Below are 72,089 nucleotides of genomic sequence, written 5' to 3'. Positions count from 1 at the left end.
TTTTCTTTAGCGGAAGCAATACAATCGGGTTTAATAATCGGGGATGACCCTGCAAACAAGCCTGCACTGGCCCTTTACGGGCCCCCTTAGGGCTAGCCTAAGGGCCCCCAGCGGGCTGCCAGCGCAGGGCCCATGAGAATTTGCTCATTGGCAAAACGTTGGCCCCTTAGCGCAGGCCCTGCACGGGCAGCCCTCACTTAGCCCCCAGGAAGCCCTCACTTAGCCCACACAGGGCCCGCACTATTATTCTACAACAATAAATCTGTTCCACTAAATACTTTTTAGCTACTATAACGTGTCTTTGGGAAAAACAATTATTCTATACATCTGAAATGGATGCGGTTACCACTTAACTAATGTCTTTGTCAAAAATGTACAGTAGACAAAGGGATTTCAAATGAATTTATTTATTAATTACAAAATTTAAAACATTCAATTCAGGTTAATACAGGTTAAAGGATTAGTTCACCTCAAAATGAACATTTCCTGATAATTCACTCACCCCAATGCCATCCAAGATGCTCATGTCTTTCTTTCTTCAATGGAAAAGAAATGAAGTTTTTTGAGGGAAACATTTCAGGATTTTTCTCCACACAATTGGCTTCAACGGCAACCAGAATGTTGAAGTTCAAATCAATGCCGTTTCAAAGGGCTCTGCACGATCCCAGCTGAGGAATGGGGTCTTATCTGGCGAAACTATCGCCCATTTTATAAAAAAAAAAAAAAAAAAAAAAGTATATACTTTTTAACCACAATTGTTTGTCTTGTGCTGGTGTGCGATCCGCCACGCATTACGTCACCACGTTGGCACGCGTCACATCATCTAAGTTTTTTGTCTGTGTACTCCGGTTCAAAAAGGTAGGGAAGGACGAAAAATTCCATCTCATTTTCTCTTCCAACTTCAAAATCGTCCAATATCTTTGTTTTAATTTATTATTTTTTTCTTTTTTTTCCGTGACCTTTCCAACGTGATGACGTAATAGGTGGCACATCGCACACCAGCACAAGACGAACAATTGTGGTTAAAAAGTATATAAATTTTTTTTTATATATATATATATATATATATATATATTTATAAAATGGGCGATAGTTTCGCCAGATAAGACCCCATTCCTCAGCTGGGATCGTGCAGAGCCCTTTGAAACGGCATTGATTTGAACTTCAACATTCTGGTTGCCGTTGAAGCCAATTGTGTGGAGAAAAATCCTGAAATGTTTTCCTCAAAAAACTTCATTTCTTTTCCATTGAAGAAAGAAAGACATGAGCATCTTGGATGGGATTGGGGTGAGTGAATTATCAGGAAATGTTCATTTTGAAGTGAACTAATCCTTTAATAAAGCTATTTTAAAACTCTGAAAGGGACTACACTCTACACAAATATAAAATGAATTCAAATAAACATTAAAAAAAAAAATATTACTTTGAGCTTTGCCAATGAATAATTAGCACATTAAACATTTCCAGCAAAGGTCACTCTTCCCCCGAGGTCTCTTGACCAGTCAGCAGACGGTGGTAACGCTCCTTTCGTCCACCCGCTCTGTCTCTTGAATTCCGCAGCCACACCTTTATTTCACTCTCAATTTCAGAATCAGGAGGACTTGGCACAAATGAACATTTTCTTACAGCCTCTGAAAAGCAAATAGGCATGAAACAACACCATGTGTGAGAAGTAATTAATATACATGCCATTTCTAATATTACATGCTAGCTTACCTGTTACAACCCTCCTTAGCCTCAGGTTCTGAAATGGTCTCTTTTGGTTTGAGCCATTCCAGTTCATTTGAGTGGCTAAAGAATGGCCAATCAATGTTGTCATTATTCTCCTAGTTGCAACTTGGACATTACACCCACCAATGGTTCCAAGATAGGCAGTCTAACAGGAAGGAAAATACACAAATTAAAAAGTGATTTGCATTGGTAAAAAAATAGGTTTAGGACAAAACATTTTTAAAAGCTTTCAGTCAGTGAAAAGTACAGTTCTAGTTATGGCAGAAAGTCAGGTGAAGTTGCACTGTTGCCAGTTTGGGGACAGTAGGTTCTCTTACTTCAAGACCCCCCTGGTGACTATTTCTCAAAAGCAATTTCTTTGAAATTTCTCTGCGACACTTTGTTGAGAAGCTACAGTTGTTAGAACAGCGCCACTAGTTGATCAGGACAAAGTATGTGGACCAATTGACTTGGTTCTCCCTTTGCAGTTGCAACAACTTTCACAAATACTCTTGTGGATGTTTGTGCATAAAATTCCACTGACACCCCACAATCTTGTGAAAATCCTTCCCAGAAGAGTGAAAGTTGTTGCAACTGCAAAGTGGGGACCAAGTCCATGTTAATGCATGTGGATTTTAATGGCATGCCATTGAAGTTCTTGAGGGTGTAACAGCATACTTTTGTCCATATAGTGTATGTAATTTCTGTCTTGAGAAGAGCTACTGTTGACATACCAAATCTTTCCGACATTGATGATCTTCCATTTTTTGCTCCAAGTTATCCATGTCCTGGTAGCTTTGGAGGGGTAATATGACGTCATCAGGCAACGTGATCTCTTTGGTACTCGATCGAGAGATATTTGCTACTGTTCTCTCCAGCATAGTCAGCCTGTCCTTAATCTCCTCTAGTGTACTGACTAAATATCTATCAATACCTGAAAAGGAAGAAAACAATTAAAACTGAGCACAGAGACCGTTTTAGCAGAATAATAGGCCAACTATAAATTCACAATGGGGTCTAAAAAACAGTGTGCGCTTAAGAGTCCAGTATTGTACAGCATTTTGGCTAGGTTCAGATTGCAGGCCAAAGTGATCCAAATCCGAACAGCACTAGTCACATGGAATATGCTCTTTTCCAGGTCGGATTTGGGCAACTTGAATATGAGGTCCAATTCCGTTACAGGTCGGATTTAAAAAAAAAAAGAAAAAAAAAGCGACCTCAGTCTGGACAGTCGAATTGGAATTAATGCGACTTTGACGTCACCCTAGATTGATCATCTTCACAATTCTGCGCTAGCGGGAACGAGAACAGCGGGTAAGAGCAAATTTAACTCTCTTTCTCCTCCCCCTCGTTATTATTTGCTCACAAATTCTTTCTTCCACCTGAAATCAACCTAAAAACAAAACCGTAGATGCTAGCACTAACCTCTGTGGCCTCCATGTTTACTTCCGCACGATTTACGTCATATTACTCTTTTGCGCATGCAGGCCACATTTTAAAAATAATGTGAACAATCAGTCCAAAAAAAAAAAAAAAAAATCGGATCTGGCAATAATTCAGAATTGAGCTTTAAGGCCTGCAGTCTGAATGTAGCCTTTGTGGCTTTCTGTGTCACTTTCTCTGTACTATAATGCTAAATATACACATATACATGATATCGAATGTTGTTAAAATACTTCTGTACCTGTAATAGGTGAAAATAATAATGAAATAGGCTAATGAATAGAGATGCACAGATTGACCGGAATTGGCTGATTTTCCCGTGATCGGCCATGACCGGCACTGAGTCTAGTTTTTGCTGCGCTGCTCACGCTCAATTAAAGTGAAAGTACCCTTTTGATGGACAAAATAGAAATTATTTCACACAAAAACTGCTCAAAATGCACAGAATAAACCATGTGTAGTGTTTTAACAAAAAATTGGAGCATGTCAGAAAATAAAATGAATAATGAAAAATATTTATAGAAGATTTATGCATTTAAGCTTATTTTTAATCATTTAGTTTCGGTAAAAGTATGCATTATAGCGATTATCTGTTAAAAATGTTCCATGTTCTATGCAAAATATTCTATTAAAGAAAAGATAGAAAATAAATATTTGTGTGTGCTGTAAAGTGATAAGAAAAAATTAAATCAGAATCGGCTAAAATCGGTATCGGCAGGTCAAACTCAATGAAAAAATGGAAATCTGATTCGGCATAGAAAATTGTAATCGGTGCATCTCTACTAATGAAACAATCAAATCCACAGACAATACATTACAGACAAAATCCAAATATTATTAGTAGTGGTCGACCGATATATCACTTTATTTGGCACTTTTAAAATATCGGCATCGGCTGATAAGTTTTTCTGATTGGCCAATGTGTTGGAAGCGGGACTTTTATTTTGACGGCGCTCCGGACTTTTATTTTGATGGGCAGCGCTGAGAACACCAGCCTGAGAAGAGAACGGTTTGATCACTTAGCGCCAGGGATGTATGTAAAATTAGCATTACCTTGTCTTTATTTAAAAAAAAAAATGATTACCAGTGCGCACGAAATTACCAGACTACTGAGTGCCCTGTTACAGTGCTTACTTCCTTTTTATTCATATATTCATATATTTTTTAACAATTACTTTATTTGTGAAAAATACTGTTTCAGATTCAAGAGGTTGCCATCTAAAGTATAAGCATGTTTAATTTTAAAGATTTTTTTTCTAATTTATTTAAAATGTATAAAATATTGATTAAAATAAATATAAAGTATATAATAAAAATATCGGCTTTATATCGGCCAACGGCCACCCTGCTCTCTAAGATATCGTCATCGGCCATCAAAAAAACAATATCGGTCGACAACTAATTATTAGGTAATGTAAGGCCTAGCCTAATAAGAAAGAAATGGATACTAACCAATTCTCAATGAATAACCATCATTACAAGATGTAGCCACAAAGAGTAAAAAATACTTTTGCTTCCAAGGCTAGAGAGGTGTAAGCCTTTTTACAGACTACTAAACATACCTGCTGATAGAGAGTGCCTCACAGGAAGGGGGAATGCTGCAGGTGAAGGACGGCTTGCAGGTGGAAGGTTGCTCTCAGGTGAAAGGTGACTCGCTGGTGGAAAGTGTCTCGCTGGTGGAAGGCGACTCGCTGGTGGAAGGCGACTCGCTGGTGGAAGGCGACTCGCTGGTGGAAGGCGACTCGCTGGTGGAAGGCGACTCGCTGGTGGAAGGTGGCTTGGAGACAGAGTAACTAGAGAGTTATAACCAGGTGGTGGCAAACCCATGGGTGGTGGTGGAACTGGTGGCTGGTGTACGACTGCATCGGTGACTGTTTGTGACTGTCTCTGCCGTTTCAGTGGAGCAGATTCAGGCTCAAAATCAATGTAGCGTTTGGTAGGTCTGCACAAAATGAGGAGAAACAATCCAAGAATGCATTTTAACACAAATGAACAGCTGGCTCATACTAAATAACTGGCTTATACTAATAACTGCAACTGTTTGGTTATCCACATTCTTCAAAATATCTTATTTTGTGTTCTGTACAATAAAGAAATTAATACAGGTTTGATACAACATTACAGTGAGTAAATAATGACATTTGACATTTTTGGGTGAAATATCCCTTTAAAGACAAGCGGCAGCATGTTTAATATTAGGATGCTGCCATTTTAAGACCTGTATGCTCTATATACAACCAGTTTTCTCTCAAATGTTTTCTGCTAAAATGGCGTTTTTCGGGGACTAATGGCTGTGCGGCTGCACAAATGCGTTTTACATTATTATAGGCTTCAGTAAATCGAGGAAAGGGAGTTTACTTTCACCACGGGGAACTGATGTTACGATAATAACCGAGTATTTTTCTTTTAAATGTTTAATTTCACTTTAGACGTATCACATAACCAACTACTGAATGCACTGTATCAGGATACTAGGATATTTCTTCAAAAGCAGATCGTGGAGCCATTTTAATCGTGCACGATCAAAAATCGTGTGCTCAGAGCACCGTTAGACGAACGAAGTTATAACTTAAGAACTTTTTTCCTTAGACTTCAGCAGTTTACTGTGACAATCTGACATGGTAACATACATAATATGGCAAACGGGGTGAAAAGGACCATATTTAGCCTATATAAGCTAACTAACGTTACTCCGTTGTCGTTCGACAAAAACATGGCCTGGATTAACAACAAAAAAAATAGGTACTGAAATACAATAATAGCAGAACACACACACTATGGCAAATATTAACTGTTAAAGATAATACTCAATTTACAGTTAAAACTCACCTCAGAGTCAGGAGTATCTCACCGTGAAGACAGAAACAACCGTTAAGAAGGCGGCAAGACGGCAAGTGACGACTGCAGCCTGTAGCGCGATGACGTTGATTAATCAAATACGTTCGACGCATGCGCGGAATTGGATACTTTTAACACGCATGTATTAATCTTTTATTTAATGTAATTTAAACTGTAATGCCAAGTTAAGGATAGAAAATAGATACTTAAATAGATATTTCATTAGACAAAATATTCTGTGATTTTAAATTAGTAGTGTATTTAAACTTTAAACAACGAGGGCAAAGTGTTTTGAAAAGCCTAAATAACCTATGTATTATTATTATTTGTTTAATTAGTTTAATTCTCACACTCGCTGTGCTATAGCCTACTTGGCAGATTATAAGAGTTGTAATAAAATATGTGCATATTCTTTTTATACCCTAAGAGATTTAAATTAAGATGACAAGAATAAAAATCCTGTGTCTGGTTTCCGATAGATAGAAAAAAAAAGTAAAAAGTTATAAAAGTTTTTGTGTGAAAAGCACCTATAATAAATAAACATTTATTTGACTTGACTGAGGTGTTATTAGTCATGTGAACTTGTCTTTTCTTTCAATTTAATGTATTTTTTATTGTTGAAAATGTTTAGCTATATTAGAATGATATAAATGGCATTAGGCCTATGGGAAATTGTATAAAAACAGACACAAAGAAGAAAGAAGTTTAAAATTTAATTTAAACTCAACTAACTCGGCCAGAGTGATGGATATCATAATAACTTATAACTTCTTCATATCTCTGTACCATCAATAACTGTACATTTTGACCTTCTCAAATAAATATAAATTGTTTTATTCCTAATATGCAGGATTCAAAATGAACTAGGTTGGTCGATTTTTTTTTAAATTACGAGGCAGACAGATATTTTTTACCACCAATTGCACCAATTTATTTTGGATTACATTACAATCAACATATCCAGTAAAATTAATAGATTTGTTCTTAGAGTTTTTAAAGGGATCATGCGTTGTCTTGTAGACACAATCCAATGCAAACAAAACAAACAAAACCTAAACAAAACCTGCATGGGCCCAAAGGTACAAAATCTACTCTGGGCCCGAACGGGCTAGCCCACAATGCCATCATGGGCTTAATGTGGGTAGCCCGCTAGTGTGGGCTGCTCACAGTTAGCCCGCGGTGAGCCCAAAGCTGTGGGCCTCGCCTGGGCAAGCCCGCACTGGGCCTGTTTAGGTTTGGTGTGGGCTGGCCCTAGCCCACTGTGCCCGCAAAAAGCCAGCATGGGCCCCGCAGATTTTTTGCAAAATCCATGCAAAAAAAAGCATCCCAGAAAAAAGAGCACTTTCTCTCCAGGAATAAAAAGGACAGGTGCTCAAGCCCCCTTTCATGTCTATGTGTGCACGTGCCTGCATGAGATGATGCATATAAGTCAACATTTCCTCCGAGAACTACTGCAGTTTTCCTGTTTTGATGCTTTGCATTTTACAAACCCATAAACCTTTGCACATTTGTATGTTTTATAATGTCATGTGTGAATTATGATGCAATATGCAAAGTGCACCAGTTTGGTTTCATGTACAGAGGTGATGGAATTCAGGATCTTTTAAATCTCTACACAACAGGAAACCAGATTCTAGAAGGTTGTGATCTTCAGTACTGCATTAAAGGTCACAGCGTTGATGAGATCGGGCGAAAAGGACGCGAGGCTTAAAATATCCTTTTCCAGGCATTGTGCTTGACAGCATTCGCTTTGGATTAAAGCATGTGAGGAAGGATGTAGATTTAACCACTAATACACATTCAAGGCTCAAACGAGGAGGACTCAGCAGTAGCAGACGTGTCTTCTGTGATTTCCCTGCTGAATCGATATTGTCTGTCCTAACTAACCTCTCTGAACTTTATTAGCTGGATCATTCAGGCTAAAGTGCTTTTATAACTTTATTACATCTCTATTGTGGCTGGTATCTCGTTCCTGGATGTGCCATTGATTCGATGTCCAAGGTATAAAATGGCAAGACTCAAATCTGATGGGAAACGGCGCATTTTATGATCTCAACATGTTCTTTTAGAACGTAATAATGGGTCATGAGCTGTGGTGGTTTTGTGGGAACATTTCAAAATGTCTCGGTTAATCTGTTTTATAGCTGTAATTAAGAACTAATATTGAATAAAAAGGGGGTTTGGCTGCTGCCGGTGCCAGTTAATTTTACTCAAGTGTCAAGGTTTATTTCTTCCAATAATAAAGCAATCCATTCTGATGTTCCTGTTGAAACTGTACCAGGGACGAGTTGGACTAGATTTTTGATGCCGGCCAATATGCTTTTCATTTTTACTGATTTAATTGAATGTTTATTTTATTTTATTTTTTTAATTGTAAGTTTTAATTTTTTAATTTTAAGTTTTTATTTATTTATTTTTAGATTTTTAAGTTTTATTTTATTTTAAATGTATTTATTTTTACATTTTTAAGTTTTATTTTATTTTTACATTTTTAAGTTTTATTTTATTTTATTTTATTTTATTGTATTTTATTTATTTATTTATTTATTTATTTTTTGCCCAAGAACAATCTTAATTGAATGGTAAGGAAATTCTGAAAACCTCAATGTAAATGCCATTGAAAATCACAATGGATTAGTGACATTAAAGTTCACACTTTGCTTTTACATCAGACTGATTGATATATCACACCAAAACATAATGGCATTATATGATCAGTTGCAGTTTATTCTTGCAGAATGAAATATATGTAGCCTGGAGCTCTAGCTGTGATTTACGGAGGTGAAAACATCATGCTTTACATGCTGATGCTGTTTGCAGGGGATGAAAAATGATGCTGGGTGTCTCAGACGGGTTTATCCATCACGGCCGTACCAAAGCACAGATGAGATTGAGTCTGAAGTGTCCACAGAAACACCTGTTCTGCAAAATGCCTACAGAATCAACTTGCTCCCTGGTGAGTACACAAACAGGGGTTATTGAACATGTAATGAAGAATGGATAAAAACTGATAATTTTAATGGTGGCAGAAGTGATTTCAGCAACAACTTCTTTAATCATAGTAAAGTGCTGCATAATGTATCTAAATGAAGGAGATTTAATATACCTGCAGCATGTCTCGACTGAAACTTAGAGATCTGCCTGAATGTGTTCTGTTTTATGGCGTCATAGATAATCCAGTAATTAAAAACATGCTGGTCAATATGATTTGAGTTCTCTGGTGCCACTACGGCTATAAATAGTTGTGCAATTGTCTTGGCACTAAGTCATCCAAAGCTATTTTGCAACATTAAAGCAGTAATATTGTAATATTTTAATAGCATTTTTAAAATGTATTTTGTATTAAATGCATAATTAAATGAAATACTAAAATAATAAATCTATTTATTTATTTTTAGCAGTCAATGTGATTTTGTTTATTTTATTATTATTTTTAAAAATATTAAATGCATAACTAAATTAAATACTAAAATACTTGACTATATTTTATTTTATTTTAATTTATTTTATTTTACAAAAATTTGATTCCTCATAAGAAAAAAAAAAAGAATACCAAAATCCATGCAACAGAGAGGATGAAGTGAGAGACAAATTGATGTAAACAAGGCAGATTTTAGCTTCAGAGGTATTGAAGGGCCAGAGTTGATACAGACGTGACCCAAAAAGTTATAAATACAGACAAGGAAGCTGCTGTCACGTGTTTCTCTCAGACATCCATGAAATCAGACAATAAACACTGGTTTCCTCACTCTGGCCTTGTTTTTCTTCTTCTGTTTGTGTTTGGCTGTCCTCAGTTATGACCATTCATAGCATGATTCCTCAATCCAGCGTATATGTTCCTCAAAGAGGCACTTAGTGACTGCGGCATGCTGGGATACTGAAGTTGTCATGAATATTAACGACTGTGACTGCCGTTCATGTGGAGGTCTGAGAATCGAGGTCAACAGGCTGAAGTTATGTGCATCAACATCTGCAGATGAGTAGAAATCTGGTAAACTGCCACAGATGAGTAATCACAAACCACTGACAGGAGGAAAGCAAGGAGAGACATTTGCATATGAAACTGTGATTGGCCTTAAGTTTTGCATGTGTTTGCATATTCTGTTGTGATTGGTCTGTTCTTTCTTCTATCTATTTAGCCATTTAACCCCTTCAGCTCCGGAATACATTTAGGATTTCTGACAGAATTAGGCATAACTGAATTGCTAATAGCATGCTTATAATGTTAGAAACCTGTTAACATCATTTTAATCATGCGAACAAGTGCTAAAACATGTTAGCAGAATGCTAATCATGCGAGAAACATGCTAATTATGAGTGCATGCAACATGTTAAAATATGCTTAACAATGTGTTAAATCATGCTATCGACATGATAAAACATCTTAGAAACATGCTTCATAAGTGCTTCTCAATTCTAAGTCTTTAAGATGTCGCTTTTCAATCTAAAACAACAGTTTATTAATAATAATTAATCTAATGGTTTGGAGTAAAATCTATAAACTTAAAGCTTATTTCAAAGTTATTTCAAGCTTTGACAAGCCGACATCAAAGTTTGTTTACGAACTTTACTCGTGTTGTCATATACTTTTACGATAAAAACAAAGAGTCACAGTTCCATTCTGGTTTAAATTACTTTTTAAGTAGATTTGTGTTAACAGATGGAGTTGTTGGATAACATGCAGTGGTTGCTCAGCAGTAAAGTCCGTGACAGGCTTTATTTACATCAACAGTTGTGCAGATGTTCTCGCGCATGCAGAATGAAATGTGCAGAACGTCGACTCACCAATCATACAGTTCTTATACAGCTGCTCGTGTTCTCTGGAAATGAAGCGCAGGGTCATTTCTCAACACTGAGTCTGGGTTTGTTTATCAAGGTAGTGAGAGGACAAAATATATTACGCTGTGAGAAATATGTGTGTGTTTCTTTGAGCATTAGCGTGCAAGTATAACCGAGTTTTCCCCAACTTCGCCTCAAGGTGGACTTCATCCCAAGCATTTACAGATTGCTTTATGAGACAGTCTATGATAAACGAGGGCTATCTGAAGGAAATGGAAATCAAATCACCCCCGAAAGGCAATCCACATCAGCCGCACACTGTCGAGAGCGAGCATTGCTCACAGTAACCCGTCACGTAATAATTTCCCATTCTTCAGAAACCCCAGCGGTTTGTTTGATCCCTGTTTTGACCCACCAAATTAAATAAAAAAACTTCCTTTTGACTAGGAAAAAAATAGGGGATCAATACATGATAATTGCTATAGAATTTAGACCTGTGTCACCACTCAATATAACACTACGATAGTGTTTATATTTACAAAATATCCTTAATATGACCTTACATTACCTTCTCATGGATGCAAAGCTCCTGGGAGATATTTTCCCCATTTCCACATGGAAAGCCATGAGGACAGATGAGCAGGACACGCAAATGGATAAAAATATGCTCAACAGATGGAAAAAGGCAAAAACTTGTAAAACCAACTGGGAACTGGAAGTGTCTCACAGAGCCATTCACTGCATCTGAACTTCAAAGAAGCATCTGGATCGGCCCAAATCTCCTCTGAGAGAGACGTCCCCTGTAGACGTTGACTTATTACACTGTTTCAGTGTCCAACATCATGTCCAATGTCAAAAATAAAACATCAGTTTACCAGGGAATGAATCTAGTTGTAATGAAGGATGACACAACAGGACAATCTCATGAAGCCCAAAGAATAAAGAATAAATATATATATTTTTTCAATTTGCCTAAATGAAATCTAAAATGTATGACAGTTTTCTCATTTGTTTCTCCCAAATTTTCATTACTGTAGTGCAAACAATTTAAATACTGTGGATTAAAGAAGACTACTCAGAAGCCTCAGAAGATGCAAGCTCTTTGATAAAAAATTCATGCAATGGTCAAACAAACAATATTTGTTCCAGGACACTTGTCTTGAGCTTCCAGAGCAGTTGTGGTTTTCCCCCAAAAAAGCTTCATCTCAGTTTAACCTAGTTTATCATCTCATGAGGCCTGCAGGGTTGATCCGCTCCAGACTGCCACTCAGAGATGGGATTCTGTCCGAGGAGCTTCTGTTTGGCCTCAGATAGCAAAATAAAACAGAAAAAGTGTTTACATGAAAGTTCTGCCTGTCAATCACAGTAATGAAACCTGAATCTCATTTTCTACAATGCACTAATTTTCTACAGTATATTTGTGAATTTGTATCAGTTTGTATGAATTTGTTTTATGCTGGTTGTTTATATTACTTTGCTTACTTTAGATGGTGTTAGAGTCGACATGAAATCAAAAGTTTCCTTAAGGCATCATTGCATCATTGCATTCATCATTACCAACCCATTCTCACTCCAAAGGCGTCAAAAACCGAAGCATGGTCAAGCGCCCCTAGCGTCACTTTTATGACGCCAAATGTGCCTCTCGGCGTCGAAATATCGACGCCCTACGACCTTCATTGCTTTCAGTGGGAAACTTTTGGCGTCAGAATTTCGACGCGAGAACATGAGATGTTTATCGCTATGAAATCACGTTCAAGAAGTCTCATTCAGCACACATCGCGATACTTGCTGTCAGTTCCACAGTTTGGGTGAGTAGTCGTAAATACGCTCTTTTAATGCCTTTTATAAAATGTATTCTGTCTTCTTTATTACTCAGATTAGCGCCATATGTTTAATCGCTGTATTATATCGGTCATCCGCGGCTGTCTTTGAGTTTCATTGCGCTTAACTAAATGAACACAGCTGCTAATTAGTGTGATTAAACTCTATCGGTCACGTGACGTGCCATAGACCTTCTTAATTTCGGGTTCAATTATGTTGTATTTGTAGTAAAATCGTGTTTATCACGACACTTAAAAAATTAATAAATGAAATGTGAAGTTAAAACACAGTAAACGGGACATTTACCATGTTTTTACCACAGTTACTGTAGTTTTACTATGGTATATTAGTAATCAATACAACAATACAAACCAAACCAGCTATGTTCTGTAATGTTAGTGTTTTTATGTGCTTTTATATGACAGATATCACAGTTATCATATGTTCTGTACCATGCTTTTAATACCTTTTAATGTAAAGCCAAAAAAAATCAAATAAAACAAATTAAAACTAAATAATACAAAAAATGCAGTTCATTCATATCAGTTTATATCTAAATATTTTGCTCACAGATCATTATTAACAATCTGTATATAATTCAATTTTATTTTCTCTCCCCTTTTTTATTATTTTTATTTTTATTTTTAGCTGAAAAGACGTAAAGGAAGCAGTCAGCCCAGTGGTGTTTCTGGAGAAGTATTCCTTCAGAAATGGAGACGACAGAAAGCTGCGGAGGCAGATATTTGCAGCAGTAAGTCTGTGATAGTTTTACCCTTTTATCAAACATTCCTGCTGTTATCATTTGTACAGCATGTGTTGTTTCTTAAACTGTTGCACTGTCTAAATACCCACACTTGCCATCTTTGCACTTGACCACTTGATTACTTATTTGACGTCTTTCCTGTATTTGGCCTAGGTTTTCATGACCTGATGACTGTGGTTCCCAATCCTGGTTCTGGAGAACCCCAGCACTGCACGGTTTTGGTGTCTCTCTTATCTGACAAACACACTTTTGAGGTGTTGGAGACTTCACTGATGAGCTGATGATCTGAATCAGGTGTGTTTGATCAGGGAGACATCTCAAATGTGCAGTGTTGGGGTTCTCCAGGACCACTGCCTTATGGGACACTTATGTGTTTACAGAGATTTTTAATATCTAATTATCAATATTTCACATACTGTACATTGAACAGCTTTCCGTGACCTCTTGTGAGATCTCGGCAAAAAGTCTGACGATTTATTCCAAAACATGATGCATGATGGGATACACTAAGTGTTGTATAGTGCTCCGGAGCAGTATTGGAGAGGTTTAGTGTGTGTTAAGGACGCTGTGCTTTGGCATTATTAAGACCGGGGACAGTCTTGTGCACACACTGTCACGTACACACACTCTCAAGTGGCCAACATAACTGCCTTTTTATTCTTAATTTGGGTACGTCTTTAAATGAGTTTGACATATCAATAAATAATGGAAGATCTTTACAAAATATGCATGTTCATTATGCTTTATGTATTTATTTGTTCATTCATTCATTCATTTATTCTTTCTGTTTTTATTCCTTCAAATGGTAGAGAAATGGTAAATCACAGAAACACAAATGTGAACAATTATAACTTTAAAACACAATGTAATATACAATGTAAATGTTAGAAGCACATCATTTGATTAGTAAATATATTTTTCTTTGGTCAAAAAAAAATCTAAATCTTAAAAATCTGTTTTATATTTAATGAGAGGAATCTATCTGTTGGGTGCTAACTGCAAGTGCTGGGCATGTGCACATCAATATTGCCCAATTTTTGTAAAGCTGAACAACGGAGGAAGGTGTAGACGTTAATAAAACAGAATCTAATAAGTAGCAAATATTATCTATTGTTAACCGAATCTATCCCTTCAGCCGAAAAATTAAAGACATCTGTCATAAATGGATAAGGAAGTGTGACGCCGCTGCTCAGCTTTGATGTCATTGGCTGTGAATTTTCAGGACAGTCTGTGGTTGGACTATCTTTTAACCCATTTTAAACAGCGCATCATGTTAAAAAGTATGTTTTGCTGTTAGAATCACATTAGTAATAAATTAAGTCAACAATGAAGTGTCGCTATCTTGAGAAAAATGACATCTTTAGCGAGATCCTATCCCTAACCCTGTGCATAACTTCAATGAACTACAAAAAACAGCCCCCTAGTGTTGCCTTTCCATAGATAGAACGATGGAGGGCTGTGGGTAATGTAGTTTAAAACGTTTTATTAACGAAACAAAACAAATTATTTATTTTAAGGAAAACTGGATATCTAAAGATGTTCATTGTGCAAACATCTATGATATATTTGAGAGGCAGGCTGAAATGTGGTATTTTACAGTGAGCAATATTTAAAATGCCTTTATGCCAGCTTTCCATTTATTTCTGAAAACTGAGCTCAACATTATTTTATCAGCATAGCATAAGTAGTAATCCTGCCCATTTTCTCTTTGATATGTTTATTGGACTCTGATTTACAGCCATTTGAAATGTACAGTTTTGGGCTCTTCCGGGGGGTGCTACTGGGCCCCTGGGGGTAGAAGAGCAGTAAAACCTACATATATGTATTCTCCTCATCATGGACAACAAACTGAGCTGAGGCACATTTATATCTGACAGTTTTCACAGTCCTCTGTTTTCTATTCTTACATCATGACTAGGATAGCTTTTGACAGGACATTGTGAGGCCATCTGATGAAACATGGAAAAATTAAAAGAAATTATTTAATAATGAAAATAATAGATTATTTCTTTGAGTTTTGAAGTAAATGGCAATAAATATAATGGATGAACCTGCAACAACTTGCCTTTATCTATTCCCCACTGTAAAGCAGTAATCAAGGACAATGTATACACATTGTGATACTTCACTATTACACAAGGACAAATTCATGCAGCGCTAAGAATATATATATATATATATATATAAACTAATTAGCAAAAGTCAGTGTAAAAATGTCCTCCTCACCCCCGTATCTTCCTCCTCGGGTGCTGGACATCAGTAATGTGCATGCTCTTGGTTTGAATACAGTACAAGATCCACGTTGTTCATTCCTGCTACATTCTCAGTTATCCCTCAAGTGTTTGTAACAATAAAGCCCATGGCACCATCTTGTAATGCAAAATAATTAATCTCGTAACTCCCTTTATTTCACAAAAAAATTGCATATTTGTTACTAAAATATAAAAAAATAACTTTCTGGTGCACTGATGTCCCAGATGTTATTAATCTGATCAAAAATGTTTATGACTGAAGTAAAAAATAATCCTAATAATTAATATGTAGTTTTTCCAAGTCTAAAGTAAACACATATGAGCCTACCTAGTAAAATGATGTGTTTACCAAGAATCTTCAGAACACAATATTCACCATTTTCATTTTATTGAAGCATACACTATAAAGTTGATAAAGTAGCATCAAGACAAATAAGATTCAAGGAAAATAATTATCAACAAAAATACATTAACCTCATATATTAATCAGTTCACACAGAGGAGTGATGAAATGTCCTTAAAAGTCACACAGTCCCATCCAGTCAACTGTGATACATGTAAGACATGTGATACTGTTCCAGAAAATAATGATTCCTTATCATCACATCTAAACTGGTTTCATCTCCCCGTCCTGATCTTCTTCTCTTGTGTCTGGAAACAGTTTGTGGTTGATATCCAGCACTGATGTGGTGTAGCGTATTCTCAGCCAGAGGATCTCTCAGTCCTGAGATCCCAGACCTGATCAAAGTGAAACAAACAATCCAGATGAAGTTGTTTAATGGACAGAGAGCTCAGCTTATGTTCTGTGTGATTGTAGCAGGGTGAGCAACTATGACCCTTGTAGTACTGTACACTTACCATTCTTCAAGCTGCTTTAAGATCTTTTGAGAAGCTTTTTCTCTGAAGACAATTTACCACATCCTCTTCTTTCACTCCTTTCAAGAGCATCATTTGGTCAAAACCCCTCATTTGGCTGATGGGATCATCTGTACAAATTAAAATACTGCAATAAATATTTCATTCTGCAAGAATTAAGAAAAAGTTACAGAGGCAAAGGTCTTGCTCATGAGACTCCATTAGCATGTGTAGTTCTCAGAGACTCTATAATTCATCTATTGTTGCAGTAAATGTGTCTTTTTCCTCTTGAATCTTTCTCCAAAGTTCCCGACTTCTCTCACAAATGTGTTTTAGTCTGTGCAGTGTAAGGCCTGGCTTCAAACCAATCAACTATCAATTCACAATTTATAACACAACATTTACAAAACAATGAAATAATGTCAATTGGTGTTTATATCAACTAAACCAATTTCATGACACTTGTCTGCTTTTAAACAGGTGGTGTGTTTTTAAATACATAAGATTAAAAATGTCCAGTCACACTTTGCTAACATGCTGTAATTGTAATAGTATAAAAAAAAATCAAGGCTGACATGACCATTCCTGTGAGAGATCATCATAAAGTGCTGTAACACATAACACAGCATTGCTTTAACACACACATACCAGAGGACTTCTGTCTTTGTTTGGGCTCAAGATGGCCGTCTTCATTCCTCATCCTGGGCAAGTCATTTCCTTGGTCTTCCTTCTCTTCTGTGAAACAAGATAATCTCTACTTACTCTGTGTGCAATTAATATTGTTCATTAAACATATAATTAAGTTAATTTAAAGTAAGATTCAAACCAGAGCATTTGATGAGTAAATGTTGATTCAAAAATATTTTAACCAAATGTACCTGGGAAGAGCTGATCATGGCAAGATTCGCTGAGACTCAGTTATAGCTCTTTTAGTTTTTCGGAAGGTTTGTGAGGGTTGGCTCCCCAAAAACTTCTGAAAAAGAAGAACAGCGTTATCTGCAAACAATCCTGTAAGACAGAAAGGAAGTAAATATTAATTATGTGCAACTTGTACATTACACTGGGTTTTGTTAGACCATAAAAGCAGCCTCTGTAAAGATGCTGTATAATTAAATGTTAAATGCATCCATTATTAAAAGCAAGTAATTAATAGCAAGCTATAGTGATATGAATTCTTTTGATAGTGTCAGATAAGACAATATCATACAAGTGTTAAACTGAATTATTAAGAGTGTGATGTGCGACTGTGTTTAGGGTTCATTTTTAAGACTTTGACCCTGTCCAGATACCCACACTTGCAGTCTTGGCCACTTGAGAGTGTGTGTACGTGACAGTGTGTGCACAAGACTGTCCCCGGTCTTAATAATGCCAAAGCACAGCATCCTTAACACACACTAAACCTTTCCAATACTGCTCCGGAGCACTATACAACGCTTAGTGTATCCCATCATGCATCATGTTTAGGAATAAATCGTCAGACTTTTTGCCGAGATCTCACAAGAGGTCACGGAAAGCTGTTCAATGTACAGTATGTGAAATATTGATAATTAGATATTAAAAATCTCTGTAAACACATAAGTGTCCCATAAGGCAGTGGTCCTGGAGAACCCCAACACTGCACATTTGAGATGTCTCCCTGATCAAACACACCTGATTCAGATCATCAGCTCATCAGTGAAGTCTCCAACACCTCAAAAGTGTGTTTGTCAGATAAGAGAGACACCAAAACCGTGCAGTGCTGGGGTTCTCCAGAACCAGGATTGGGAACCACAGTCATCAGGTCATGAAAACCTAGGCCAAATACAGGAAAGACGTCAAATAAGTAATCAAGTGGTCAAGTGCAAAGATTGCAAGTGTGGGTATTTAGACAGTGCAACAGTTTAAGAAACAACACATGCTGTACAAATGATAACAGCAGGAATGTTTGATAAAAGGGTAAAACTATCACAGACTTACTGCTGCAAATGTCTGCCTCCGCAGCTTTCTGTCATCTCGATTTCTGAAGGAATACTTCTCCAGAAACACCACTGGGCTGACTGCTTCCTTTACGTCTTTTCAGCTAAAAATAAAAATAAAAATAATAAAAAAGGGGAGAGAAAATAAAATTGAATTATATACAGATTGTTAATAATGATCTGTGAGCAAAATATTTAGATATAAACTTATATGAATGAACTGCATTTTTTGTATTATTTAGTTTTAATTTGTTTTATTTGATTTTTTTTGGCTTTACATTAAAAGGTATTAAAAGCATGGTACAGAACATATGATAACTGTGATATCTGTCATATAAAAGCACATAAAAACACTAACATTACAGAACATAGCTGGTTTGGTTTGTATTGTTGTATTGATTACTAATATACCATAGTAAAACTACAGTAACTGTGGTAAAAACATGGTAAATGTCCCGTTTACTGTGTTTTAACTTCACATTTCATTTATTAATTTTGTAAGTGTCGTGATAAACACGATTTTACTACAAATACAACATAATTGAACCTGAAATTAAGAAGGTCTATGGCACGTCACGTGACCGATAGAGTTTAATCACACTAATTAGCAGCTGTGTTCATTTAGTTAAACGCAATGAAACTCAAAGACAGCCGCGGATGACCGATATAATACAGCGATTAAACATATGGCGCTAATCTGAGTAACATTTGGCGTCATAAAAGTGACGCTAGGGGCGCTTGACCATGCTTCGGTTTTTGACGCCTTTGGAGTGAGAATGGGTTGTCATTACATGTTATTCCAAAAAAAAAAATTGTATTCCTAATATTTCATCAAACTGTAAGTTTTGTTATAGTTGTTCAGTAAATAAATATACAAGTAAATAAAAATACATTCCTAGCAAACCAAAGAGGGAACATTCTCAGAAAGTTCTAGAAAGGTTCTCTCAAAGTTCTAAACAAAAGCATAACATTAATAGAACAATTGTTCAAATTTATCGGCTTTATTGATCTCAGAATATGAGTACAGAAATGCTATTCAAATATCAGCCATAGAACGTTTTTCTGGCACATTATAGTTTTTAAACTCTAATTACTAGATCCAGGTGGTTCAGAAAACATTTAAAAGTATCATTTTCCTATAATATTTGCAAAATGATTAAAGAATTAGTTCACTCCCAGAAAAAAAGAGTGAATATAATTATAATTTGCTCACCCTCGTGTTTTCAGAGATGTTCATGTCTTTCTGTCTGTAGTCGCAAAGAAATGAAGGTGTTTGAGGAAAACATTCCAGGATTTATTGTCTTCAATGAGCTAAAGTAGGTCTAAATTGCTGCTTCAGAGAACTCCTTGGATCCCAGCCTTGGACTAAGAGTCTTATCTAACCAAACCATTGGTCATTTCCTTAAAAAAAAAAGAAAATGTATCTACTTGTTTTAACCACAAACCATTCCCTTTATGTCTAAAAAGTCTAAACATTCAAACGTTCCGAGAACATTCAGAAATAATGTTTTTCATAAATTATAATTATAATTTTTTATACACTTTTGATCATCCAATCAGTTTCTCATGGAGAATGTTAAGTCCTGTACTACATTTTTGTCTTTATTAACACGTTACACTCACTTGTGTAATGTTTACTTCAACCAACCAAACACATATTTTAACAATGTTTCCAGAACATTTAATGTTTAATGCAGCCACATAAGCTAATGAAAGGTTGCATCAAATTCTCTGAACCATTAAACAGAATTACATCCCTAGTCGCTCAAAGGAATGGCCAACAGGAGCTTTGATTTGCATCATGCCCAGGAAAGAATTTCAGGGTAGAGAGTGGACGAATTAAGCTGCCCTATAAAACAACATGAGAGCTCGGGCTTCAGCGATGTGTGTGAACATTTGAAGGAAATCTAAGGGCAATTATATGTTAAACAGGGTTTTACAGCGTAATCCATCTCTGTGTGATGTTGTCAAAGACGGAACATGAGGAGATGATTAGCAAGATGGCTAAATCGTGTGTGGATGGAAAACCCAAAGGAATGTTTTCACATCCATTGCTGTGCAAACTCAAATCTGTGTATTGTCAAATTAACAGTATAAGTGTGTGTGTGTGTATATATATATATATATATGTGTGTGTGTGTAGAATAAACATTTACACTATCAGAAAAAGAAAAAAAATTCTCAATTAGGGTCTGTTAAAACTCAATGGGCTCAGGGGAGGCGAGAGAGCTTGTGTTGTCGCTGTTGGACAATGTTTCTTCAGAGAAAAGAGAGGTTTATACACTTTTTAATGATATATCCTGTTATATTGGTGATGTTTTCATTTTGTATTTTTTTATGTGTAAATCTACATCAACACAACTCGGGAATGACTCGGTATGCTTTATCTCTTCTAACTGATCCTTTTTTAAATAAATAAACAATCAAATCTGCAAAAAGGCAAGGGTGGCCAAAATAGAGTATTTAAGCTGTCTATCACAAGCAAAAGTTGACAACTATCCTAAGGCAGCGTGCTTATTTATGCTAGCAGTACGCTAATCATGCTAACAACGTATTATCAATAAATTAAATCATGCTAGCAGCTTGCTAATCATTTTGCAACATGTAAAACCAGGCTAGCAACATGTGAATTCATGTTAGCGATGTGTTAAATCATGCTAGCTATATTTTTAATCATGCTAGTAGCATGCTAAACCATGTTGTGGTAATTCATGCAGGCGGCGTGCTAAAACAGTAGAAATATGCTAAATTGTGTTAACAACATATGCTATCAACATGTTAGAACATAGTTAATGTGCTAAACCATACTAGTAGCAACATGCTAAAACATGCTAGCAATGTGTTAAATATCATGTTAGTAACATACTAAATCTTGATAGTGATGGGTTCAATCATGTCAGCAATGTTTTATTGACTTTGAGTAAAAAACTTTTCAGTGTAAACACTGTCAGGCATGGCTTTGCCAAATCAACATCAAGGTTTGTCATCAGACTTTACTCATCTGTGTATAGCTACAACTCTAAATACAAAGGCTTGTGCGCAGCTCGTGTTCGAATCGCTGTGAAGAGCAAAGGTTTTCCCGCAGTGTGTCTCCGGGGGGCTGGAAATTGAACTCAAAATAAATACAAACGCTGGAGACCAGACTGTGAATAAGCAAAAGCCTGCTGAGAAGAAACTTGTCAAGAGGTCAAATAAATCAACGATCATCTGCTGCTGAGAGTCAAAACCTCTTGAGATCCCTGCAGTTGAGTTTCATAAATAAACCCCAGCATCACGCCAAGATCTGATATTACTGCAAATCAAATCAATCTTTGTGTAACACATGTAAATGTGAAACAATCCATGTTTTTATAATCTGGACAATTATATTGTTGACTGAGACACAAAACAGGACTTCATAAATAAATGCTTGAAATTTGAATGAAGGCCGTTCTGTGTGAAACAGGATGATAAATGAGGGAAAATGTGGGCGGGGCTTGATGCTATCAACGTAGAATTGATTGGATGGTGAAGTGTTTGACATCAGCTGAAAAATGAGCTCGTTTCAGAGGTGAGCGAGCTTTGATGAAAACCTACGAAGGCAAAGTTTTCTTTGGAATCATTCGCAGTAAAACCTGGAACAGAAAGTAAAAATTTAATACAGTAAATATTTCATTTATTCAGTAATTATTCAATAAAGAGTCCACCCTCTGTGATCTGGTCTGTAGATATTATTCAGTTCCTCCTTTCATTGTACTTTAGCCAACATCTTTGGGAATTCATTAGCATTCACACTACATCACATCTCTTTAAATTATAATCCTTCCTCTGGGAAACCTAAAGTAAACACGCAGGAGCTGCTTGGGGACGTCAATAAAATCTTATATCAACAATTGGCTTCATCTGGATATGAAGCTCAGCGCTGCGGAGAAGGATGGATTCCAGACAGAGACTAATGTTGAGAGTAAGCTCATGGAAGATTATTCCCCGGATGAAGGGCAGATATGTAAACATGCTTAGATGCTTATAACACATTTCCAGCTGTGGCTGTGTGGCCTTTATTCACACCGCTGGCAGCTTCCCGTCTGCATTGTTTAGATGAATTCCACACAGAAGGAATTCTGAACCCCTGGAATTCTGTTATGTAATTCCGTCTCAGCCTCACTTCAAAGAAAGGCTGAAATACATGTTCTGTAAAATTCAAATCTTAAAGAGTTAAGTACAACACAAGTCTTACAAATACACACTTAAACTCAAACTTGTGTGCTTTAAAATCAAACGTTTAAAAAGCACAAATCGAATTGTTTATTCTAAATGTTGGTTCAAATGACCAATGTGCATTGTTTTAGCTTAGACATACAAAAAAATATTTTTTTATGCATTGGTTGATCTTGATTTTGGCAATTCTCACATAACGTGTTTTTTCATACTAGTGGGAAGAAAACGCAAAATACAGGTTTAAGTTTTATCTGTTTGCGTCTATATATATATATATATATATATATAGGCATTTGTTCATATATCACTTGCCTGGTTTTATACATGTATTTTTTTATGGCTGTTGTCATTATGTTCTGATTTTGTGGAGTGATAAAAAGAGAAAAGGAGATAAAAATTAGATGAGAATTGTGAAACTGGCTTGATTCCATGTTCAGTTTTTTAAAACAAATGTTTGCATTTCTCTTTTTTTCTCTGGTGTGTCGTGCATTTAAAAGGTACGCAAACTCCAGAAAGCATTTGATCTCCATTTAAACCCTCTAAACGTCTCACAACACTTTTAGAAACAGTCGTCTTTATGGAATTAAGCTAATCTTGATGTTTATTTGATGTTGGACTCCGTCAGAGAGGCTTGTCGCTGCGATCATCCCGTGTTTCTGTTTTGATAATCAGAAGCTTCTGGCTCTGGAAGTGGAATAATTTCCTCGGCTCATTTTAACAAAACCCAGATAGGCTACATAAGCAAAGTTACACGTCTGCTGTTCAAGGACCTTGTCAAAGATGATCATTTGTTTAATTTCTCTCTTCATAAGCACATTTTTGCACGAATAGGCCTAGTTTGCTCAGCAAAGAAAATGTTTTGGTTGACAGGAGTTCAGCATAATATTTTCTTCAACTTCATAAAAATATTGCATGACTGACTGTCGATAATATCTGTTGAATAATCTCTGAACCAGCATGATGGTCAGTTATGACATCGTCCAGCAGGGGTTAAGAAAAGCTCAAAATCTGTTCCAATCTGCTTTGAGAAGAGTTGAAAAAACACCCACATCTTCTAGCGAGCTCAATTCTGTCAGCATGAATCAGCTAAGATGAAATGATTGAGAAAGATGATCTCGAGACTTTGCAGAGCCTGAAAAAACATGGCAGAAGCTGCTCTAAAGTTTCCAAAGAAGCCACAGCCGCAGAGATGTTAAACGGTTGAAAACGGAGCCTGCGAGAGTCATATTAGGACACAGGGAACATTCTCAGAATGTTCTCTCAAAGTTATAAACAAATATGTTCTCCCGGTCATTCAAAATATATATACATCATTCTTTATACATCATGTATGGATTTTTTTTTTTCAATTAAATGTTTACAAAAAGATGGAAATTTGTGTACTATTCAAATTTTTTTTTTAATGTTACTATGATTCAAAATGTTCAGAGAAAGTTCCAACATAACATTATCATAATGTTTGCAAAATGCAAAAAAAAAATAATTGGCATTTAAAGCATTTAAAAAAGTGGACATTTTGGACATTCAGAGAACATTCAAAAATAAAATCCCAGCTAGCAAAAATATGTTATAATAACATTTTGCATATTTCCTCATTAGGTTATGAAAACATAAGCAAAAGGATGGTACGTGCCCAAACAATAATCATAAACCGTAATAACAGAATTAAACATTTTCATTTTGCAGCACTGTGGCTCTAGGCCCTGAATGTTGCTTTAATATCTAAATGAGTCATTATAAATGTTTCTAAGATCTTAAATCTCCAATATTAAAAACGCCTAAAGCACGGGAGACAAAGGAAGGAATGATCTCGTTGTGAATGAGTGAAAACACCACGAATCTTCAGGGATTAGATCTGGGTGAGTAGCGTTTAGATCTGGGATCTGTCACGTGTAAAAAGATGAACGTTTGTAAAAGATGAATGTAGAACTTCCTACATGGACAAGCTTAATTGCACTCTTGACAAAAACAGAAGTCTAAAGGGGTTTGCTGGGCTAACTTGGTTTAACCGGCCAACTGAAGTTGCCAGTGTCTAAAGAAGATGGCAAACTAGTAATGCTCCCTTTGAAAAGACCATAGTTTAAACTTTTACACTGCATTTTAAAAGTTGGAGTTTGGTGAGGCTGTTTAATGTTTTTGAAAGAATTTTTTTACTGCTTTCCAAGAATCGATCATTTAATCGAATGTGTGTATTTACATACATAAAAATAGCATATGAAACTATGAATCACACATATGAAAATTTGAAAATTTTATTCCAAAACGCTGATAAACACAATATATTATTTGAAATTTGGTGGAAATGACATTGCGCAGTAAATGTTCGAGAGTTTCCTGTGATGTCTGTGTTGATGTTAAACGCTCGTTAGTAAACAAAATAAATAAGATGGTCATAAGAGAGATTATTTCCTGAAAGTACGCAGTGCCAAAATAGTTGAAGAAGCATCAATAAATGTTTGAAATATTAACATAACCCTAAAATCAATATCAGCATTAACTTCAGTTATCAGTTATCTATTAACTATTATTGGCTTCAAATTACTGATAAAATATAATGGAATAATAAAGTGTATAAAAATGAAATTAAAGAACCAATAAATACAAAACAACATGGAAAAATCAGGAAAAAAATAACACATATCACGGAATCACTTTTTAAATGGAAATACATTTTTGTAAATCCTAATATGAGCAGGAATATTGTCATCTTCAGTCCAAACAGATCAAACACAGTCACAAACCCCATCGAGAGTGTCACTCCAAAGAAACAAAACAGGAATAACTCTAATGCAAATATTTGAGTTGTACGAGCTTGCATTTGATTTGGTATAATGGAGTAAATAGTGTATAAATGAGCACCGAATGTGACTCCGGGAGCAGCATGGCACGCTATGACCACATCTGACCACGTCTGTACACTGACAGCTGTTCCTAAAGTCAGTCCCAGACCTGCTATCAACACCATACTGGGAAATGTGAAGATCATGACTAAAAACATTATGATTCGGTGTCCATGTGGTGAGTTTGCGAAGTCGTTATACGCAGCAGCTACTGTGAAAGTTGAGGATGCAATCAAATTTAAAGGAACAGCAACATCTGGATTGAGAGTCTCTCTTAAAGTGATGGAAAAGATAACAAGCATGCACAGTGTCTCCGCAAAATGAAAATGTCCATGTCTTACTGCAGTGAAAATAAAAGCAGCGTTCAGTAAAATGAGTAAAATCCATCGTGCATCATAGTTTCCAGAGAGCTTCTGATTTTCTTCATGCACACTTTGACTGGAATCTTCTGTTTCTAACTGTTGTCTCACTACTGAGTGAAATCTGAGATCGTTGAGCCAAAGTAACTTGTGTATTTCTGCTACGAGAGCTGCTCTTTGAGCAGGTTCTGGTTCAGAGTCTCTTATGATGTGAAATCTTCCTCCACACGCGTCGATCATGTCTCTGGACGCTCCTGTCAAAGGTTCCTGGTGGTTTCGCAGCAGAAGCACAATGCAGTACTGCATTACTTCTGCTCCCAGCAGCTCCTGAGCTCGTTTCTCAATATCACACTGCTGTGATTGTTGATCTTCCAGATTCAGGAGCATTAAAACAGCATGAGGTCCAGGAGACGAGAGAAACAGCGCTGTAGAGAAGGTATGTCTCGCTGTGTTCTCCTCACAGAGGTTTAATCCAGTGACCAGCATCATTCGACGAGCCCCGTCTGTAATTACTGGAGTCTTTACAATCTCTCGGTCCTCCTGTCCTCCGTCTTTCCTTCCTGACAGAAGATCTGAAGCCTTGAATCTGGACTGACCTCGGATTCCCACCATCAGGATCCTCACCTCATCATCACGAGAAGCTGAAAGAGAGTGTCAAACCATCAAGCAAAAATGGAGTGAGAAAACATAAAGTAAGGAAACAAGTAAGAAATGAGTAGATGCATTACCTTCTGCTTGCTCGGACATGGTGTGAAACAGAAGAATCAGTGTGAAGAGCATGTTTGTTTTTGTCTGGATTAATTTCATCATGCAACCTAACGCTAAATGTTGCCTAACTTTACAAAATCTTTTACTCGAGTTACTAGGAATATAAAGACGAGTGGTTTTTGCTGGTGATCAGTTAGTTAGCGTTGTCCTGCCTTTTGTTTTGCTAAAAAAGCTACGCTCAACAAGTCTGGGTTTACCAGTTCGACAGGTTCTCTGGAAATGGCAGGGATCCAGACTAGTGTTTATATATATTTATTTCATTTTTTCTGGTGGTGAGATTGAAGTTTGTTAGCGGTCGTAGAAGGAAATTTGTGCATAGAAATATTACACCAGTAGAAGCAGTAAACGGTGCTATATGCACTTTCATGAGATCTATAATAATTCATTTGTTGGCTATTTTACAAATGGGAACATAAGGAATTCATGACATGGGTAATAAAAGATAAAAAATTGCATTGCAGAAAAAAAATCCTTTACATGTTAAGGTATTCAGAACAGAGCTACCTATAAAAAATAAAAAATAAACTGAAAAAACAGCCATACAATAATAGGACAAAGTTTTACATAGTCTATATATGCCATTATAATTTGTGTTTTATTTATTAATTGTACTGAATTATTAAACAAAACACAAATTATAATCAGGCCTGTTTTAGGCTTTTCCTTATTTTTCAATTTTAGATATCCATTTTATTATGGTGATGAAAAAATGACTCACCATTTCCTTATTGGAAGGCAGATTTCTGATAATATCAACTACTAGAGGCTGATTTTGATGGATTTGCACATTGCATGTAGACGATACAGGTCAGTTAGTTAAAGGATGGGTTGCAGACAGCAAAGCGATGCAAAATGTGTTTAAAAGATATGAAATTACCTTGTAATTGTATGGCTAGGATAGCTAAAGAAACAGACTAAAATGTACTGTATAATACTCAGATTATGGGAAGCCATATGAGACGTTTTTTGCAAGTAAATGAGATAGATATACAAAGAGAGAATATTGAGCTGTAATGTTAATTACATGAAATGGTGCTTAACGCATGCATCACAGAAAAAAACCATCAAGTTCAGTTTCGTCTTTGTTGATTTCACTGTGCATCCTGAAGAGTAAAGCCACCGTCACACAATTTTTCCAAATTCAAAAACAGCAAAACTAGGAATGTCATGAAATATATTACACATTTAGCGTGAGGAAACACACATCTGAGGCTCTATGGTGAGGCCTTGTGAATATTTACATCATAATCTACGAAAGCTGCTGGAAGTAGTCGTATGACTCCAGATTCTCATGCATAAGGTTCTTTGAGCAATGCATTCTTCATATTGATCCATTTGCATGTGTCCTCGTCTCTGGTTGTCTTGGCCATCGTTTTGAAACCAGACTGTGTTGCCGTATTTGTTCAGGATGGGTCCATCAACGCTTTCTGGCCTGAGGTCAACGTAAAACTTTCTCTTCATCACCTTATCTTCCAGACATCTCTGCCATTGGCCAAGCTCAGGATGTCTTCGTCGCTGTTATTGCAACATCATAAGTTTTTGCTGTTTGTGTTGGGATGTTCAATCACACTATAATCCAAAACTCTGAAGGGTTTCTGCCTTAGACCTTGACATCCTCTTCTGGCTCGGACGACAGTGCTGAAGTGGAAACTCAGCAGGGGTCTTGCTTTCCGCTCATCCAAGACTTTCATTTTGTCGATGGAAAACAAGGTCGGCCAGAAACCATAAGTGTCGATCAGTGTTTTTTTAGGTGAAAATCTGACTTCTAGAGCAAGGATTCACAGGGATTTGTTTTATTGCATTACACCTTCGAGATAAAATATTTACTTGAAGTGAGATTTTAAAGGAACAGTGCACCCAAAAATTAAAAACTGGCTGAAAATGTGCTCACTCTCGGAGCATCCAAGATGAGGATGAGTTTGTTTCTTCATCAGATTTGGAGAAATGTAGGATCACATCACCTGCTCTCCAATGGATGGGAATGGGTGCCGTCAGAATGAGAGTCCAAACAGCTGATAAAAACATCACAAGTAATCCTTGAACATCTGGAGAAGACAAGATGAAACAAATCCAGGATTAAAGCATGTATTCACATAATCCATAATAAATGAATGCTTCCTTTATTATTGGCGTGTCATTAATTCCCAGTTTGGGAAACCCTGCTCTTTAGTTTTCCTCACTTATATAGTCATTTTTGCAATCGCCAACATTGGAATAATTACAGCACTTTCCTACTTTCTCCAAAAGTTGTCTGGCTCTCTGTTTTTGTCCTCTTATTTAGTGAGAGCGGGTCATACATGACTCTGTTTATGAATGTTTCATGACTCGGCACGAGTATATATATATATTTAGAAATTATTTTTATTTTATTTTGCATAAAGAACATATAATTAAAATAATTTATTATTTTATTATTTTTTTATAAATTATATATATATATATATATATATATATATATATATATATATATATATTTAGAAATTATATTTATTTAAATTTTACATAAAGAACATATATTTATTATATATATATATTAATTATATATATATATATATATTATTTTGGGTTACAATTAATTAATAAAATAAAATCCACATTTTACATTTAAGTTTTCAATTCTCAGTAGCTATACTGTAATGAATTAGGGGAAAATATCTGGGGAAATAAATGTAGTTTTCATTACGGTAATGCAGTGTGATATATATCCAATCTTTCATTCATCCATCATTGTGACATTTATCTGTCAATTTATTAAAAAAATATATATATTATAATATAATGAGTAAAAGTAAAAAATATGGGTAACATTCTCATATTACTGTAATGTAAACAATTATGAAGTGTAATGGTAGTATTTGTTTCAGTGATTGTATTTTGTTCACACCTCTGATCAGCTGTCTGTGTCCAAAAGAGTGTGGCGTCTCTGCTTTCACTCCTAATTCAGATTGGTTCTGTTCACACTACACTGATTTAATGTGAATCTGTTGTTGTCACTAGCTGAATTTCTCAGGGGTTGTAAATGCAGTTATAAAACAGGACTGACTCTGATTCTTCTGCTGTAGCCTTTTTGTTTCTTGTGATTTAATTACAGACCCTCAAAGCTGATAAAGGACAGAGACCTTTCATTTTTGACCCATTAATAATCAAATTAGTTTAGTACACATCTGGTGACTAACAAGAGGAAAATTGCCATCAGAGGGTAATTTTATCTTTTGCTTTATATAATTAAAATATTACACCCCTGAAACTCTGTTTAAATATGAGAGGCCAGTTTTTCTTTATGATGAAAATCCCCTTTAATTAAACAGTGACTCATGCTTTAATATCTGAGCGACACAAGCGACAACATAAAATCACCTCTATTAACCTTTGCCATTATGAGTTAGATAATTGATTTCGCATAATTCAAGTACCTCTGGGATGAGGGTTTAGTGAATAACATTTCTCATATTTATTGCTGAGGTATTGATTTTAATTAATTTATTTATTTTTATACATCATCCGGGTGAGCTCACTGAACAATTGCACTCCTTTAGCATGCTTTTTTTTAGTTTAGAGGTTCTTTAAAGGAAAAGTTCTTCCAAATGTGAAATTTTACTCATCCTCGGGCCATTGAAGATCCAAGATTAGGATGAGTTTATTTCTTCATCAGATTTGGAGAAATGTAGCATTGCGTCACTTGCTCTCCAATGGAAGTGAATGGGTGCCGTCAGAACGAGAGTCTGATAAAAACATCACAATAATCCACAGCACTCCAGACGATCAGTTAACATCTGGAGAAGACAAAAGCTGCATGTTTGTAAGATACAAATCCATTTCAGGAACTATTCATTTAAAGGTGAAAAAACATTCTTTAGGGAAAATTTTTTATTTTAAAGACTAGGTCTAAACAGAGGTTTATATTTACATTCATACCACACACTCAGCATGCAAATATACTGTGTGCGTCAGAAGTGTAATTGAGGGTTGAACTATGGCAACACTGATTGGGTGACATTTCAAGTTAGCGTAGCGTAGCATACTAACAAGACGACTCCCCGAGCATTCTGGCATGTTGACCTGCGTTAATGAGCCATATCGTTCTTCATAGTAGCTCATGAATGCAGTTGATAATCTCAGGGGAATGTGGGACATTTTTCATTGAATAAACAGTTTCTCTTTCCTAGCAGCCACATACCTCTTCCACTTCTCTGGATTAGGACTCTGCAGTATTACACGGTTTATTTGTCCGATCCAAGCGCAGAATGTCGGTGCATTTCATTGGAAGATGCGCTGTGCACAAAACTAAATATCTGAAGTAACCCACAAACTCTCTTATCACCTTGTGACCAGGAATTTGTTTATATAATGTATATTCGACGTGCATCAGAACCAGTCCAAAGATGTGTCTGGTATGAATGAAAACCAGTTTTCCAGAAGGCAACAATCGTTTCAGTTTTGAGTTAGTGTCGTTGCTGCAATGCTTTGAATAATCGTGATTAAAATTCTGCGTCCATCCAGGAATGCTACATGAATCTGGTGTGGCGCTGTTTCAGAAAAACAAGGCAAGTGCAAAACCATGCAATAGTGGTCAGCATTAAACACAGAATATGATGATTACTTTCCTGGAAGTGTTTAATGTTCCACTCGGGGGGTTTTGTGAACTTTATTTGATTTTATTTAAATCATGGTGATTGTCTGAAATATCATTGTTTTGATTCCAGTCATGGAAGAAAGTCTTATTTTCGTGTGGCTTGACTTGGAGACACAATACCCCCCCCCCCCCCCTCCCACCCCACCCCAAAAAATAAAAGGAACATGACATCATATCCATTAACCCTTCGCCAACCCTTCTCGATGCATTTCAGAAGTAAATAGCACATGCAATCAAGCTTGATCAGATCAACTTTCTGTTGTCATATAGTGTATTTTCTCCATTAACCCTGTACTTTACATTGTGAATTCCAAGGCTGGCTTGGAAATGGAACTTTATCTGGGATCTTGGCCAGAACAGAAGAAGGGGAATTTATCAGATAACAATGAGCTCGCTGATGACTTTATAATGGACACGAGAAGTAAGGCACGGCAAGTTTATTTATATAGCACATTTCATACACAATAACAATTCAAAGTGCATTACATAAAAGAAAAGAAAACAATAATAATAATTTAAAAAATCACAACAATAAAACAAGGAATTTAAAAACTTTGAAAAAGTATATGTATATATATATATATTTTTTTTTTTCAGCAATGATTTTGATAGTTGCAGCTTAGTTTTATTTTACAGCCATATTAAAGCATTGTTTTAGATTGTTTTGCATTGCATACATTCCTAGTATTTATAGATTGCTGATTATTCATATCTGATTCAGTGATTATCATAACAACGTTTAGGTGGCTTTAATGTGACATTGTGTTTATGCAGGATGAAAACTGCAGAATAAAACCCATTTAAACATTTTAAATGCTCAAAAGAAAGAAGAAAGTAAGGTTTAATTATTAAATCGATTTAATTTCCCTGAGATGTGAATCCTGTCATAGACTTACATACTTTCCTTTAATTATTAACAGTAATATTTAAGAGGTGGTTTGCAATAATGTGTTTTGCAAGATCACACACGTTAGTCTCTCTGTGTGGAAGTCTGCTATTACCTGAACTAAACTGAGCTGAATAATGACACTATCATCTTAAACTGATGAATTTACAACATTTATATTTCAGCTTATGTGAAGCTGCTTTGGAACTATCTGTATTTTATAAAGCGCTTTATAAATAACTGTGATCCGGCTTGACTTTAACGCTGAAACTTCTTCCCCTCTGGTTCTCGCCTCATTAAGTAAGCATGACTGCAGAAATATTTATCTGTGCATTATGGTATTGTGTATATGATGCACATACAGAATAGAATAACAACATGCAAAAAAGTTATACGCACAGTATAAAAAGAAAGCATGGTTACATCAGTCCACAAGAGTGATGTAAAAACACATGGTGATTTATTACCTTGAATTTCTAATGAACAATAAAACCAAATGTTGGAAAGCCTAAGCAATCTGGAGAGAAGGTCTGAATTAAAATGACATAAAAACGCCACCAGAATGATGCTGATGAATAATGCATGTGACGTTTCCACATGAGAGCGTGTTTCCTGACCTACACTTCTTGTGAAACGCTTGACATTCAGTTGGTTTAGTTTGTTCCTAGTTTGAGCCATGGCCTGAAGTCACTATGTGAACTGTTTTTCTCCAGGAAGGAGATCATTATGTCTGGTTTTCGGCTGTCACGTCACTGTTGAGTCCCCAGCCGAATCCTTAAGAGGGGTCGGTTTGACCCGCGTCGACCACAAGCCTGAATTCCACAGTCCTGGTTAAAATACTTAGAGCTGTGCATCAATGAGAAAAAAACTCATTATTTATTATTAGATATAGCCAATGTATCGTTGTGTGATATTTATCATCTACATTAATAATTGATGTTTTAAAGATGTGCAAACTGACATTTTCCAGAATATATGGATAAAACAAAAACATCTTTAGCATCCAAAGGAAATGTGATGAAGCCTATTAGAATATAGTTAAAATGCCATTCGAGTTATTAAAACAAAAAATACCCCTTTATAGATTTAAAAAAATATATATTTACATTTTAAATTTTTATGGATTTAGCAGACGCTTTTATCCAAAATGACATTTTCATTTTTTACCTAATATGTGTTCCTTGGGAATCGAACCCACAACCTTATATATATATATATATATATAATCAGGGTGGCCTTGGGTAAGAACACAAGCCATTGTCCTTCCCTCTACTTCACTGGCAACAACCATCGTTTCACAATGGTCAGTGTTGGGATGTAACTAACTAAAATCAGCCTTTCCAATAACAAGTACATTTTGTTGATTCATTTTTTGGTGTGTTGGATTATTTTTTCATTTAAAGTTATTTTATTTGACAACTAGTCTGTAGTTTGGCCAGCTAGTTTTTAGGTAGCCTCCCCAGCACTGGTGGAGGTCTTGTGAATGTTGATTGTTTGTAAGAAACGGGTCTGTGATCAGTACAAAAGGTCAGTTTGAAGCAGATATGATGCAGAATGCCAGCGAGAGACACTCACAGTATGTGAGTAATAATCCCCCTGAGTCCCAATCAGAGACGACTTTCACATGACACTTCATATGCAGGAGTCACTTGTGAATCATCTTCTCTTGAACAGCCATCCAAGAGCTGGTGGGGGGGGTGGTTAAAGACTGTTTTACTTGGATCTTGTTGGTGGAAAAGCCTCCCATTTTGTGCTTTGCTCTCAAAACCCACTCATTCATGTGGTTGTCAAATCTTTTTGAATATGATTAGTCAGATGACAATTTACGTGGAATAAACAGAATAAAGCTTCTTGGTTTTAACTAATATTTGAAATTTGAAGTCTTGGCTTATAGTCTTACAGGAATTTTGTGATCAGTCCCCATGATCAGTCGTAAAATTCCACTAGAGATTCCTTTGGTTTTAACTTCAGTGGGAAAACAATGTCTCATGATACAGTATTTGTGACGAGTTAACAAACAAAAAACTGATGAATGTGCCCCATGTCAAAAGTATCAGTTTCCAAAAAGCATTGATGTTAATGTCAAAGTTTTGGAAAGATCTCAGTGGAAAATATATGTGGTGGGTTGATTCCCCTTCAAACTATAAACCTATGACTCTGTGTTGCTTTCAAAACATCGATCTGTTTGTTTGAACAACTTGACACAGCAACATTGATTCGACCAATGGCATGAGATTGGGGCGGGGCCATCTGTGGGCCGACCAATAGTAGACGTGCTGAGTGTTTGAAAACATGCTAGACAGCAGTTCTTGTTTTTGCCAATTTGGTTTGGTGACACTACAAACTTCACCACATGTCTAAATGTCATTGCATACATTATTGATATTGCCTACTTCCATCCATAAAGCCATTACGTTGCCAGAAGCTCAAAAGATGACACAAAGAAACGAAAACATATTTTCCAAACGTGATTATTTATCATTGACTCACATGACATCATACACCCACATCTTGCCTAAATGAGAGTTTTAGATTTCCACACCAATTTCCAGGTTCCACGTCCAATGTCAGCTGGCATTGTGCTCTTTTCCAAGCAGAACACTGGAAACTCAAACTAGTCGGAACTAGTTTCAAATTGAACGGAATGCAAAATGACTTATGCATCCACTAAAATCACCTTGACATCAAATGAATTAAAATCTGTTCTTACTTTGATCGTTTGATACTCAGACACTTTTAAACAAGACTTGTATTTCCAAATACATTTTAATTCCACTGCAGATGTTGTGAACCTTTATTAACGCAGATGAAAATATAATGTTTGCATTTCAGGTTCCATTTAATATAACGACTGTCAGTGCTGTGTAGTAAAAGATTACATGCAATCTGGATTCTAAACATACTCTTCGTATTTTATACCAATATGTTTTAAAATTATCCTGTCTGCGATAAATGAATTAGGTCAAAAGTAATCCAAAAGTAGTCCAATTATATTACCGAAAATTCGTAATGTAAGGGATTATTTTACTAACTAGTTACTAATCTGGAATCAGTAATGGATTACAATTTGTAAGTAATCTACCCAGCAGTGATTCCTGCTAATGTAATATTTTTAAGAAGCATGCGGTTCATGCACTGTATATTGCCAAAGTCATTTTTCAAAAATCAATATCTAAGAGTTCAGAAACAGTTTAAATGAAGAACTCAAAGCTATTTACTACTGTATTTAAATATTTTGCACAATATGATATATAATATCTATATGAGCATGACAGTGATCAGTTAGAAAAGTTGCTCTTAGCATGGAAATAAAAACTGCCTAAAGAGCTGAATAATAACACATGAAGAATATGCTAATCAAGTCTCAAATCTCAAACTACTCGTGTTCTGCAGTTAACGCCAAATATGTGCTATGTTATACTAATAATCAATCACTTAAATTGTTTTTCTACCTGCGTTTCTAAATGAATTAAGCCATTTGCACTCATTCGTGGAAGTGCTTAAGTTGTATTTCCTCATATTCTTCCTTTTCTTTCTCAAACTATACTCTGATCCCAAAGACAGAAGTGAGAGATGTGAATTTGTTCATGTCACATGGAACCGAGACATGCAGTACAACAGCTTCCTCAGTGGTTTGTGACAAATAGCCGTGTCGAATTATGAAACATTGTATTGCACAAACAATATTTTTGCTCTGTGTTTCTCATTGTGTACTGTGAGTAAAACATTCTGGGTTTAGTCTCTAGAGTGTGATTCGACAGGCTAGAGACATTAGCCTCTAGTGATAAGAGTCAGAAATATCGTTATATGTATTATATTTTATCAATTAATAAATTAACAGCGCACTCTCTATAAAAAGACACATGATATAAGGAATCGTTCATGTCTGGTGCAATAGTGATTCTTAGCAAACATCTTTAATATCATTGTAAATAACCCCATGAAAAGCTTGCACACATTTGCAGTCAAACATAAGGAACTGATATCTTGGGCTCTGCCTTGAGAATGAACTCACACACACACACACACACACTTCCCATTGTCCAGACTGGAACCGCAGGATGCTCTCTTTCTGGGAATAGAGCGTCTCTGTTTGGTGTCTCTGTTCTGATGGGAAGTTTGGGACTCTTATCACAGACTGTGATGTGTGGGTTGTGATTTATAGTGTTGGTCACAGAGATCAGCATGAGTTCTCAGCATCACCGCTGGAAGCGCACAGATAATGCATGCGGTTTGATGTCAGGAGGACAGATGTTGCAGGAACGCTTTACCATGACGCGTATCTCTTAATAACAATGTATTACATTGTCCTTGTTTTGTGAGTTTAATATGTATTGAAAAGCGAATCTCACAGGGAAATGTCATTTCAGAGGAAAAGAAACTGAATCATATATATATATATTTTTTTTTATATATATATATATATATATATATATATATATATTAATTGGAGGGTAAATCTCATAAAAAAAAATCATAAATTAAATTTTTTATATTTTGCATAAATAAATGTAATTATATTTTCTGGATGGTTGCTAGAGTTTTTTTAAGATGCAATATATAAATACAATTATTTTGTAATATATTGTATCTATTTTTTTAACTATATATCATTGTATTATTTTTTATAATAAGTTGCCAGTATTATTTAAATAATAAATAATTTTATTTTTACATCACAATAGTATACTTGAAAGTTTTCAGATCAAATGTGATCCCTCTGAACTTTTAATCCGTGTTTCTCTCAAATATTGAGTGACATGAAGGCAAGTAATTAATGACAATTCTTATTTTTGGAGTGAACTATTTCTGTAAAAAAAATTCTTATGATTCATTTCTTAGTGATTTAAATATTACTGCATCAAAAAGTTAAATGGACAGAGTGAGGAAGCTTTCGGATGGCAGAAACGGTGAGTATAATGCACCCAATCTGACAAAGTGACAAACAGACAAAGTGAGGCAAATATTTGAAGAAGACTGACACACAAGGTATTAATAGGCTTTTATATGCATATCTCTCTTTAACTAAAAAAAAAGACAAGTGAAGAAGTAGAAAGGGATTAATGGGTGAAAAAGAAGAAAGTACAGTGATATTAGACATTCAGTTCCATTACTGCAGTATTTATAGACACCATTATTGAATTTTAATCATGTGTGCATGATATTTACCCAGTGGCAGTGTCTAGTTTTATTTGATTGCCAGAAAAGTCTCCAGATGTTAACTTATGGACTGGAGTGCTGTGGATTATTGTGATGTTTTTATCAGCTGTGTGGACTCTAACTCTGACGGCACCCATTCACATGCATTGGTGGGCGAAGGGATGCAATGCTACATTTTTCCAAATCTGATGAAGAAACGAACTCATCCTAATCTCGGATGAATTGAGGGTGAGTACATCTTCTGTGAATTTGTGAACTATTACTTTAATGTCACAGAGAATCTGCATCCAGTAAATCAGATTTTTTTTTAAAAATTTATTCTGGGACTGTGTTGGGTCAAGTGAAATCTGTTCTGAAGCAAAACCAGCTGAGAAGCACAGATTTGCACAACTGTTGCCCATCCAGTGCCATTATCTGAATAAAGAGAGACAGTGAGAGTCACCAATTGATCCATAAAGTAAATGCAGCTCAGAGGAATCATTTGCCCTCCAGCATACAAGCCTACAAACAACTATTGTGCATTACCCAGTGACGCATTTAGCACAGACAATTACCTCTCACAGTTCTACAGACAGTAAACAAATCTCAAATCTATTCATGCAATCTAGCCATATCGAACTTTTGTGCAAACAAACCAGTCACATGCAACCCCACTTGTTTTATTTTTAATGCATTTTTAATTTAGTCTTAGTTGAGGTGAATGAACATTTCACTGATTAAAGCTTTATTTCACATCGTCTTGACAAAAATGAACAGTTGCGTATAAATAAACATGGCATCCAGGTCACCGTAACAAACTGGAAAGAACGTGTTTTAGGACACTAATAACAAATCGGCATTAGTTTATAACTTCCTAGAAGTTTTTCTTGTTAGATTCTTTTGTCAAATACTAAAATGTGCTTCATGTGGTAAAGTGCACGTGATTGATTTACTGATCAGAAATCCTGTTTTCATTCTTCTAGAACATTTTGCTTTGTCTTTGTCTGAGACAGCGACGGCTCCTTCCCACAATATTTAATACAGGATTCCCACAATTTTCTAAATTGTGATCTTCAGCTCTAAAATATTGAATTGGCTGAATCTTGCTCTTTTGTTCAGTAAAACTTCCTCACATCAGGTTATGATTTGTGGTTCGAGCAAATCACTTTTTGAGCTGGTTACTTTAAATGCAATGTCCAAATGATTCACAAATTGGTCCGAATGATTCTTTAATGAATCATTCTTTATTTGAAGGAAACTGAATTTTTAAACTGAATTGTGTCTTGACACAATTAAAAATATATATTATTTTGTAATATATTGCATGATTGTCACAAAAATGAATAATTTATTAATTTAATGAATCCATTTAATTGTAATAATTTTATTGTATTTTAGAGTGAAAAGTGACCCAGACATGTTTAAAATATACACATATATTTTAAATATTTTTGCAATATATTGTATGTATGAAATTCAATAATAATAAAAAAATAAAATACAAATTTTGTTGTCTTTCACAAAAATGAGAAATTGAAATAAATGGAAATTATGTCAATAAGAATTCATATTAAAGCTATTTATTTCTATATACTTTTGAATTCATTTTTATTTGTTTAAAAAAGGACTTTTGTTTAAAAGATGACCCGATCGTGTTCCCGACAGGAGTTAGTGTGAGAATATTTTGTTCTTCTGTACTGTATGGGAATGTGTCAAGGCTGATCTTCACAGAAAGCAGACTTCAGGAGGGGTGTTTTCTCTAGGGTCCGGTGGGCTGTCTGAATGTACAGTATGTGACTGACTGCACTGAGCTGCTGAACACCGGTGGGTTTGGCTCCGTGATTGAAATCTGAGGCGGCTTTAAAAGGCTTCGAGCACAGCCACACACAGTCAAAGAGAAACATTTGGAGCTCTGGGTTGATCTCCAATATTTACAAATCGACGATTACTTGTTCGGAATCACTTTTTGGCCAAAGTAACTCTAAAGGTATTCTTGAACAAGGGCAAAATGCAGATAGTTAATGTTCCAACCCTTGAGGGATTTAAACCTCCAACCTTTTGTTTGCTAACTCAGATTTTAAACTAAGGTTTCAGCATCTCTGGTTCGTAGCGGAGCGGCGCGCAACGGGACACCGGCGTATCCATTTACGCACGTCGTTCACGCGCACTTAAACGCGTCGGACCGCTGTCATTCTCGACGAATCTTACAATGGGACACCTGAGCAACACGTCACACCCGGTCAACTCCACAGACCCGTTTGGACGCGACGAAGAAGTCGCGAAAATCGAGATCGCGGTCCTCAGCGTCACCTTCGCGGTCGCCGTGATCGGGAACTGCAGCGTGCTGGTGGCCATCCACAACACCAAGAAGAAACCCTCCCGCATGCATCTGTTCATCAAACACCTGAGCCTGGCAGACCTGGTGGTCGCGTTCTTCCAGGTCCTCCCACAGCTGTGCTGGGAAATAACCTTCCGTTTCTACGGCCCGGACTTTCTGTGCAGGATCGTCAAGCACCTGCAGGTGATGGGCATGTTCGCATCCACTTACATGATGGTCATGATGACCCTAGATCGCTATATCGCCATCTGCCACCCTCTCAAGACCCTCCAGCAGTCCACCCGGAGGTCCCACGTCATGATCGCGGGCACGTGGATCAGCAGTTTGCTCCTCAGCACGCCTCAGTACTTCATCTTCTCCCTCAGTGAGATCCAGAACGGCTCTGAGGTGTACGACTGCTGGGGTCACTTCATCCAGCCCTGGGGAGTGCGCGCATACATCACCTGGATCACAGCGGGGATCTTCCTCATCCCGGTGATCATATTAATGACCAGCTACGGATTCATATGCCACAGCATCAGGATGAACATCAGATATAAGACCAGGAAGACGCCGGCGGACGGGCTGATCGGGAAGAGCTCGGTGAGCAGCGTCACCAGGATCTCCAGAGCGAAGCTACGCACCGTCAAGATGACCTTCGTCATTGTCCTCGCGTACATCATCTGCTGGGCGCCGTTTTTCACCGTGCAGATGTGGTCTGTGTGGGACAAGAACTTCAGCTGGGATGGTGAGGGGAAAGATGTATAAAGTAACAATTTTTCAAAACCTTCGCATCATTTGAATAAAATCCCAATATTTAAATATAGCATTTAATTTCACTACAAAATGATGACATTATTGAATAACAGATTAATGTACATTAGGCATGTCAACTTTCATATATTTCATTTATATTTAAAGTATTACAATTATGCACCATTCATATTAGCATTAATATAAATTATGTTTGCATGATGCACATTTTCTCGCATATAACATGCATGTTAAGTGTTAAATATGCAGCAATTTATGATAAGGTTCATGTCATTGAAAACATTTATTTATATCATTAACGAAAATTATTATGTTGTGTAATGCTTAAAAAATCAATATACATTCAAAAAGTAAAATGTACATTTAATTCATATTTGTATAAGCATTAAATATGTAATATCGCTTTATAATAAATTACATATCTTTTAAACACAATATTTAATCATACCACAAATAAAATATGTGTTGTGTAACATTTAACAGATTCATGCAGATACAAAATGTTCAAATGCAATGCACATTTGATTAATGCATTATGTTTAGTATGTTGGACAATGTTTTAAAACAACTTAAATGGCATTAAATCTATTAGGTTGTATTTTTAAAGATTTAAAATGTCATGCATTTCATTAATATTTCATATTTACATATATATTAATATTGGATTTTACACTGTACAAAGTGAAAATGAGCTGTTATTTTATTTCTTCCTGATCTGACTCTAAAAATACTGGTTGATTTGGTATTATTGTTATTTAAATGATTCATATTCAAACATAAACATAAAACATATTGTAATCATAGGGCATGAATGTGCATCTAAAAATATACATTTCCCCTATTCAGTAATATGAATTTTAAACTAAAATCTTTATTAAAAGTGCATATATTGTATTGTGTTAAATGGGTTTCTAATATACCAGGATGTTAATAGGAGCTTAATGAAGCTTATATTCAAATGGCTGCTGTTGGAAGGAAATGCTAACGTGTTGAATATCGTCTCTCTGATATACTTATGAAGATGGTTTGAGAAATCACGAGATCAGAATACTGTGTCTGAACAGAACAGCTGCATGATTTATGTAAATCTGATATTAAAATTCCACATGAGCTGATGTTTAGTCAAACCTGTTCAACCCATTTCCACAAAGTAGCTTCAAGACCATTTTTTTTTTTATTTGAAACAAATGAATTATTAGTTTAGTCATATAATATTTTACACTAATATCTGGCAACACAGTAGACTCAACTTCTTCAGAATGACTGAAAACCCAAATAAGTAAAAAAATATATATAATATATATAGATTCTATAAAAATATATATAGATTCTACAATCTACAATTTTTATTAACAATTTTACCTGTATAAATTAATGTTTGCCTCTTTTTGCTGAAAAAAACAAACACCATGTAATATAATAATTTTAATAAAACTAAATTAGTTCTGGTCCTGGATGCTGATTGGCTGGTACAGTGACTCTAGATTCTGATTGGATGACGGATGTTCTAAGCTGTTGATAAATTGTTGCATTCCATGTTAAACATTGTTCCTATGTTGCTTAGCAACCGTAAACAGTCAACAGTGAGAAGTAGAACTGTGTTCTGTGGGGAAAGAATGATTTTTTTGGACTGTTTATTGGACACTCTCTTAATTTCAAGCTTTTGCAGCTAATGTTTCTGTGTGTGTGTGTGTGTGTGTGTAGATTCAGAGAACACGGCCGTCACTCTGTCTGCGCTGCTGGCCAGTCTGAACAGCTGCTGTAACCCGTGGATCTACATGGTTTTCAGCGGACACCTCCTGCAGGACTTCGCCCACTGCTTCCCCTGCAGCCACGAGATCCAGCAGAGCTTCCGGAAGGAGGATTCGGACAGCAGCAGTCTGCGGAGAATCACGCTGCTCTCCAAAGCTGCCAACCGCAGCCCCACGTGCAGCTCGGGCACCTGGAGAGAGCTCGATCCCTCGGCTCCGGCCGAGACGTGACGCAGGAATCAGGATCACAGATCTGCACTTCAATGAGACTCTCAGCGGGGCTCTGGACTTTGATGCGAGAATGCACGATTACTGCTCAGTTCCTTCTGATTTATTTAAGTGTCTGAAAACTAAAAACAGACTTGTGTTGTCACCCAGGAACAGTCTAGAGCTGTGACATGAATGTGCAGAGCAGCTCGGATCATTTGATGAGGAATGATGCAGTTCATATGGCGACATTATTAAGAACTTTTTAACTTTGGAGGTCTCTTCTGCTCATAAAGGCTGCATTTATTTGATCAAAAATATTTTGAAATATTATTACAATTCGAAATTACTTGAATATATTGTAAAGTAAAATTGATTCCTGTGATCAAATCAGTATTTTCAGCATCATTCCTCCAGTCTTCAGTGTCACATGATCTTCAGAAATCATGATAATATATAATACATTTCTGATTATTATCAATGTTGAAAACAGCATTTTTATCAAAATATCCAAATGATCCTTTATTTTTATTTAGCAAGGATGAAATAAATCGATCAAAAGTACATATCTATTTCAAATAAATACTTTTTTAAACTTTTTATTATTAAACAAAAAAAAAACAATGTTTTCATCATATAATAATACATGTTTCTTGAGCAGTAAATCTTCATATTATTCTGATTTCTGAAGATCATGTGACACTTAAGACTGGAGGAATGATGCTGAAAATACAGTGGAGCATCACAGAAATAAATTACACTTTAACACAGATTCACACAGAAAACAGTCAGTTTAAATGTTAATAATATTTTCATTTTTAACAGCATTTTTTGATCAAATAAAAGAAATGTAGACACATTTAACAAAGTGACTTGAGGTTGTTATATCGTAAATCTATATTCATTCATCATGCTTCACAGCCTCTCGTCTCGTATTGCTCGTGTACATCAGCGGTCCGTTAAGGAAACAGTGAACAGGCTCCCAAACTCTGTGGAATTGTTCACTGCCAACTTTAAATGTGTTGCACCTCTTACAAACGTGTCGGTGTATCCATGTGCCAAATCCAATAAATCAAACCTTTAAGAAATATTAGTTCTGGATCTGTGGTGACTAATGTGTTTTTAGCAATCGAGCCGTTTCTAGGACCATCTGCCATTCAGATGCAACATTATATAAACTGCAAGTTGAACTTTGTGTTAGCTGTTTTCGTACTTTTTGGAATAACCACAAGTAATCCGACTGAAACGTTTTGGGGAAGCGTGTAACAAGCGGTCTAACCGATGGTAGCTGGTAGTTTAGTGAAAGATCCAGTGTGTTGCATTAGCAGCAGCAAACAAAGTGCACAGACATGAGTGTTTCTTTCTCAAAATGTGCAAAATGCTACAGCAGACATTTCATTACAAGATGCAGAATGCAAGTTGCCTAGTAGCATCCTTTCCAAACATCCCAGAATCGCTTGAGAGCTTCCTGTTTGAGGACACACGTCCTCTCCTGCATTAACCTTCATTCTCCTCTCCAGTCCGTGAGTCCAGAGACCAAACAGCTGCGGTGTGTGTGTGTGTGTGTGTGTGTGTGTGTGAAAGAGACAGTCTCCAAAGTTTCTCACATCAGATTCATATGTTTTTTAACATTCTCTCTTACCATCTTTGACCTTAATCTATTCCAGAGACAGCCGTGAAGCAGGAAAACCGACGGAAGAAATGATTCCGGATTGAGCCACATGTAAATCATCTAAGATGTTTCTTTTCTGTGGGATGATGATGGAGAGATCTGATATGAAAACCAAGAACACGTTGTGTTTTCTTAATCGTTTCCATGAAATCCTACTGGATGAAAAATAATAGCCAGGTTTGGTGGTCTGAGCTGGTTTAAACTGGTTTAGAAGATCCCCTGTTGTGCACAGCCAGCATTACATACTCTCATGGTATTTATTCATATTGTAAAAAAAAAATGTTTCATTTATATCATTTTATTTAGATGTATTTTTATTTAAGGCAACATTTAATATAATAAAAAAAAAGTTTACATTGTCATAGACAGAAATAGATTTTATATTTATAGATTTTTAAGTTTTAGTAAATGTATTATGTGCTTTTGTCATTTTTATTAGTGTATGCTTCATTAAAATATTTCAATGTATCTTTAATTTATGTTGATTTCACTTTTAGTTTTAGTACCTTAAACTTAGTTGACAATGCAATATTTAACATTTTCTTAATTAGAAATAGTTTATTAAATTAAAATTTGTAACTTTTTTTCAGCTTTATTTGAGTAAAGAAAACACATTTGAAATATTTTTTTTTAGCTAACAGTAACAACCTTGATTCTGTCCAGTTATCCTAATTCTATGCTGTTTATTGGCAGCTTTATACTAAAAAAGAAGTTTCATTTATTTATTTACTTGCATCTTATTTTTTTTTTTAAAAAAATTTTTTGGCACGCTTTACCATTCCATGTATAAAAGTTTTTTTGTTTGTTTTTCTGTTTTTTTTATTGTGGAAAATGGTTCTTTAGATTATTACAATGCTCATCACACTAAAAATATATATACATATTTTAAGATCTGTTTACTGAACATTTTCTGGAGGGAATCAAAAAATGGTTCTTTTAAAACCTTTATTTGTAAGAGTGATTTGATGCCACTAACTTGGAAAAGTTCCTCAGAAGTGTTTATGGTATCAGCCTCGTCCGATGCAGTCTGATAAAGCAAAGCCAATCAGATTAGAGCTTGCCAAATGGAAAAAGCACCGTCCAGGTCTTCAGTTTAGTCCAAGGACTGTGAGGCTGAAACTAACAAGCAGCAGAACCCTGCAAGCATCGCTGATTTTCTCATTCCAGCTGAAGAAAGCCTGCAGTGCTCTTCTGATGACTGGGGAAGTCGTGGCCTAATGGTTAGAGAGTCGGACTCCCAATCGAAAGGTTCTGAGTTCGAGTCCCGGGCCGGCAGGAATTGTGGGTGGGGGGAGTGCATGTACAGTTCTCTCTCCACCTTCAATACCACGACTTAGGAGCCCTTGAGCAAGGCATCGAACCCCCAACTGCTCCCCGGGGCGCCGCAGCATAAATGATGCCCACTGCTCCGGGTGTGTGTTCACAGTGTGTGTGTGTGTGTGTGTGTGTGTGTGTTCACTGCTCTGTGTGTGTGCACTTCGGATGGGTTAAATGCAGAGCACAAATTCTGAGTATGGGTCACCATACTTGGCTGAATGTCACTTCACTTTCACTTTCATGACGAATGGAGAAATTAGCACGAAACAGAAAACTGAGAGGATATCTTCCCTAAAGCTTCAAAACTAGTCGCTCTGAACAAGATGTTCTCTCAGAGTTGGTCTGAATTTAGTCTGTGGCTCATTCATTCTGATCTGCTGAACATAGCTTTTAATAAATGATGATGCTTGTGCAACTTTTTTTGCAAATCTGCTTCGATTTAAACCTATCTTAATAATTCTAACTTGATTATTTTATACAGTTTTACGCAATTATAAGGGATTTAAAATGCAAATGGATATGGAGAGCACATCAAAAATACAATATTCTTTAAAAAATTTTGATTTTTATTCTTAGATTGAAAATGCTTGAGAAGTGAAATAGTTTATTTTTATTTTATTTTATTTTTTACAAAAAAAAAAAAAAAAAATATATATATATAGGACATTAAAATGATTCACCAATTTTATATATATATACATTTTTTTAAAGAAAAAAATAAACAGTAAATCTGTTTAAGGGTTTAATGTATAGTTTAATATAAGGGTTTAATATCATTGAATAGTTTAAAACAGATTTTGTGCATAATATTAATCTTAATGTCAGATATCAGGATCAAGTTTATCAGGATCATAACTCCATCATACTGGCCACATCTGGATTTTGAATACAAGGTTTCTCTTTTGTCTTGATGGAGATTAATTTTTTCATCTGTTCAATATAACAGACTCCTTTCCGTTAGCTTCTTCCAGCTGATTTTGTCCGATGTGTCCATCCAGTTTGTTCTGTGTGTATAGATGTTAATCTGATATTTCTTCATTTAGAATTACTGAACCATCAGAGTCTTATTTTCTTTCCTGGAGATGACATGACAGGTGGAGATTCCCTCAGAGATGCTGTTCACTGGACAAGACATGGATATAAAAATCCCAAAACAGCGTAACTGAATCCCAATGCCAGTGACTGACCCAGACCCAGAGCTGAGATGATCTCCAGCTGTGAGTGAACACAAGCATCCACGCTTTCCTAACACATTCATGGTGTCTGTTGTTTTGGAAAATATCTCAGTTCGTCTCGAGCTCATCTGTAGATGATCTGAGCTCAGTGATGCGTTTGGGACACCGAGCTTTGATTTTCACTTGTTTACGGCACAACGACCTCAGAGAAGCTCTGAAGCACTGAAATGTCAATTCTGTTGCTTTTTAAGACTGTAAAAGTTTCCTTTCTTCAAGTTACCACTCACCTAACAAGCACCCAGAACACCTTGACAAAAGCATGAATATCACTAACATACACGTGACCGGTCTTGACTCTCTGGGGTGTATTTGTAGCATAGACAATACATTGTACGGGTCAAAATTATCGATTTTTCTTTTATGCCAAAAATCATTCTGAGTAAAGATCATGTTCCATGAAACCTCCTACCGTAAATATATCAAAACTTCATTTTTGATTAGTGATATGCATTGCTAAGAGCTTCATTCTAACAACTTTAAAGATGATTTTCTCCCTCAGATTCCAGATTTTAAAATAGTTGTATCTCAGACCAATATTGTCCTCCGAACAAACCACACATCAATGGAGAGATGATTTATTCAGCTTTCAGATCATGCATACATCTCAATTTGGAGAAACTGACACTTAAGACACTTTTAATCTGTAGAGAGGTCCTCAAACATTTTGGGGCCAGGGGAACATTTCCCAAGAACCTCCTCATAATTATAACAGTGATGAAGCATACAGTATGCTTACTGCAATTAGTTTTTTCAGGATTCTGCTTTAATAGTTAAATTAAATTGCAATCAAAAAGCCCATCTAATAAACTGAAAGCATAAAACTTATAAAATGTAACAATCATTTATAATCATTTTTACAGTGATAGGGCCCTATGAAACGCTTTCTTTCTTTCTTTTATTTTTTAGAAGATTCGGTGTTGCTTTTTTTTCTGGATGTTTGATTTAATACAAATGTATTATCAAAAATGGTGGTAATAAGATAAAGGCATAAAACATTAACTTTTCAAATATAATCAAATGAAAATGTAACTATTTCTTACATTTTTGGCCAAGCAGGTTTCTGGATAACAGAGGTTTACTGTTCAGATGTAAATTTCTAATACAAATCAGAAACGTTTTTAAAGACACGGATGCAAAACTTTATAGTTCTTGTGTGTTCATGTGGGATCTCCAGGTAATAAATAAATAAACTATATGATTAATGCAATACTGATAGACATATCATTTAGTATAGAAGCTATAAAATACATATATATACAAACTAACCGGAAGGTGAAGGCCTTTTGAAATCCTGATGAAAGTGTTTCCTTCTGCTGGTTATTATAAACTTTAGTTATTCTTCTCCCGCTGTGTTCACGGTTTAAACAGGAGTCATGGATGATAAATGAACATTTCCCAGAATTCACTGCTGACTACAATTCAAAGATAACAATCTCATCCTACAGAGCATAAACACATTTGTCCTTATCCTATGTATATTTTTACATAACAAAACATGCATCTGAGAGAAAAAAAATATGTGCAATTAACCCCGGGCAGGTCAGAGGTGATTATATGATGAACTGGACACAAATGCATTAGATATTTTTCATGTTTATAGTAAAATCATGCACAAACACAGTTATGCATGCAAAGACATTGTGCACCCATGTCAATGGGTTTTTGTTGAATGCAACAAGTGCAAAATATTTTCATGTTTTATCATACCAGCTAAAATACACATAATTCATTTGAATTAATGATGAACAAAACATGGAACAACCATACACTTGTGTTAGTAACTGAGCTTATTTTCAGCAAAAATCGATAAAAGCCAGTATGCAACTAAGCAATTAAACCCTTCAGTTTTTGTAGTTTGTCCTTGAGTCTCTTTTCATATCTGTGTCTTAATAAACTGGCATTGACGTCATTGGCATTCAGGTCTGTGAGCAGCTCATCAAACATATTAAAACATCTCTAAACAACACACAGGCTTCCAGAGACGAGGATGCCTGACATTTCAAATCCAATTACACTTGAGAATCTCTCTCTTTGAGATGCTCTCGACTTCTTCTGCTCGATGACCTGATGTCTCACAACTTACTGATGGAAGTTCTCAGGGGACGCCAGGCTCGGATCAATCTGGAACAATATTCTCTTGGTTAAGACCCATCTGGGAAGAATTAAGGATTTTTTTTTTATACTGTGTGAAAATGCATTGTCCCTCCAGAACATTCCAAGTCATGCCAGTCAAGCAGAATGTGGATTGTGTGTTTCTTACAAAATGTACACGGTGATGGTGTCTTTGTGACTTTTTTTTGTTAGTGACTCACTGTCATTGTTTAATAATTAATTTAGAATTATTAGTTTAATATAAAAAGATGAAGAGAATGCCTCTTCACAGAGACAGATTTGGGATAAACAAAGTCCAAAACAAATTATGCACATTAGACAAACAGTTATTGAGTTGGGCACATCCCAAAGCTCATGGGTTTAATACTTCCATCCAACATTTTCAAGATTGTTTCCAAGACATTTTCAAGCTCTTTATCAATGCAGGTTTTTAACAGATTTGCGATGTGAATGCCAGATAACTATGGCTTTGATCATGTGGCATTGCATCTTTACCCTGAATCATTAAAAAAATAAAATAAAATGCTTTCACATTTAAGAAGCATATTTCAAGCAACAAAATCTGACATGAATGTTGTTCCTTGCGCTCAAATAGCGTTAAAATCCGTAAACTTTCTTCCATTCGTAGCAATATGAGTGCACCGTTTTGATATTAAAAAAAAAACCCTGAAATGACTTGTACAGTTAACTGAGTCTTCAGTGTGGAGCAAACTGTGTAGAGTCAATGTAGAGTCCCAATCAGTTCAGCAGCAGAGATTTGTTTCTATTTAATCAACACTAATCCATGCAAAACATGCAGAAAGAATAAAACAGATTATTCCCCTCATAAACAGCCAGGCAGCAGTGAATACACACATCAGCGCCTCAGCAGGACACACTTTCCACATCACACATGACAGAGCATGCCAGAAAGCAATAAAACTAACAAATGACCCAAACCGAATCCTAAATCTAACTCTCAGATCATCCGTGAGAGCAGTACATGTGTTTGGCACCACTGAGCTCATAAAGCGACCCTGAGGGTGTTTGCTGAGAGCAGTGGATTAACCTGCAGGAATCCTGACATGAGAGACCCATGTCAAACCTTTCACATCATCTGTGCTGAACCACATCCACTCCAGATGTTGAATAGAGACCGTCGGTCATTTCTTGTTAGGAAACACTGACATCTAGTGGCCGCTATGAGACATGACAGCCAGGCCTAGAAATAGTATCCATATCCATTCAATGAATAATATCCATTATTATTAGTCACACTGCAGGGAAATGCTATACAATAAATAAATACATAATAATAATAGGAAAAAAAAATCGAATCTGATCCAATTTTTTTAATGAGCACTAAGGCTTGCATATCTAAATATGATCGGATTTCAATCGGATTTGCAGAAAACAAATCAAATTTGGGCTGACAAGATCAGATGTAAACTCTGTCTATAAATAGCTGTCATCTAGCTGGCATTGCATTTTGTTTATGAATGCATGTGCGATTTTGAATATATCTAGTGACTCAGTGATTCAATCCCCCATTCGGACACTTGCTTTTTTCCTGAATGAATCAGCTGTTTGAACAAATCGATTGAATGAATGATTCAGTGATCAAATCAGTGACTTGCCGCCACCTACTGATGGTTTTAGTTCTCGGTTTTATTTTTAAACTATCATTTCAATACTTAATATAAAAAAATTATAATAATCTCATAACATCATTATTATGATTTTAAATGCATTCATGCCACATGTGAGCTTTGTTAAACAGTCTGTAAATATATTAAATCAATGCCACTTTTGTGCTTTACAGCGCTTTATTTCTTGGCCCAAACAAAATACAGTTTTACTATTTGTTGATTATGTCTGTTTAAAGTGCATTGTAAAATAATAACAACAGTAAAGTCTTCTGAAATTATATGATAGAGTTTATATTCATCTGTTTTGTAGCTGAGTAAACAGCGATCATTTAAATCATTAGCTCTGTGCTGCTCAGTGCTCCTGTAGCCTGTCCCAGAGCGCCCTCTCGCGGCTGTAGACGGTAATATTTTCTCTTGGTTCTGATTAATGCGACTTATATATGTTTTTTTCCCTCGTCATGACGTATTTTTGGACTGATGCAACTTATACCGAAAATATGGGTAACATTATTATTATTATTATTTATGAGAGTAATTGACACAGACTAGAACCTTAATGTTTCACCAAATTCAGCTCAGATCTTCAGACTCGTCTGACTCGTGTTGCTGTATAACTGGCCAGACTTACCTTCCCAAAAAATCCTATTTAATTTTATTTCATAAATTTAACTATATTTATTTCCACTTCACTGTTATCTAAGGAGATAGAACTATTTGCACTGTTTTTATCAGTGGGACAATATTTATACAATACTATAACCTAGAAATAATTTAACGGGGTCTCTTGCAAGTCGCAGCAGCATGAATTATGTGCCCAGCTACATCTGATTCAAATATTATGCTAATTAACAGTGAGTGTAGTTTCAGACATTACAGTGCTTCACTCGCACTGACTCTTATTCTGCCTGAAAGAATGAAAAGACCGAGCTGAAGCTGGAGCGATTTGACCAATCAGATGAAAGCAGCATTTCAGCTCCGCCCACAAGTGCGAATGAAATATTGAAGCCATAAACCGAAATGATCAAAACGTACACGGACCAACTGTCTTGTCAATGTTCTCTCATCTTGAGATTTGAGTCTCTGGCCTTCTGCAAGCCCCGCCTTGTTCACGCAGTGATTGACATGGCGCGAGGGGGCGGACACGTGATCGGCTCGGAATGCATTTTCAATGTGCATATTGAATTTTGCTACATTCATTGCGGGACACTGAATGAAAATGCAATCGTAAGTGTCTTGACTGTGAGTGTTAATGCATTTAAGAAAAATAGCATTTAAATGATCATTTTGCCACAGTTTTTGCTTGAACATGTTAGACATATCTAATCATTTCTGTCATTTTAATTTTGCAACTTATAAAGCGTTAAAAGTAGTATTCATTTTACATATTAAAACTGGTGTATGAAATGGCAAATGAAAATTATGTAATTTAATTTTCATTTTCATTTTGCACCAAACGTTGCACAAATGTATTGGAAAATGTAAATGTAAATACAGAAATGCATTGCCATTTTACATATTGCATTCCAAATTGAATATTGCTACCCATATGCTTCCATAGAATACTGGCAGCATGTTAGAACAAAAAAAAAATAAAATAAAAACTTTATATTAAAACTAACTCATTTTTTAAAACTGTTATCTAGCACTTCAAATATTTGTTTTATCTATTTAGTAATGTTTTCTTGATATTTGAACTGATATGAACTGATTTAATGAAAATAACAAATATTAATTGTACAGGTTAAGTTTAATTTTAATGTGTGCTTATTCTATAACACTGAAACAATATGTATTTAAGTGATACTCTGTTTAGTAATGTGGTTTATTTTGGTGATCGATGAGCAGATTTGAATGTATTTTAATAATAATTAAAAAATATATTTTATTTTACTGGTTATGCTTTATTTTAAATTGTCCTTCTGTTTAGTGATGAGGTTTGCTTTGTTATAGCTGAACTGATTTTATTAAAAAGGTGAATTATTAAGGTGAACCTGTTATACAGTAGCACATAATAATATTAATTAACAACATATATTTATTAATAGGGTTATACGTATGTTTCGTGTAGTTATTATGCATAATTTACTACTATATGTAGCAAAGACACTGTAAAATTAAATGTTACTGTTTATGTTTGTATATATATATACAGTGATTGTATCAGATGAACGGTAAATGTTTTTTTACACGTACAGTAAGGAAGTGAAATAAATGTGAACAGTATGAGGGTCAGAGTCACCGGAGTGACCCGGTGACCCACGACAGGACTGTCACGTGATGACGTTCAGTTCCGCCGTGCTGAAGGTGCGCTCCGGCTGCGTTGCGCGTGAGCACCGGCGTTCATTATTTCAGCGCGTGACCACACACACACACACAGCACCATCATGATGATAACACGCGTGCGGTCCGCGGTCTCCAGCATCATCGGCGGCATCATGGCTTCGGGTTCCAGCGCGCACGAGACGCATCCCGATCTACCGCTCCGGTTCCCGTACAGCAGGCCGGATTTCCTCGCGCTGTCACCGGACGAGGTGGAGTGCTCGGCGGATCACATCTCCAGACCCATCCTCATCCTCAAGGAGATGAAGCTGCCCTGGGCCACCGGATACGCGGAGTGAGTAGCGACCGACGCGCGAGACGCACACCGCGCGCTGATCGCAGGACGCGACGCGGATGCTGCGGAGTGTTTGCGTGCCTCATGATATAATCGCATGAGGAACAGAAAACGAAAGATCCATGACACACATCCATACTTTCATTTCCATGCAGGGTCAGCAGGGCGCATGCGCGTGTTTTGCGCAGTATATCATAACCTCATTCATCTCGAGTTATAGATCTATAACAGTTGCTGCATCAGTTATGAAATCAGATTTCAGACAGCCCAGGTTGAGTTGCATGCATTTCTGATATGTTTGTCATCAAAATCCTAGTCTTGTGTCGCGTGTGATATAAGGATCCTGCTTTTAATCATCCCCTAACTCAGAATGTTAAACCTCGACTTAAACGAGCCACGTTCTTTATATACTATTGTTGTTTATTAATATTTTTACTAGCTTTCATGTTTTTCAATATACATTTTAATTGTAGTTGAAGCTTTAGCGTTGTTGTTATGCCATTTTTGTAAATTTAGCTTTAATATATTTTTCATTAATTGAATTTAGTTTCGTTTTAATTAAATTAATTTTAGTTTTCTTCCTAGACTATTCCAGCAAAATTTCTCTTTTTTTTGCAATTTCTTTTTGCATTTTTAGGTGTTTCATCTAAGTTTGATGTTTTATTTCAGCTCTTAAGTATTTAAAATCACTGAATTTTTTTTTTTTTTTTATAGGCTAGTGTACTTTTGTTTTTTTTTAGTGTTTTGGTGTTTGTAACAGCACTGCATCTGGAAAATCTGCTTTTTAATCGAATTCTTTCTCATCTCGATCTGAAAATCTGATGTTTGTTTCACCTCTGATATGAGGATGTTGAAGTGTCACTTCCCTTCCTGATGTTGGTGTAGAGAAGTGAGATCGAAGGGAAGCCTCGTGGGCTCCTGGCTCTGAGTGCATCACTCTTCACTGATGCTGATGTTTAACTGAAGCTGTGGAGTATTAACCAGAACCACAGAACCAGAGCCTGAAGTGCTTTTGACCTCTGCCATTAACCCTGATCTATCTATGTCGATGTCGAAAAGCTTTGTTTGGTGAAGACCTGGTGAAGGTTGAGCCAGATTTGTGCCATGTTTTTAGCCCTGGATTCTCTTTGGGTTAAATCTGACTCCTGCAGATATATGGAGGCTGTGTTGATGAAGAAATGGTGATGATCTTCTGTGTGTCTGCAGGGTGATCAATGCCGGTAAGAGTGACCAGAATGAGGACCAGGCGTGCTGTGAGGTGGTGGAGCTGCGGAAGAGACCCACTGACCCGTCCAGCCCCAGCTACACACCCAGCAGGAGACGCTCCTCGCTGCCCAGCGCTGACCTGCTGGAGTCCATCGACAGCTCGGTGAGCCACGGCTCTGACCCTGTGTTAGAACTCTGTCATCATTCACTCGCCCTGATGTGCTGCCAGACTAGAGCAGGACACATTACTACATCACATCACAATTACATCATCCATCCGTCCATCTATCTATCTATCATCCATCCATCTATCTATCTATCATCCATCCATCCATCCATCCATCCATCAAAACATCCATCCATCCGTCTATCTATCATCCATCCATCATCCATCCATCCGTCTATCTATCATCCATCCATCCGTCTATCTATCATCCATCCATCCATCAAAACATCCATCCATCCATCTATCATCCGTCCATCCATCCATCTATCATCCATCCGTCCATCTATCATCCATCCGTCCATCTATCATCCATCCATCCATCCATCCATCTATCTATCATCCATCCATCCGTCTATCTATCATCCATCATCCATCCATCCGTCTATCTATCATCCATCCATCCGTCTATCTATCATCTATCATCCATCCATCCATCCATCCATCCGTCTATCTATCATCTATCATCCATCCATCCGTCTATCTATCATCTATCATCCATCCATCCATCTGAAATATAACTCATTACTGTGATTTTAAGGATGAATCTTTGAGCGATTTGGGGAAAATAATTAAACATTCCTAGAGAACAAACTCAAACCTCTTTCAGTAAACGCAAAGCAACCCGTTTTTATTTTTTAGCTTATTTATTTTCACAAGACCAACTCAATACAACTAAAAAATAAGATTTATTGATTTTTGTGTTATTATTAATACAAAGATTACAAATAAAAGTGAAATAATTTATTGTAATAATACTATTAAACTGGAATAAACTTTGAGTAATAAAAAATAACTTACTGTACTGTGTTACACTTTGGAAATTATACTGTGACACGAATCATTTCCAAATCACTTTAGTTTGGCTCTCAAATCTGTGATCCTGTACTCTTTATAGCACAAAAGGACTAGAAATCTCACTTAAAATGTTTCTAGTTCCAGAAAAACGTGGAGAACACGACTTGCCATTTAGTATCAAATACTCCAACTGAAGTTTCATGAGGCTAAGAAACATAGGCTGTGATATTATAGTTCAATATGATCTTTCTTGCCTTATGTCATTGTCATCAGAAAGCCATTAAAACAACAGAATTGAAGATAGGTAAATGATGAATCATGCAAAAAAAAAAAAAAAAAAATCTGACTCAACACTTTAGAGTGTTTTCTTGAACAACTTAGGTGTAATTTAATAATTGTTTTTGAAACCTAGTTAAAGTACTGATGAACATGCATTTACACTAAACTAAATTACACTTAAATGTAATTTCTATTTAAGTGTGTATGTCATGCATTTAGTATTTACACATTTGTGATGAAGTTGCACTTAAAATATATTAACTTTAAATGTACTTACAAATAACGAGGCTTGGCTTCCATGTGCTTTAGTATGTTAGTCAACATTTTTTTTTAAAGCGCAAGGAAATATTTAAACACAATGATTTTAAATGTGCACAAGTGTGTCGAGTGAACCTGGCTTCTGTGTGTGTTGTAAAACCCATTTTTCTGGAGCGTTTCCGTGCATCTGTGTGTGCAGGAGGTGAAGGAGCAGAACTTCCACTACTGGGCTCTGTTTGATGGTCACGGTGGCTCCGGAGCCGCGCTGTTCGCAGCCAAGTTCCTCCACCTCCACATCGAGGAGCAGCTGCAGGAGGTGCTGGAGATCCTGCAGAACCCGGCCCTGACACCACCCACCTGCCTCGGTGAGGAGAACCCCGTCCATCAGCTCCACCCGTCTGCTGGATGCTCCCAGAGAGGCCTGTCGAGGGCGGCGTCGCTCCGAGGGGCCGCCGGGGCCCCGGGGTCCCCTAACACTATGGCCCCGCGGTTCTTCATGGAGAAGAAGATCAAACAAGAGAGTCTGGTGGTGGGAGCCATAGAGAACGCCTTCAAGGAGATGGTGAGTCCTGGGATCAGTCAGTGTAGTAAACCCTGACGGCCACTAGATGGCAGGCTGCGCTTGTTAACGAAAACTCTGCTTTGCATCACTGGAATAGATTACATTTTAAAATATATTCAGATAGAAAACAGATATTTTAAATTGTAAAAATATTTAGCAATTTTACTGTACTTTTGATCTAATAAATGAAGCTTTGGTGAGCATAAATCTAGATGAAAAGCAGTGATCTTACACTACTGATCTAAAGTTTGGGAACAGAAAGACTTGTAATGTTTTTAAACAAGTCTCTTCTGCTCATCAAGGCTGCATTTATTTGATCAAAAATACAGAAAAAAACAGTAATCTTGCAAAATGTTGCGATACTTTTTTTCAGTATTCTTTGATGAATAAAAAGTTAAAAAAGAACAGAATTTATTCAAAATCTAAATCATGCTATCACTTCTTATCAATTTAAAACATCCTTGCTGAATAAAAGTTTGAATTTCTTTCAAAACAAAGAGAGAATAGAAATGTACTGACCCCAAATTTTTTACAGTAGTGTATATTGTTAGAAAAGATTTCTATTTTAAATTCTCGTTTTTTATTCATCAAAGAATCCTGAAAAAAATATCACCAGTTGCAAAAACACAACAGTTTCAGCTCTGATAATAAATCAGTATATTATCATGATTTCTGAAGATCATGTGACACTGAAGACTGGAGGAATGATGCTGAAAATACAGTGGAGCAACACAGAAATAAATTATATTTTAACAGATATTCACAAAGAGAACTGCTGTTTTACATCTTAATAATATTATATTTTTTCTAGTATTTTGTGATCAAATAAATGCTGCCATGGTGAGCCGAAGAGACTTCTTAAAAACATTAAAAATGGTTTGATCCCTGACTTTTGACTGGAAGTGCACACGTGTTTTTGACTGAAGTACGGACTGAATCCAGTCTCCTGTGAGATTCACTGATCTTGAGTGTGTTCTCAGGACGCTCATATCGCTCGAGAGAGGATGATTTACTCTATATCTGGAGGATGCACCGCTCTAGCCGTGGTGTATTTACTTGGAAAACTGTACGTGGCCAATGCTGGAGACAGCAGGTGAGACTGAATAACACCAAACCACCTCGCATGCTTCATTTATTCTCATTTAAGAGAGCTTATGTCTAGATGAAAGAGAGAGCAGGTCTTTAAAAGTCTAATCAAGGCCAAAAAAGAGCAGAAAACCTCATAAATGGCATTAAATGTTGCATGCATTGCAGCAAACAAATATCTTCCTCTATCTAAACGTGTTTAAATAAAGCTACATTTACTTGAGACGCAAACTGAGCGTAAGTCGTGGTTTCTAAGAAACTGAACAACATTAAGTGAGTTTCTGTTTAAAACATACTGTCAATAGGTGGATTTCTCTTTAAATTAAGCTCATATCTGTTCATCTGAATCAGCTCAAGCACAACTGTTGGATCAAATTCTTAGAAAACAAGACTCCAATTAAATGTATCTAGATTTAAGAATCTTTTTTTGTTTTTACATTTGCACTTGAAAAAATAACTCTTTTTGCATCGGAAGGTACAATAAGTTATTTCTGTATTCTAGTGTTTGTGAGAAGAGATATTCAAACCGTAATCATATATAAATGTTTTCAGATTAGCATTACTAATACAATTCATCTGTGAAACCTGAAAAAATAAAATGCATCACAGTTTCCACAAAACAACTGTGTTCAACATTGATAATAATCCGAGAGTTCAGGATGATTCTGTGAGCTCTTCTCGTCTTTCAGGGCTCTGATCGTCCGTGGAGGAGAGATCATTCCCGTGTCCAGCTCCTTCACTCCTGAATCGGAGCGTCAGAGACTTCAGTTCCTGGTGAGGGGAGTCTGGATTCAGTTCTGTAAGGGTGGTTTGCATTCCTGCACGTCTGTGGATTTACTCTGATCTTCTTTCTCAGGCTCACCTGCAGCCGTCGCTGCTGGGAAACGAGTTCACACACCTGGAGTTTCCCAGAAGGGTCACGAAAAAAGAGCTTGGGAAGAGGATGCTGTACCGAGACTTCACCATGAACGGATGGTGAGCTCCTGACAGATCTTTGACTAGCAGCATCGATTCATATTATACAGGACTGTGTGTGTGTGTGTGTGTGTGTGTGTGTGAGTGAGTGAGTGTGTGTGTGAGAGAGAGAGAGAGAGAGAGAGAGAGTGTGTGTGTGTGTGTGAGAGAGAGAGAAAGAGAGTGTGTGTGTGTGTGTGTGTGTGAGTGAGTGAGTGTGTGTGTGTGAGAGAGAGAAAGAGAGTGTGTGTGAGAGAAAGAGAGTGTGTGTGTGTTTTAGAGAGAGAGAGAGAGAGAGAGAGTGTGTGTGTGTGTGTGAGAGAGAGAGAGAGTGTGTGTGTGTGTGTGTGAGAGAGAGAGAGAGAGAGAGTGTGTGTGTGTGTGTGTGTGTGTGTGAGAGAGAGAGTGTGTGTGTGTGTGTGTGTGTGTGTGAGAGAGAGAAAGAGAGTGTGTGTGAGAGAAAGAGTGTGTGTGTGTTTTAGAGAGAGAGAGAGAGAGAGAGAGAGAGAGAGAGTGTGTGTGTGTGTGTGAGAGAGAGAGAGAGAGTGTGTGTGTATGTGTGTGTGTGTGTGTGTGTGTGTGTGTGTGTGTGTCCTCTGGGGTGTAACTGAGCTCAGGATCTCTGTCAGGGATGTTGACTCATGTGGGAGTGCCGCTGCATCCAGGAATCATATACAGTATTTGATCATATGTGCTTAGTTGCTTGAAAAATTGTGAAATATTATTCTAATGTAAAACAGCTGTTTTCTGTGTGAATCTGTGTTAAAGTGTAATTTATTTCTGTGATGCTCCGCTGTATTTTCAGCATCATTCCTCCAGTCTTCAGTGTCACATGATCTTCAGAAATCATGAAAATATGAAACATTTCTGATTATTATCAATGTTGAACACGGTTGTGCTGCTGATTTATACTTTTGTGAAAATCTATTTTATTTTTCTTAACTATTTGATGAATAGAAAGTTAAAAAGAACAGCATCTATTTGAAATACTTTTTTAAAAATAATTATAAATGTCTGTCACTTTTGATCAATTTAATGTTTAATGTTCACTGTGTTATTTTGTGCAGGGTTTATAAAACAGTTCAGGAGGAAGATCTGAAGTTTCCACTCATATACGGAGAAGGAAAAAAGGTAAGACGCTCGATCATGACTGTCGAAACGGTCACAGGAGGGTCGTACTGTTAATTATACATCTTTATTGTAAAGAAAATAGTCTTCATAATCTTCCATTAAAGTGTAACCCCTTGCTCTGTGTTTGAGAAGACTTTGCTTTCCGGTTGATATTATCAAGACCAAATGCCTTTCAGTTAGCTCATGTGTTTATGAATCACATTTAACTAGAGATTTAAAGACTATTTCAGTAATTTTTTCTTTAGGAAAGAATTAGAAGGCAAAAAAAAATTCTGGATTCCTCTTTGTCAGATTTGTAGAGTAAACCATCATATCAGAGATCCTCAGAGAGAAGGGAACTTCAAGGCTTAAAAACAACAGACATGTGAAGTGCAACTGCTTCTGAACATCTTCAGATGTTTTTATGTCCGTGAGATCAAGAGATTGCAAAAAGATGCATTATAATTTCTGACTTCAGAAATAGGTAATTAATGAACTTGTGGTGTTTCACTAATCACTTAATACTAGTACTTAAAGGGGTGGTTCGGGATTTTTGACATCGGACCTCATTTTTAAGTCAGCCTGGTTGTTATTCATCAGTGGAGACAAGTGGAGACATTTTTTTTTAAAAATTATCCAGTCTTTATATTTGGATAGATAGCCGATGCTAGGCTAGCGCGAGTCAATGGGTATGTTAGCCAGCCATTAAAAACCGTTTTACCCGCTCCACAGTGCACCAAACGCAAATCAATTATAACACTAGACTATCGATGCAAATGTCCGTTGATAGAATAATGTTAGAAATCAAACTTACCTTTCATCACATTGCATTAGTTATAATTTGTTCCCTGTAATCATAAGCCTTGTCGACAGCAGCAGCGGAGTGATATTGATTACCTAGGTAACCGAGTGAGCCGGTCCACACATGACGCAAGTGTATTGACCTGCCGCTGGCACACTGATTATCACTAACATCACATAAGCAGAGCAAAGTAAAAATCCGCAGCGGCTGAGAAACTAGTTCCTTTAGGATCATTGAGATGAAAGGTAAGTTTGATTTCTAACATTATTCTCTCAACGGACATTTGCATCGATAGTCTAGTGTTATAATTGATTTGCGTTTGGTGCACTGTGGAGTGGGTAAAACGGTTTTTAATGGCTGGCTAACATATACCCATTGACTCGCGCTAGCCTAGCATCGGCCAACTATCCAAATATAAGGACTGGATAATTAAAAAAAAAAATGTCTCCACTGATGAATAACAACCAGGCTGACCTAAAAATGAGGTCCGATGTCAAAAATCCCGAACCACCCCTTTAAAGGAATAGTTCACCCAAAAATGACATTTTCTGTGCTGAAATGTGTTGAAAATGTGCTCACCCTTGGGCCATCTGATATATCAATGAGTTTGTTTTTTCATCAGATTTGGAGAAATATATATGTACCAATGTATGTGAATGGGTGCCGTCAGAGTGAGAGTCCAAACAGCTGATAAAAACATCACAATAATCCACAGCACTCATCAGTTAACATCCGGAGAATGAAACAAATCCAGCATTAAGATGTTTTTAACTCAAAAACATAGAGTCTATAATCCTCCAGGGGAAAAAGTGTTCTGGTCTGAATCAGGATTGAAATCTGCACAGATCAAGCACCATTTAAACAGCTCTAAACAAATATATGGGCTGGATTTTGTCTTGATGTTAACTGATGGACTGGAGTGCCGTGGATTATTGTGGTGTTTTTATCAGCTGTTTGCACTCGCATTCTGACGGCACCCATTCACATCCATTGATGAGACACTGATGCAATGCTACATTTCTCCAAACCTGATGAAGAAACAAACTCATCCTGATCTCTGATGACCTGAGGGCGAGCACATTTTCAGAGACTTTACTCTGTGGGTGAACTGTTCCTTCAGCCTCCAGCACTAGTGTTAAACATGAGTGTGTGTGGGTCATCCTGCAGCAGGGTGTTAATATGTTCAGTCTGTGGTGCTGAACTGAGATCAGTCTGGTGTGACGGATGAAGCCAGGAGGAGATCAGCCTCCAGTCTTCTTCAGGGAGGTCTCGGCTTCACAAGGCATCTGTTCTGAATCCTGATCCTCGTCTCTGACTCGATAACACTTCTCTCCGCCGTCTGTAGGAGCCTAGATATCAAAAACGAGGGAGTCTGAGGAAGCAGCTGTATTATTAACCAGCATTTTCAACCAGAGCCAGTGGCATTCTGGGAAAAAAGTGCTGGATGAATTCCCTCTGTACTTGGGAGGTTTGTTTTACAAGACTCTAAGGACTTTTAGTTTAAAATAAACATTGTATTCATCAACTATCTTCAAGTGCAAATGGAGATTAAAAAAAAAAAAAGTTCTTCACACTGAAAGGTTCTTTTGCGGAACCAAAAATAATAGTTCTATGGAATCCCTGTGAAAATCCCAGTTTAGAACCAATCCAGTCTTCGCCGGGAGTTTGATTGACAGGTGATCTCGCTGGACTTCTACTTGAACTTGTTTCGTAACTGTCGATTATTCCCTTGAAATTGTCATTGCGATTTATTAATTGCGACGTGTATGATGTTTACACCATTGTTTGATCCAACTGCTTGCCGTATTTTTATATGAACATAAACGAGCTGAAAACACTCCAACTGAAAAACTTCTAAGCGTCAAATACACATCAGATTGGTTCCTTCATTAAATTATAAAAACATGCAGGGTGTTATAGTGTTATACTAAAACTAAAATAATGGGAACACTCTTAAGATGTCATGTAGATAGACAAACACGCATCTTAAGCACTCCGAATAACGTAGGTGGACTTTGAACGATTAATTGCGTAATTCTGGCATCCATAATAGTAATGTGATTAATTGGGCATTGTTCGTGTGAAAGCGCCATTTCTTGTTGTTAACCGCTGTGTTTTGTGGCTCAGGCTCGTGTTTTGGCCACCATCGGCATCACTCGGGGACTCGGAGATCACGACCTGAAGGTTCACGACTCGGACATCGCCATCAAACCATTCCTCTCCTGCTCTCCAGAGGTTTGTCGTTCGTTTACACACATGGCTTAAAAGTACCATGGTATTACCATGATTTTTGGACCTGCACTATGGTTTTTTGAACTTGGCTCATGATGATTTTATGTTGGTTGGATTTTTAAGAACAAGACACCATGGTGTTTGGTCACTGATCATGGTTTTACCATGCTTTTTGGACATGGCACCATGGTATTCTCATGGCTTTTGGAACATGTACCGAGAAAATGTCATGTTTTTACCATGGTATTGGTGTAGTTTTTTTCTTCTTCTTGATATTCTACCATGGTATTACCATGGTGTGTAAAATATGCACCAATATAATACTATGTTATTTTGTCGTGATCATGATTTTTAAAGAAGGTACCATGGTATTACTGTGTTTCAAATGTTTTCATGGTGGGAATGGTCAGACTTGGAAAACACAGTGGCTAATAATTATGCTATCATTCTGTCTACTGTATAACAAATTACTGTGGTATTTCCATGGTATCACGGCTGTCAGAACTCAGGTCTGTTCTGCTTATTGAACAAACCATGAATGTTATATTAGCGCAGATAAATTTATATAATGTCCTGTACATCACCAGCATTCAAAAGAATGGAGTAGAGTCTAAAAGCCACAGATTTTGCTGCAGTGCTTGTGTTTACGGTGATTTTTCCGTGTCTCTGGCTCTAAGCGCGTGTGATCCCGTCAGAATGAAGATTCCTCCAGTGACACGAGTCGCTGTGCTCTGGGATCTTCTGAAGCACTCTTGATCTTTAATTCACACGCTGTGTAAAGTTCATCCTGGGTTCATCCCGCCGGCTGCAGCTCAGAGACCAGCTTCTTCTGTTCGGGCTTCTCTTTGATCTGTTATGATCTGTTTGATCTGTCTTCTTATTCCTCTCCTCCTCCGTGCACTTTTCCGCTGTTATGTGCTTGTGCAACGAGTAGAAAGAAGTATGTCGGCGATGCATGCAGCTGGGCTCCTCATTTCCTGTCTGTTGTGCAAATACTGGGTCAGAGGTCGAGGATTGGTCACCGATTTTTTTTAAGCACCCATAATGCATAAAAAACCCCATTATGCATTAAATTGAAATTTTGAATAAAATGTATCCACTCATAAACAATTTAAATGAATATTTTTAAAAATAAAATTTTTTGTACTTATTATTTATATATCGGTCTACTTTTCTAATATACATTTTTTATAAAATACATATACTCTAGATATTTATATAATTACTGTAAAAAAAAAAATAAGACAACTCAATAATAAAATATTTGGATACATTGATTAATATCATAATTTAATCGAAATATTGAATTACATTTATTTTATTTAAAAAATTAAATATTTTAATCATTAATTATTCTATTATATATATATATATACAAATTATTTAAATGTTAATAACATTTATTCATTTGTGTAATTATCTAATTTTTTATATTATATATATATGTATGGAAACAATTATTTAGGATACATTGATTAATATTATAATTGAAATAATTATTTTAATTTTTTTAAATAATTTTTTGTTTTTTAATTCTCATGCATTAGTACAGAATTGTTGAGAAAAACATCTTTTGTCTTTTTTTTTTTCACAGAGAAACCTTGCATGGCTTTATTTTCTGCTTGTTTCCGCTTTAAACCTCAAAACTGGTCTTAATCCTCTGGTGAACTTGCAGGACGGGTGTTGCTCCACACGTCTGTGTTCATGGAGATCAAGAGAAACCCTGATGAAATCAACCCGCGCTTTTTCCGCAGTCATGCTCACTGAGACACGACGTGTGAGCAAGACTCTGTCTGCATGAGATAATGTACCAGAGACAAGAACTAACAGGCTTATGGGATTGAGAGCGTGTTTGGCCGGTCTGTTTTAGGATGAAATTTAGCTTTAAAGAAAAACACCCAACATAGACACTGAAGGTTTGAGTCTGTCAGGACAGATGAATGGTATAACGAAAGCAATAAACCATAAGAAGCTGTGCATTACAGCGATTTAAGGCACGAAACCACGGCAGCAGAAGCAATGCAATAAGACATAAATATTTCATAAATAATTTAAAGAAAATAAATAAGCACCATATTCATTATCACCTAATAGAATGCATTTTTTAAAATTAATCTGCAGTTTTTAACCCTATTTTTACATTTAGATGACCTGTGATGTTATTTAAAGATACCTAATAAATCTTATATTTCATCGTTCTATTTTTATTAATTTTTGTCCTTTTGAATGTTTAATAATTTAGTTATTTGTTTGACTACAGTAGAATTTTTTCTTTTAAATCTTTTTCTTGCAATGAAAGTAATGCTGACTTGGCATGCATAAATAATAATAAATAAAAAAAAGCTAAAAGCTTAAAGCTACACAACCATTTAAAATCATATGATGTACTAATCATTGCTGCATTAAAATAGAACTTTATTAACGTGCATACTCATGTTTGTGCATTATAATATGACTGAAGCATGCTGTGGTTTCTACAGGTGAAGATCTATAACCTCTCTCAGTACGAGCACGGCGCCGATGATGTCATGATCCTGGCTACAGATGGACTCTGGGATGTGCTGTCCAATCAGGAAGTGGCCGAGGCGGTATCTGGTTTTCTTGGAAACTGTGACCCTGATGACCAGCACAGGCAGGTTCCTCAGTGTTGGTTGAGCATCAACCATCTACTCGTCCAATCCCGAAGATCATGATGGGTTGTTCTGGGCAGCGTACAAGACAATGGGATTTTGATGGTGAAGTTGGAAACAAAAGTGGTTTTCTAAGCGGATAACCATTTTGGTTCCTTAAAGAACTTTTCATCGATCAGTTCTTAAAATAACCTTTCCATGAATGTTCATCATGGAACCATCAATTCCAATAAAGAAACTTAAACTTAATGGTTTCAAGAACCATTACCAATGATCTAGACACATAAAAGACACCAATATATTTTCTTCTTTCTCCAAAAAATTATTCACCCTTACATCGTTCAAAACCTGTATGGCTTCTTTCTTCTGATGTTTTGCAAAACAGAAAGTCATAGGGTTTTGGAACGACCTGAAGGTGGGTTAGATCTTCAAGTTTGGGTGAACTGCCTTTAACTTTTAAGTTATGGAGGGAGGAATCTCTCTATAAAATTATCCGCTGAATGGCATCTCTGTTGTTTTTCAGGTACACAATGGCAGCTCAAGACCTGGTGATGAAGGCTAGAGGTGTCCTGAGGGACCGAGGCTGGAGAATCGCTGGAGACCGGCTCGGCTCTGGAGATGACATATCAGTCTTCATAATTCCCCTAATGCACGGCAATAAACAGCCTCCGCCAAGCTGACCAATCAGAATGCAGGGCGCCAACCGAGTCGGAACAAATCCGTCTCTGATCCAAAATTCTGATGCTCAGACCGCGTCCTGCTGGAGTTTGTGGAACCCGCTGTGCGTTTGAACTCATTTACAATACGAACACTTGCTTTTAAGACTTAGAAGTCGACAACTGCTGACTTTGAAGACCCACGTCAGCGTTCCCTACCTCCGCGTGGGATCAGTATATAAGTTATAACTTTGCACAATGACTAAAGGTGGGTCCGGTTCTTTGAAGTTCTCCATGGACAGATGCGCACCATCCGCAGTTTGTTTATCCGCACTCATCTGGCAGCTAGGCGGAACCAACCGCGTTTTGTTTTTCTTCTCAGGATATTAATTTATCCTCTGAATGTTTAGTTTGCGGTTTTCTTTTTTTTGCATTCCCTGAAAAAAATTAAATAAATCAAAGCCATTCTGGCTGTTATTTGTACATCATGTTTTCCAATGACTCCAAGTTACTGTAAACGAAAATGTTTTTTTTTCTCCTGCGCTCTGTAAATTTGCGATAGGTACGATCTGATCTTCCATTAATCACGGCAAGGTCTTTAGGATGATACATTTTTAAGGAACAATAAATCATGTGTCCGACAAAGAAGTCTTATGTACGCCGGCCATTCCCTTTGATTTCTATATACACTGTTGTGAATTAACACCTACCTGCAATCTGTTCTCCAGGACTCCTGTGTGGAGGTTTGGTGAGGTCTGATTTACGATACATCATGTTCACAGTGGCACCTTCCTCTTCTACAGCACAAACCTGCTGTGAGCATTTCGTACACACACACACACACACACACACACACACACACACTCCCCAAGAGAGTGGCCATCTGGTCAGCACAATCTGAGTGTGACCAAAACAAGACTAATTTGGCCAGAGATTCTCTCTCTCACTGTGTGTGTGTGTGGACTGCTCTCTAACACACTTTAGCACAGTGGTTTGTGTGGGTGGATGGCACTGCAAGGGCATCACATGCTTACTAAAGGAGCTTTCTGGGAATTGCACACACATGCACTGCAAAAAATGATTCATAAACTGCTTATGTGGCTCCATTAATGCTGGCCCTCAGATTTTAATAAAAAAAAAAACTCATTGAAGATATTTCACTACAATCTTTCTGATTGAATAATAAACACGTTTTCCCAAATTATGTACTCTCCATGTAAAAAAAAAAGATATAGAGAATAAAGATATAATTCACACCAAATTTAACATTTTGTCATTATTTATTTGACTTCAATATGTTATTCTTTGAAAATCTTACCGCCGCGCCCTACAAATCTCCTTCGCGCTTCTGAAAATTCAAACATTTGGCGCGAAGAAAATAACTGCCGTGAAGGATAGAGGCAGACGTTGATCGTTGAATCACATAAAACACTGAAACAGCTTTTTTATTTATTTATTGTTTGTAGCTCAACTTAAATGTAAGCTTAAGACTAACATTAGTAGCGTCCATCTATTCATTATTTTTTGTAACTGAGAAACGTCTAGTTAAAGAAGAAAAAAACGTACTGGTTTGGAACGATGTTAGTTAAGTAAGTGCATGATTTTCATTTTTGGATTGAACTTGCCCTTTAAGATATCACACGGAGTTAAAATATTTGGCAAATGGATGGATAGACCACCAGCCAGCAGATAAGATAATATTCCCAGCAGAGAGAGTTTGATAGACCATGCACCGATTGAATCTTATGCAGTTGATTCGAACCTGGGTTCAGACATGAACATCTATAAAACACACTCGAGATTTTGAACATGACGTGCGTTTCATCTCTGGGTCGTGAACTTGGTTGGAAGAGAAATACTCTTAACGATCCTCTTGGAGTAACATGAAAGGCTTCCAACCTACGTACTGCGTGAATGACATCAGCACATTATTGCAAGATTATTGCGTACTTCCGCTATAAAACCCAGTTAACTTTGACCACCACCTACAACATTTACCCTACACCAGATCAATAAAATGCAGAATAAATAAGATGTTAAAATGAAATATACCAACATTAAGATTGGTCTGTTTATCCTCTCATTAATATTATTGCATAATATATTGGCACATCGCTTCCGAGATGAAACTGGAATGGATTTAGAACAAGCAAATACATGTTCAGTACACCCACACACTCATATTTCAAAGTCTTAGGTTTAATGGAAGTCTTCAGGGTTAAATGAGGCTAAACCCTTTTATGACATCAGACCATGTCACTTCATACCCCATATGTACATTAGCTCAACTTGTTCTACAACGGTTGAATGTAATTACCTAAGTACATAACATATTAATTTTTCCCGCACGTGCTTTGGTCGTGTCCAAACCAGGCCAGGTAAAGTCGTTTATTGCCACGTGACGTCACGATCGACGATTCTACCGTAGCGGGCAGAAGAAGCTACGTCACAGCTCTCCTCATAGCAACAGTAGTACGACTTGCATTTATTAGCCCTCCCAAGGGCAAAACCAAGTATCTGTTAGAATTAATAACCCTAACATTATCCGTCGTTCTCTGCTCTGCTGAGCTCGACCCCCCCACAAAATAATAAAAAATAAACAATACTTTACTGGAGAAACCTGGAACATATGGCCAATCACCATGAATTTACGATTCAGCATCCGGGATAGTGGCTAGAAAAAACAGATCATTAAAACAGAACGTGTTCCACAGTATTTTATTGAATTTAAATCAGACCTACCATTGATCACACATTTATTCAACTCTCAGAACAATTCTAGCATACACAACTAGAACTACAGGACTCATATATACATGCATATCTCATAAAAACATCATATTTCCTCAGAAGATGTGGATTCCGAAGCGAATTCCAGTTTGGGAAGAGTGTAACCAGCACTGGCAAGGGAGTAGCTTGCGCAGTCATCTCCAGAACGGGCAATGTCACATCCCAACAACAGCACAAACTACTACCTCAGCCAGTACACGGATAAATCGCTTTCGGAGCTCGTGGAAACGGAGCGGATTCGCATCTGTGTGAACAGAATTCCAAGAATTCGCGCCGAGCGTTCCAGAGCGCGCGAAGACTCCGAGCTGAATGGTCGTAGTACTCGTGAGCGGGCTACACTCCCTTCAGCTGCTCCGCCATTGGCTGGAAGCGCAGCCAATGGGGTGTCAGAGGGACACCGCCTACGACACACACACCCCCGAGTGAGGCCACGGCTCCTGCAGTCTTCAGCCAATAGGCTTGTTTGAGATGCGCCTTGCCTCGCCTGAATTGTAAGCGAGAGTAGGCGGCTGCAGTAAGGGGAGGAGTTAAAAAAGTGCAGGCAAGCCGGACACTTCCTGAATCTCGCTGTGTTGTGGACTGCAAACGTCAGCAATGGAAGAGATCGCGTTCGCGTTCTTTATCGCAGACGAAGTGGATGCAATTGAAATACCACTGCTTTTGCACGAAGATGGTTATGATGAGGAGAATCACTTAAGGTGAAGTGCTCATTACTTAAAATGGCTTTTTCAGTAAATAGTAGGGATATAAATCTATCTGGTCTTGGTATGTTGCAAGTTGAATAGATCTAATGAAAATAAACAGTCCAGACTGCAGATAATTCAGCACTAAATAAAATAAAGGTTTAAAGGATTTAATTAAAACGTAAAATAAATGTTTTCTCTCTCCTAGGAATGTCCCTAAAATTCCTCACTTTGTTGAGAATGTGGTCCATTTGTACAGTCCTTCTGAGTTTCAAAGTCATTTCAGACTTTCTAGAGGTCATGTGGAGGTATGTAGGCAAACAAAACATCATGTTAGGCATATGCTCCCCCCATGCAAATTCATGTGTCCATGGTTTTATTATATGATAACTATTTTTTTTCTCTTCCTAATGCAGGATTTAATTAATACACTTGGTCCTTTTTACATGAATAAACAGCAGACTAAGGTGCCGCTGACAAACAGTATACTTGCCTCTCTATGGACTCTTTCCAACCAAGAGTCCTATAGAGGAGTGGCAGACAGATTTAACATAACCAAATCTACAGTTTCAACACACCTGCATGATTTCTGTTCTCTTGTAATAACACATTTGTCACATTACATCTCCTGGCCCAGAGGACAAGCCCTGCACATATCACAGTTAGAATTTGAAACAGCTGGGTTTCCTAACACTGTCTGTGCAGTTGATGGATGCCACATTCCAATAGTAAAACCGCACTGTGAGAATCCTGTGGCCTATATCAATAGGAAACAGTTCTATTCTGTAATTCTTACAGGATTCTGTGACAGTCAGCGGCGGTTCTGTCATGTCAGTGTGGGTCACCCTGGTAGTTGGCATGATTCAAGGGCATTTCGGTTGTCAGAGGTAGGCCGACTTCTTGAGGAAGATCCACATTCCCTGGTTCCTGAGGGCATGCATATAATTGGAGATTCTGCATACCCTCTCTCGCTTCAGCTTATGAAGCCATACAGAGACAATGGCCACTTGACTTTCAGGCAGAGATGCTTCAATAGGAAACTGAATTCTGCTCGTGTAGTTATTGAGCATGCATTTGGAATTTTAAAATCAAAATTCAGGAGACTCAGATGTCTTCACATGAAAAAAGTAAAGAACATTTCTTCTGCAGTCACAGCCTGTTGCATTCTTCATAACATCTGCCTGAAATCCAATGACCAAATTGACGAGGATCAGCAGGCAGATGTTATGGAGGATGAGCCATACCCACCAGAAGCCCACATTCACAATAATGCTTCACATTATAGAGATGCAATCTGTGGCCGCCTGTGAACATCACATTTACTTGTTCTACCTTCAACAATTCCCTCCATTAAACTTATCTTAAGAAGGTTTTTGATTTAACTGTTTTGTGAGGTGGTGGATGGGATTGTACAGGATTATTTTAAGCACTTACTATCAAATGATTGACATATATTCTGCTAGTCAACCACTGTCCCCTCTCTAGGGAGGAATGTTTGTGTTCTCTATAATAATGATGTGATAAGCAATAAAATGATGATACACATGGGAATGGATTATATGGTTAAACTTTATTTTTTAATAGATCGATTATCATTTCCTGGGATTTACTGATTTTTTTTAGTTGTTCAATGATTTCTCCAAGGCAGGTAAGAGATTTTTTTTCAAACATCCTTCTCCGCCTCTCTTTAAGCCTTCTTCTGCGTTCCAAGTCAGGCCGCACTAGTGACTCTAGAGCAGCTGTTCTCCTCTCTGAATGCGCTTCATAAACTTCACAGAATGTTGATGCTGTTTGTCTCCTTCTGTGCATTTCTTTGGAGGGCATAGCAGTGGAGGGACCTGGTTGTTCTTCTGGGAGAGGCTGTTCTTGGGAGCCTGTGGCCTGTGCAATTGAGGACTTGGTCTGGGATGAGGTAGTGTTGAACAGAGGAGTCGAGCAGATTGTGCCTGATGGTGCACTCCCAACTCCAGATTTCCCAAATAAGTCTTCCATTTCCTTTGAGAAAACATGTAAAACAATGTAAATAGAGATGCTTTAGAAATTATTTTTTATGTAAACCCAGTGATTTGCAGTAATTTCAATACAAAAAGCACACCAACCTTGTAATACTCCCATGTAACTTTTCCCTCTCCTGTTGACCGACACCGGTCTTTAGCCCTTTTGTAAGTAGTGATCATGTTGCCAAGTTTTTTGCGCAATTTTTCATTGCTGATGTTGTAACCTTTTTCTTTGAAGGCTTGCTCCAGCTTTTTGTAAAATGCTATTTTATTTCTGTAGTACAAATGCAGATACATTTGTGTGAGGTCAAGCAGCAGCAGCGTGGTCCTGTGTGTGAATTCTATGAAAACAGCCGTTTAAAATTGTGAAAGATCAACTTTATACATATTGGATATTAGTTAACTTTATACATATTAGAAACAGTGCATACCTTGTTGGGTTTCTTCACATTCTGACTGCATGGAAGGGGATTGAAGATTGTGTGTTTGTGTGAGATTTATTTTCCTTGTTTCAACAGGGCACTCGACAAGGGATACTGGATGATCAATCACTGGAGGGGGACACTGAGACAGAGATGCTGGACGTGGAGGGGGAAGTTGAGACAGAGTAGTAACAGGAGGGGGACACTGAGACAGAGATGCTGGACGTGGAGGGGGAAGTTGAGACAGAGTAGTAACAAGAGGGGGACACTGAGACAGAGATGCTGGACGTGGAGGTGGAAGTTGAGACAGAGTAGTAACAAGAGGGGGACACTGAGACAGAGATGCTGGACGTGGAGGGGGAAGTTGAGACAGAGTAGTAACAGGAGGGGGACACTGAGACAGAGATGCTGGACAGTGGGTAGTATCTGCTAAAGAGAACACAATAATAAAAAATCCCCATGATCATTCTAAACGTTATAATGTTATTATGGTTAAAAGAAAAATGCCTTACCTTGTTTCTGTTCTGCAGATCTCA

The 72,089-nt window shown here is 36.8% G+C and overlaps 3 protein-coding genes and 1 long non-coding RNA gene across 4 annotated transcripts; 2 read left to right on the top strand and 2 right to left on the bottom strand.

Moving 5' to 3' along the window:
* Positions 1–16,167: 16,167 nt before the first annotated feature.
* On the bottom strand, positions 16,168–17,423 carry LOC132133772 (uncharacterized). The gene is made up of 4 exons (XR_009429225.1): positions 17,340–17,423; positions 17,110–17,196; positions 16,465–16,592; positions 16,168–16,344 (listed from the first exon to the last, which is right to left on the bottom strand). It is a non-coding gene; the product is annotated as an uncharacterized LOC132133772 (long non-coding RNA).
* A 7,475-nt stretch (positions 17,424–24,898) lies between these two features.
* Positions 24,899–26,698, bottom strand: LOC132133515 (uncharacterized). Its single transcript, XM_059546372.1, has 2 exons — positions 26,541–26,698; positions 24,899–26,453 (listed from the first exon to the last, which is right to left on the bottom strand). Exons 1-2 carry the CDS (start codon positions 26,620–26,622, stop codon positions 25,147–25,149), a joined length of 1,389 nt encoding a protein of 462 aa, XP_059402355.1. The 5' UTR covers positions 26,623–26,698; the 3' UTR covers positions 24,899–25,146.
* A 12,496-nt stretch (positions 26,699–39,194) lies between these two features.
* LOC132133645 (arg8-vasotocin receptor-like) lies at positions 39,195–42,394 on the top strand. Its single transcript, XM_059546525.1, has 2 exons — positions 39,195–40,303; positions 42,034–42,394. The coding sequence occupies exons 1-2, from the start codon at positions 39,448–39,450 to the stop codon at positions 42,309–42,311; spliced, it is 1,134 nt and encodes a 377-aa protein (XP_059402508.1). The 5' UTR covers positions 39,195–39,447; the 3' UTR covers positions 42,312–42,394.
* A 10,136-nt stretch (positions 42,395–52,530) lies between these two features.
* Positions 52,531–66,922, top strand: LOC132133418 (protein phosphatase 1H). Its single transcript, XM_059546224.1, has 10 exons — positions 52,531–52,865; positions 54,072–54,234; positions 55,829–56,191; positions 57,172–57,284; positions 57,967–58,051; positions 58,134–58,252; positions 59,299–59,362; positions 62,271–62,378; positions 64,856–65,007; positions 65,529–66,922. The coding sequence occupies exons 1-10, from the start codon at positions 52,636–52,638 to the stop codon at positions 65,683–65,685; spliced, it is 1,554 nt and encodes a 517-aa protein (XP_059402207.1). The 5' UTR covers positions 52,531–52,635; the 3' UTR covers positions 65,686–66,922.
* The last annotated feature ends 5,167 nt before the right edge of the window (positions 66,923–72,089 follow it).

This window comes from Carassius carassius, chromosome 50 (genome assembly GCF_963082965.1).
Source record: "Carassius carassius chromosome 50, fCarCar2.1, whole genome shotgun sequence".
NCBI classification, from domain to species: domain Eukaryota; kingdom Metazoa; phylum Chordata; class Actinopteri; order Cypriniformes; family Cyprinidae; genus Carassius; species Carassius carassius.
This window is presented reverse-complemented; position numbering and strand designations above follow the sequence as displayed.

Excerpts from the sequence above, each read along its gene's own strand:
- LOC132133515 (XM_059546372.1), bottom strand. The coding sequence starts at position 26,622 with ATGATGAAATTAATCCAGACAAAAACAAACATGCTCTTCACACTGATT. Across the intron at positions 26,454-26,540 it reads CATGTCCGAGCAAGCAGAAG|CTTCTCGTGATGATGAGGTG; the intron begins GTAATGCATCTA and ends ACTCTCTTTCAG.
- LOC132133645 (XM_059546525.1), top strand. The coding sequence starts at position 39,448 with ATGGGACACCTGAGCAACACGTCACACCCGGTCAACTCCACAGACCCG. Across the intron at positions 40,304-42,033 it reads CAAGAACTTCAGCTGGGATG|ATTCAGAGAACACGGCCGTC; the intron begins GTGAGGGGAAAG and ends GTGTGTGTGTAG.
- LOC132133418 (XM_059546224.1), top strand. The coding sequence starts at position 52,636 with ATGATGATAACACGCGTGCGGTCCGCGGTCTCCAGCATCATCGGCGGC. Across the intron at positions 58,052-58,133 it reads GTCAGAGACTTCAGTTCCTG|GCTCACCTGCAGCCGTCGCT; the intron begins GTGAGGGGAGTC and ends CTTCTTTCTCAG. Across the intron at positions 58,253-59,298 it reads GACTTCACCATGAACGGATG|GGTTTATAAAACAGTTCAGG; the intron begins GTGAGCTCCTGA and ends TATTTTGTGCAG.